Raw genomic sequence first — 72,089 nt, 5'->3', positions numbered from 1 at the left:
AGGATGTCTTTTGATAATACATTTCAATAAATATTTTGCTTATAATTTAAAATTCCATTATTGATCTGAAATGATATTCTAGAGATTATGATGTGGCAAATTCTATTTAAACATAGCAATACGTTTAAATATGGCAATTAAAACCTATGTTTAAATATTGATTCAATTACATTAAAGGTCAAATTAAAGACCCTGCTGAAATGTCTGAATTTTGTTTTCTACAAACAGCAAATACCCATCTATTAAAGTTTTTTTTCTTTCCATTAATCAAGGGATTCTTTATTGAGAGACTGATCCACACAACCTCATGCCATTTTACTTATTACCCAAAATATTTATAAGTAGCTGGACAGGGAAAAGAGGGAAACCCTGAGCAATGTTGCCCAACAGAAATATAACATAAGCCACATATGTGTTTCGTCATGTAATTTTAAATTCTGTAGTAGCCATATCTAAAAGGTATCTAAAAGGTAAAAGAAACAGATAAAATAATTTCAATACATTTTATTTAATCTGATACCAAAAATCTATCATTGCAACATGTAATCAATATAAAAATTACTAATGAGCAATTTCATATTTTTATTTCACAATAATCTTCAATATCTAGTGTGTATTTTACATTTATAGAACCTCTCAACTCAAAAAGCTACCTGTCAAGTGCTCAATAGTTACATATGGCTAGTAGCTACTAAACTGTACAGTCCAGCTTTACAAAAATAGAATAGAATAATGATAACTGAACCATAGATAAATGGAATTTGTAATAACAGATTAATATCTAGATTGATTCTAAGCTATGCAGCTAAAACAAACACACAAACATGACTGCACATCTTCAGAGTAGACCCAACAGATCTGTTGGCAGCGTGTAAGTGGGCTCCCAAAATATTATAGTAATAAAAGCTTTTTCACTGTTAAATCCCTTCTTGCTCTTGACTTCCACGTTACATCACATTTCACAGGACCTTCTGTAGACAGGGGCAAAGTATCCCACTGAATATCACCCTCTCTTCCATTACAGGCTAGAATTTATTTTCTTGTATGAAGACAGTGGAATTTGCATTAATTGTAAATTAAAGAGATGGATCCAGTTAAAATGCTTCTGCCTAGCATATAATGAGCTAACCACAGAGCTATTTTAATGGATTGAGAAATGCTCACTGTTTGTGCCTCAGGACTTCTAAGAACTACATGATAAATGTTAAAAAGCATGTCTATAAAAGGCTTTAAGTTGGGGAAACTTTGTGAGTCATTTCTCTCCTCTCTTTAATACTTCTCTTCCTGTGGCTATTTTCCTCCCAATCTGTCTCCAGTCCTCAGGAGCTATAGCCTCAGCTGCTAATTATAAAAACTAAAGCTCAAAATTATTTGGGCCATGGGCATATCCATGATGGCACTTCCTTGTATAAGGAGAATATATGACAACAACCAATAGGATCCACTACCAAAAACAGCACAAGCAGCCAGGTGGTGCCTCAAGCCACTGCCTACAAACTGGACTTAAGAACAGTTACAAATAACATGGAGGATGATAAACAAGATAAAATATCCAAGGTGCCCAACATGGGATTCTGGCGCACTCAAATAGTATCAGTTTCTCTTCACGTTTCACATTTTCTAAAAGTATTCCTTTATCTAAAAGAAAGAAAATGTATGAGATTTTAAAAGGGGATGAGATAATGAAAGAAAGGAAACTAGGAAGGGAGGGATGGAGGGAAAAAGGAGGAAGGAAAGACGGAAGAAAAGAAGGAGAGGAGAGGAGGAGGAAGAGAGGAAGCAAGAGAGGAAGAATTGTCTGAAAGTTCCATCCTTGTAGCCTATATATTCCCTAATAGGAAGCAGCATAGCATAGTGTAAGAGTACAGCTTCTGATATTGCCTAGCTTTGAATCCCTGATCCTTAATTCTCCTTTATGTTAGATAATTTCTGTGCCTCAGCTTCCCCATGTGTGAAATGCAGATAAAAATAGTACTTTTATTATAGTATTGTTGTGAGGATTAAAGAAGATATTATGTGCAGAGTATTCATAACACCGCCCAACCCATGCAAATGCTTGGTTATTACCAGTCATTATTATTACTCAAAGGCATTGTCTTCTAAAAATACTTCTGCAGTACTCTAAGAGTATGGACATTAAATAGGAAGGTATACATTTAATAGTGGTTATTGCTGGCATTCTGTTTCCATTTGCAGAGGAATACAGCTGGAAGCAGCTGTAGCACAAAATTAGACATCTGGATGAGGAGAATAATAAAAACAAATAAGCACATGAAAAAGCCATCACTTGGGGAAAAAAAACCTACATTAAACTCTTTTTTGCCTACCAGCTATGAAAAGAAATGTAGACTCCTCTTTTTGGTTGAGTTGAGGTCAGAATGCAGAGAAGCTTAGATCTTACCTGCATGCATTCTGCTGGGGAACCTCAGCACACATATTCTAAGAAAGAAAACCCATGGATGTTCACCCCATGGCATCTCCTTATGGGGCAAAACTATGAAAGCCAGTATCTGGAAGAGTCCTGCCTGGAATCAGATGCTGACTAAGATCAGGCCACATTTTAAATCAAAATGAAATAAATGATTTCAAATTCTAGCAAAAAAAATAGCTGATACAATTTTTCTGCTGCATCTCTCTATCCTTTCCTCTTATCCGTATCCTCTAACCTCCCTTCTGCCTACGTTTGTTGATTTTGTTCTGGAAGCAGGCTATTCTGCTCATGGTGCTTTAGATGTCCTTTTGAAGGATAAGAGCAAAAACCTGGCTCCAGAACAAGAACTGATATTTCAAATGGGGTCAGGCAGCTGTATATCAGCCTAACCTCACAGGGACCAGGGAAAGTGCCCTGACTATCACGCTTGACAGTGATCTTTCTGGTCTGCCAGTTTTATAAAGCACTTATCTTACTTCCTCACTCTTAGCACCTAAAAGAAAACTTGAAAAATTCTTATATCAATAAAAGTTTTATTTCAGTTTATGAATCTCATTGGAGCATTTTCCATGTGCCAGTTACCATACTAGTGGGAATATAAAGATTTGGGCTTCTCTAGTAATTTGAAGTCCAGTAGTGGTCACCACCATATAAATAAATACATTGTAATCAAACATGTTAAGTGCCACAATAAAGGTGCATAAAAATAGTGATGTAGCACAGGAGAGATGAGATTACATATCTGGGAAAGAGCTGTGGAGTGTTAATTGTGCTTCCCTAAGAACCCACATTTCATCTTGTGGGTGATGAGAAATCATGGAAGGGTTTTCTTATCATAAAGAGAAAATCTGCTTGCTAACATAGGATAACAATATTTTTAAATGTAGAGCCAACTCAACTACTTGAAAGTCTCAAAAATGAAAAAGTAAAACTGATATATATATGTACATAAATACACATACATACATACATACATAGATATATGTATAGACTCTGAAAATGTAATCATTAACATCAAAGATGACTTGCCATTTTATATTTTATAAATCTGATAATGAATCTATGGTATGGTGAGCATTAAAACACCTAGTCAGACAAAGAATGCAACCATCAGATGAAGGGACTGGACTGCTAGTTAGTAAACCTGGACATTAAAAGTTTTCTGTCCAGCAAAGCAGTGAAGTAATGTGCTTCAATGAAAAGTCTAGAATTTGAATTATCCTTCAAAAATGATTTAGCCACTAAAATATATGAGGTTCTTCATTAAGCTATTAAAAAAATATTCTGTTCATCATCAAGGGATTCCCCCTGGCAACTCCTGCAGAAGCTCTCCTTCCCTTTGAAAACCAATCATGGTTATGGACGTGCCTAAGGGGGGAAAATTAGAGCAGAGGCAAGCGAGATACACCCAATACAAAGCTAAAAAATTAGCTTTAACCAGAAATATGTTCTCCACTTTCCATTTGCCTTGCCTTCATGATTTTGATCTAACTATATTCTCTTTTATAAAGAACTGGCTTTATAACTTTTTATAAAACTGTGTGCGTGTGTGTGTGTGTGTGTATGTGTGTATTTGTGTGACTGCATATTTGTGGGCACTTTAATGAACATTAGATTTAGGAATAAACCTTTTAAAATAATAGGTATACAAAGAAAACAAAAATCAAATAGTGCCTGTTGACACAGAAGCCTTTCATCCCTATACGTAGTCCCATCCTGCTCCCAGGACCCAATTTAGTAAACAATACATTCCCAATACTCTATACACCACACCTCCATGTCAAATTTCAGAATAGGCATATTTCAAAGTATCTTCTCTGAAGATATAACCATCTGATATTTGGGAATTGCGTCTATCTTTAAAGTATGTGTTACCCAAATGTGTCCAACATCAAAGTAAGGAGGTTGTTGGGTCCTCACAAGCAGGGTGTGAGGCTGATCTGCTTTGTACTCTCTAAACTCCTGGGATGCAGGGAGAACGAAGGTTGCAGATGATTGATGTAATGTTTGATAGCAGAAAACAAATAAAGAATGAGAGCAGGCATTTTTTAGGGGCAGCAACCCCTTTAGTCTGCCATGTCCCTCCCCTCCAGCATATGCTTTCAGGGACTGGAAAGAAAAAAACAAACAAAAGGGACCTTTAAAAAAACAAAACTAATGTTTATCACAGAAGTCCTCTGATACATAAAATTATTTCTGAATTACTCTAATTCAAAAGATAAGCAAAGATTTCTGGGGACATGCCAAAGGGTTTTATTGAATGGGTTTTTAGACAACATAAATATATTTGAGAAGTTCTATGAACTACTAAATCTCTTTCTTGGGATTCACAATATACACTTCTTGATTAATCCCTTACTACTGCCGTCTCTACTTAGAGGACATCCATGAAGCCACCATGTGTATACATTACAGTCAGTCTCGCCCCATTCTGGGCAGAAAATGGGAACTGTCCCTCCAGTTACACAAAGTTACACAAATCAGTCTCTCCCCATATGTCTCTGATGCCCACAGTCACAACCCCTCTACTGGAGCCCAGGGTGAGGGCCTGCACGGACCCTTTAAGAGGATGTCCAGATTTCTCCTGCAACCTTCTGTTGCTCCTGGATGGTCTGAATCCCTACTGTTTTTCACAGCTAGATGTTGTGGTGGCTCTTTTTTCTGGCACCAGTACTCTGGGCTGGGGAGGCTGGGGTCTTTTGCTCCTCCGTGGGGAACCTCTGTGGCCAAAATATCCCTCCCAATTTTCTTCTGCCAAACGGAGGTTTGGGGCTGGCCCGTTTCACATCCCCACTCCTCCTACCGTTCTTGACATGGCTTCTTCTTTATATCCTTAGTTATAAAACATCTCTTCAGCCAGACCTCAGATGGTTCCCCAGGTTGATTGTTCCATAATTTAGTTGCAATTTTGATGTGTTCAACGGATTTTGTTTTTTAACCATTCACGGAGCTACCTTTCTATCTACAGTGATGTACTGAGTACAAGACAATCCCTGCAGTCAAGGACCACATATTAGATAAAAGACACTCATATATAAACACATAATTATAGACAGAGAGTGATAAAAGTAATAAAGAACATGAAAAGACTATAGTATGTCTCAAAAAGCAGCAACCTACACCACTTTGGAAACGGGACAAGTCTGGAAGGATTCAGAGAGAATGTAATACCATATCCTGTACAATAAAAAGAAGAGTTCATCAGATCAATAGGCCCATAATGGGCATAACAAGCAGAAAATTTTATGTAAATGTTGAAGATCGGAAAAGCCAGTATTCTTGAGAAACTGCACAGAACTCTAAAAGCCTGGTGTGATGGAGAACTGGGTGGTGCTAGACAAGTTTGGAAGATACCAGACTGTAAAGTTAGGCAATATCCGATCGGGCAGGCAGGCTATTGAATGCCACAAGAGATAAATTGTGAATCCACTAGACTCCATTTTCCCATGTACATCTTCATATGTTTCTCATGCAAGCCCAAATTAAGGAAGCCAGGTCAGAATAAATAGAGGTAAGCAACCTCATGGGGCAGTGTGGAGCACTGATCATCATAGTCAGTAACAATTGACAAGTTCACGTTTTTGTTACCATCACTTCCTATCCCACAAGCATCCTAATCCAGATCATCTATTTAGATTTTTCTTTTCAGATCAAATTGTCTTTATTCAGTTAAATGTTATTATTCCTAATGTTATCACAAAATATTTTGCTGATAAATGCCAGCATTTGAACTTTGATTTCAATTGGTATTGATCTCTTTCAAGAAAACTTAATTTTTTATTAATGAAACTTCAAATCACAAATAGAGCTGTTAACAGTTTATACTCATTCCAGAATCATTAAGTCATTTAATTACCTATTATTTATTAAATGTCTACTACAGGTGTGGCACTGTTGTATGCCTTTAGAATACCATGACACATTAGATAAGGATCTTGCCCTCAAGGAACTAATGGTCCAATGAGGAGTGACAGGTCTCAAAGCAAGGACCTATAATATCAATCTGAGCTTAATGTGCTCTGTGACAGAGATTCAAGGAAGCCTTATTCAGAAAGACATGAGAAGAATATATTTATCATCAATTATCATCAATTATCTGGCATTTAATTATCTGTAAATATCTGCACCTCTCCCTCAATTTTTGCAGTGAATCTAAAATTGTTCTAAAAAAATGTTTTGTTTTGTTTTGTTTTTTTAAATGAGAGTATCTTTTTTTTTTTTTTCAATTGTTTTTCAACCGTAACTGGAATTTGTTCAATTAATTTGGGAAATCAATTCTTATCTAACCACAAGTCGAAAATAATCTCGCATCACTAATGGCCTGACAACTAAAGAAATATTGAGGACTTTGTTCCTATGAGTTCTGGAGATAATTATTTCTCAGCTGAAATTTTAAAATGGTTAATTGTTTCAAAAAAAGTATGGTCAAGGGAGAACGTTATCCAAAGTTTTAGGAGAGCAAAGTGGCCAAATATTAGTGCATGGCAGAGGTGTGGGGATCTGTAGGAGGAGAAAGGAAAACATATTTAACATTAATCTTTTATAGCTTCCTAGATTGTTTTTATATTTGGCAAAACCTGAATATTAAAGACATAATCCTTCTTAGTTTTTTTTTAATACTTCCAATGGCTCAGCCATACTGTCTTTGCCTTAGGGTGTAAGTTAATCAGAAATTCATAGAGCTGCTTATCACTGTCCACATGACCATTCCTTCCATTATTCTGACTCTTCCAACAGTCACTCAAGTAATTAGTATTTTCTTTTAATGATTATGCTCCATAAAAATCTGTGTTTGTGTTTTAATCACCATCTAAGTAGAGCTCAGAAAAATACTCAGAATTTAGTAATATATCCATAAGTCTTGCCATTTTTGTTGACTGAATTTCAGAATCCTGAGCATGCATGTAATAGCTTTTTTTTCCAATGTGATCTCCTATAACTTGCCCCTTTCCCTCAATTAATACTCACTGACTATCTACAATGTGTCATATGCTTGTGACTCAGCGGAGGACAAAGAGGCCTTGTGCATCTTGGATTTACCATTCCAGCCTTATTTAAAGGACTCAGTTTCCCCAACATAACATGCTCTCCTCAACTCATTGTCCTTACTCACTTAGATAGGAGGCTCACCCTTCACAGGAAAGTGAATGATCTTTTAAAAAGATACAGCAGCTTTATAAATGCTGCAGATTAAAGCCTGACTTCCAACCCAAAGATTTGCAGGTATCTCTATCTAGATAAAGAGGATTAAGTCATCTCTTTTCCCGTCTCAGCACCAATCACACCATCACACACAAATAAACACTGTAATTGTTAAGATCATAACTTCAAAGTCAGAAATACTCTAACTTGCTGTGAGCTTGGACAGCTTATTTAACATTCTGAGGCTCAATTTTTATTATGAAACTGGAACAATAATAATATCCATTTTATAGGAATTTCAGGATGTTTTAAAAGATACCTTAGATCACCTGACTCAAGAATGCTATAGACCAGAAGCTCAAGATCAGAAAAAAATGAATCTCTTAAACCTGATCATACCTCTCGGCTAACAGATGGCTCAGCACAGGAAAAGGAAAATAAAAGGATAGTAAGAGTAGAGGGAAAATTAAAAACAATTAAAAGACTGGAATTGTGGGTTGCATGAATTGACTAGAATATGGGAGGACAGTGATGAGCCTTGTTAAGAAGTGAGAAGATATTATTAAAACCACCTGAAGATAGTTGTTCTTGAGACTGCACCATTGTCCCCCATTTCGCTGGTCAACGGTAGTTTTAAAGGTAAGGAAGTGATCATATTGTCAACAAAGAGCACAGAATTCTAGCAAGTGCTTTTTATATAAAGTTTACTGACACCCTTTTGTTCTAGCCACACTGATTCTTCTCTATTCAAATTTTCATTCCCAGTTATAATGATTCCTTTGGTAGGAACTGAAATTCTGCCAGTATGAACAGAAAAAGAAAGAAGATTCAGGAAAAGAAAACTTGCAGCATTTTTTAAAACATAGCCTTATACAGTTATAGATAGTCAAGGTGTCATCATTAGCTTTGTCAATAATGAAAAAGAGACAAATGTGCTGAAAGTTTTTAAAGATTGTGTTCTCTTTTGTTGAGTGAAAGATTATCCTAGTAGCTGAACACTAAGTTTTTTTAACGGAGGATGGCAGAGTAGATAAATGCTGTGCTAGCTTTGTCCCATGAACACATCAAAATTACAACTAAATTATGGAACAATCAACCTGGAGATCATCTGAAGTCTAGCTGGATATATGTTTTATAATTATGAATATAAAGAAGAAGCTATGTCAAGAATGGTAGGAGAGGTGGGGACGTGAAACAGGCCAGCCCCAAACCTCTGTTAGGCAGATGAAAATTGGGAGGGATATCTTGGCCATAGAGGTTCCCCATGGAGGAGCAAAAGACCCGAGCCTCCCCAGCCCAGAGTATTGGTGCCAGAAAAAAGAGCCACCACAACATCTAGCTGTGAAAAACAGTAGGGATTCAGACCATCCAGAAGGGACAGAAGGCTGTGAGAGAAACCTGGACATCCTCTTAAAGGGCCTGTGCAGGTATTCATCTGGGGCCTGGTCTCCAGCAGAGGGATGGTGACTGTAGGCATCGGAGACATACGGGGAGAGACTGACTTGTGTAACTTCGGGAGGAAGACTGGAGGGACAGTGCCCATTTTCCATGTGGAGCCCTTCTCTCATGCAGTCAGCAGGCAGGTGCCAACTTTCCTGTGTTTTTCCCACCCCCACAGAGCAAGTCTGAATCTGATTGGCCTCGTGAGCTCTGCTGCTTGACCTGCTGACTCACTGAGACCCTGCTTCACCCAACTTGCATACCACTGGAGGCTTTATCAGCAGCTGAACCTTGCAGGAGCCAGCAGGCCTCAGAGTGTCCTGGCTTTTTTCAAGGCTACCCCAGACCTGGTACTAGTGGTCGCTGTTTTTGGTTCACAGTGTGGCCTCTCTCACATGCCTCCACGTACATAACAGGCAGTGACAAACCACAGATCACTTTGTAACTCCTACCAGGTAGTCCCTTGCCAGTCACAGGCAGTGGCTAGACTGGGCCTGCACTGGAACCCCTTCTGAAAGGCCCAGAACCAACATACTTGGAGGTGGGCTTCACACCACAACAGAGCACCACCCAATTAACCCCACAAGTGGCACACCCAAAGGGCAGCCACAACAGGCACCAGAGCCTGCAGGCGTAAATCCCACTCTGTGGGGTAAGCCCCATGCACAGCAGTCCATAAGCTGTGGATGAGGCCAAACCCCACAGCCAGTCAGCCTGAGGATCAATGCCACCCACTGACCTGCAAACAGCAATCAAGGCTCAACTATAACAGGAGGGCACACACAACCCACACAAGGGACACTCCTGGAGCACCTGGTGCAGGTGACCAGCAAGACAGACACTGGGCCTCACAGGATGCCTACTACGTAAGGCCACCTGGCAAGAACAGAGACATACTAGCAGCTCTACCTAACACATAGAAACAAACACAGAGAGGCAGCCAAAATGAGGAAACAAAGAAATATGTCCCAAAAGAAGGAACAGGAAAAAACTCCAAGAATAAAACAAAACAAAATGAAGGCAAACAACTTACCAGATACAGAGTTCAAAACACTGGTTATAAGGATGCTTCAAGAAATTTAGTGAGAACTTCAACAAAAAGATATCAAGCATAAAAAATTGAAACCATAGAAACCATAAAAAAGAACCAATGAGAAGTGAAGAATGCAATAACTGAAATGATTAATGCACAAGTAGGAATCACCAGCAGATTAGGGGTACCAGAAGGAGAAGAGAGAAAGCAAGGGATTGAGAATCTATTTGAAGAAATAATGACTGAAAACTTTCCTAACCTGATGAAGGAAATAGATATAAAAGCCCAGGAAGCACTAAGAGTCCCAAACAAGTTGAACCCAAAGAGGCCCACACCAAGACATATTATAATTAAAATGGTGAAGGTTAAAGACAAAGAGGTGATACTAAAAGCAGCAAAAAAAGCGCAGTTAGTTACATAGAAGGGAGCTCCCTTAAGGCTGTCAGCTGATTTCTCAACAGAAACTTTGCAGGCCATAAAGGACTAGCAGGATATATTCAAAGTGATTGAAAGCAAGGACTTAAAACCAAGATTACTTTACCCAGCAAAGCTATCATTTAGCATGAAGGACAGATAAAGAGCTACCCAGACAAAAAAAAAAAAAAAAAAAAGCTAAAGGAATTCATCAACACCATTCCAGTGTTACATGGAATTTATGGGGACTTCTTTCAGATGGAAACAAACAAACAAACAAACAAACAAATAAGAATAATAAAATCATAATAACTACATATCCATCAACAATTACTTTACATGTAAATGGATTAAATATTCCAGTCAAAAGGGTGGCTGAATGGCTAAGAAAACAAGATCCTTACTTATGCTGCCTACAAGAGACTTACTTCAAATCAAAAGACACAAACAGACTGAAAGTAAAGGGACAGAAACAAGATATTTCATGAAAATGGAAACAAACAAACAAATAAACAAAAAGCTGAGGTAGCAATACTTATACCAGACAAATCAGACTTAAACAAAGGCTATAACAAGAGACAAAGAAGGACCCAGTAATCCCATTTCTGGATATTTATCTACAGAAACTCAAAACGATATTTCAAGGAGATACATGCATCCATATGTTCATTGCAGCATTGTTCACAATGGCCAAGATGTGAAGGCAGCCTGGGTGTTCATCAATGGATGAATGGATCAAGAGTAGGTGGTACATATATACAATGGCATATTGCTCAGTTATGGAAGGGATTGGGTTCTTGCCATCTGCAGGCATGGATGGATCTGGTGGATATTGTGCTGAGTGGAGTACGCCAGACAAAGAAAGACAAATACAATGTGATTTCTCTTATATGTGAAATGTAAAGAACAAAATAAACAAATAAAACAGAAATAAACTCATAGATACAGAGAATATTTTGATGGTTGCCAGAAGGGGGGGTGGAGGGCAAGTGAAAAGGGGGAAGGGATTAAGAAGTACAAATTGGTTGTTACACAGTAGCCATGGGGATGTAGGGTATGCATAAGGAATATAGTTAATAATATGGTAATAACTGAGGCAGGTAATAACTGAGACATATTGGTGTCAGATTTAGGCAGGATAGATAGCAAAGGAAACTGACAGTCCCCCCACCCCCATGGTACAGGGTTAGGTGCCTCACTGGTCACACAAGTAACAAGTGACTGTTCCAGTACCTGCTGCTGGAGAAAAACAAGAACCAGTTTCATCTAACTAGGTTGATCCCTATGAGTGGTACCTTACATTTAGCTAATTATAATGTCATAATCTCATTTACATTAAGGTTAGTACAACTCTCACCATGTACCTGATGCCATGGCAGTTCTGGAAGAAGCAAATAGGGAAGAAAAAGTGAGAAATGGGGAGTCTCGCCAAGGGGTGAGAGGAGATGAATGAACCACGTCAAGTGGAGGTCACCAATTCCCACTTTGGGAGAGATAAATATCCCTGATTGTGACTTTCTTGGGGTTAATCATTCTTTCAGTTCGCCCACACTTTCCTCTCAATTGTGTGCTTTCATTTTCTATAAACCACTTTTGCTCTCCTGTATCTGTCTTGCTCTTGAATTCTTTCTTTCATGGAGACAAGAACCCCCGTCACTGCTGCTCTGGGTTGAGTCCTCTCTTTGACATCCCTGGGACATCCACATGAGCCTCGGGCAACAAGATGGGTACTAGATTTATTGGGGTGATAGATGGGAGGGGAGTTAGGGGGCAGGGTGAAAAAGGTGCAGGGATTAAGAAGTACAAATTGGTAGTTACAAAGTAATCATGAGAATGAAAAGTAAAGCATAGGAATATAGTCAACAATATGGTAATAACTATGTATAGAGCCAGGAGGGTTCTAGATTAGTTAGGGGGACCACTTCTTAAGTTATATGAATGTCTAACCATATGCTGTACACCTGAAATTAATAGAAAACAATACTGGATGTCAACAATAACTGAAAAATTAAAAAGGGGGAGGAAGTTGAAGGCCAATAAGTGATCCAAATTTCCAGATATAAAACATGTAAGTCACTGGGATGTGATGTACAGCATAGGGAATATATCCAATAATATTGTGATAGTGTGGTATAGTGTCAGATGTTGCTGGACTTACCATGGTGATCATTTCTTTAGGTATATAAATGTTGAATAACTATTGTGTATACCTGAAACTAATATAATATTGTATGCTAACTATATTTTTAATAAAATTCATTTAACAAAGTTTCTTTAATAGAAATTCATAAAGAAATGCTTAGTGGACCTTTCCAACTTTGATTTTAGAAAGTTTTCAAGTTTTCCAAAATACTAAAACCTTGAAAGCATGGTCATTCCAAAAAAAAAGTAGAATATCATTAAAATTCCTGGGGTTAAAAACAAAAATTCTGCTGTGGAAGCAAAAGTAAAAGAAATGAATCAAATATGAAGATATATAAGGAGATTAGTAATTGCTCTTTAGTAGAAAATAAACTGGTAAAACTGATGGTTGTTAATTGTTTAAGTATCATTACTGTACTATATACGAGTATAAAGGTAAACAAAGGTGCCAGGCATGCCTATGGTATGATTTATGAGGCTCTGGAAAATGTATTCTGTTAAAAAATATGTTTTTCTACTTTGAGCACTTAAAATATAACAAAACCAGAAAATCCCTCATTACTAGCCCATCATTTTGTGATGTACCAATTCCCTTTTAAATGCAGACACTCCAAACACTACCTTTTTATAAGAAACCCTGAACCCTTTACATATAATAAAATTGAGTTTAATCTGTGGCTTCCCCCTAACAACCAGCTGAGAGGGTAAGTAATTGAGGGAGAGGAAAAGAAGGAATTTTGGTGCAGACTCCACTGAGGTTTGATAGGAGGACTTTAATTGGAATAGGGACATGCAAAAACACTGAATATCTGGACTGGGAATGCTGGGAGGAGAAGAATGAAAAAAGCAGGAACAAAGAAAGAAGAGAAAACATTAACACCCAAGATTGCCTATGTTTCCCTTCAGTCCAACTGCATATCCACAGCCAGCCTGTCATAAAGGAATTTCTTCATTCTTTTGGTGGGATACAGCAAAGATAGACAGAGTTGATCCATAATAGCTTTAGTGACAGTGGCAAAAGCAAGTGTTCAATATGAATCTAATCTACAAAGCTGTCACATGACTGCAGTACATTTTGAGCCACATTCCTCTCTTTCATTGTTTACCAGCAAGGAGGCCACAAGTTTGGAGCCTCGTGGTGCTTTGGGTTCCCAGGACATTTTCTGGTACGTGAGTGTAGCTTTGATTTCATTGTTTCCATGTGGACTGAAAGATCTTAATGTGGTACCAAGCACCAGTGATAGAGAGTGAGTGCCTTTAAGAAAGGTGAAGGTGAGATCCTGGGTTTTCAAAGGGCACAAAGATACAAGGAAGCTCCTGTACTCCAGAACAAATCCATTCTGCCTAAGCCTGTATCCCAGGATCACAGGAATTAAAATCTTCTCATCATCTAACAATTTCAAAAATGAGGAAACCAAGGCATGGAGAAGTGATGCAATTTGCTTAAGGTAAAACAACTAGCTAATGGCAGAGCAAAACTAGACATCAACTCTAACAGTCCTGTGCTCACTAGCCAGCGAACTTTCCCAGAAGGCTTTTAGGAAAGGAGTTAGAAGAAATCTTTGGAACAACATCTCTGCAGAGCTTAGTTCTACTTAATAGCAAATAGAGGAGCTTAATCATCTTTTAATATATTTCAATTTGAATCAGTCAAGTTTTGAAATATAAAATATTTACCTTCCTGCAGATAACCAGAGTAGCTTATCAGCAACCAGGGACACAACATTGAAAAACAAAATCACAAGGAGTAAAATCACAGTGAAGATAGAACATAGAACCCCCGAGTTCAACAATAATATAAAACTTGTTTTATCTTGAGAAAACATATTTTAATGGAAAGGGCTAAGCATATTGAGTCCAGAGACATATTTTTATACCAGTTCAGATATTACCTATGTAAAAAGAGAACTACCTTTGTCTCTTATGAAGACAACTCTCTTGATAAAATGGCGATAATAACAGAACTAATTTGTGTCTACATATGTTCCTCTAAAAATTGGAGGGGAAACTGATCTGACAGGTGAGTTTGTCAAGTGACCAGGACTTGAGTTTGCTTCCAAGTGATGGAACTGGAGGCAAACCAGAAGACAAGTCCAAATCAGTAGCCATCAGCCAAACTCCAAGAGACGAAGTATAAACACCAGATATCCAGAATAGAATAAGGGCTTGATTTCCAGTACAAAGCCAAGATTTATAATCATATAAATATTGCAGAAGAAATGCAGGATGTGGAAAATGTGAGAAGCATCCAAGGAAATTACCTAGTAGCTACTATAACTTTCTTTTTTGATTGGTGGGTCAATGCTCTGCCATTAAGAAGGCTGGAGTTTACACACACACACACACACACACACACACCACACACAAACATGGGGGGTGCCAAAGAAATGTACACACATGACTTGTATTCATCTTTTGTTATTGGTATATATTGAGTATTATAATTTTAATAGTTTTTTTTCTTAAAATGTATGTACGTTTTTTGGCACCCTGTGTGTGTGTGTGTATGTGTGTGTGTATGTGTATATGTGTGTGTGTATATGTGCGTACATATATATGTATATATATACAGGTGTGTATATATATATGTTTGTGTGTGTGTGTGTATATATATATATATATATACACACACATATATATAAATATATTTACATGTTTACATTTTAGTAATTAAAAATATTTTATATTTCCAAACTGTTTTTCTGCTTCAGGGGCTGCAACTTAATAGTTAAGAACATAGATTTTAGAGTTAGACAAGATTTTTATTGTGCTACAGATCTTACTTGAATATTACTACTTGACTTTCTAAGTTTCAGTTTCTTTATGAATAAAACAAAATAATAATATTTATCCCTCTGTCTCATTGTGAAGATTATCTCAAACAGAATTCCTTACATATAATAAACACTTAATTATTGTTAAATTAATTGTGCTTTATTACATCATAATTTATCAAAATGATATTCAATATCAGCTGTTAATTCCAACTAAACATTACCAAGTTGTACATGATTATTAGATTATCAGCATAGGGCTTGAAAGGAAAAAGATAGAAAGGTATTTTTATAAGCAGATATAAAACAAAGACGACACTGACAGACAGGCTCAACGTACCACAATATCATTTCATTCCATTAAATTGTCTTTATGCTAAACTTTATATCAGAAACAATTTGCAGAAAGGTGCTAATATTTTGTGCACAATATTAATTAGTGACAGTAATGGCATCCAACATTTATGGAAAAGGTGAAAGAAACACTAATTTGTAGGATTCCTAACAGATCCTCACCAAGACCTTGAAGACTACTGTTAAGTGCTGATTATTCCCCCACCACGATGTAGCCAGTTGCCAAAACACAAGGATGTGAGAATGCACTATTCTCAATGCCTAATATAAAAGACATAAATTATATATCAAAAGTTTTTTAAAAAAATTTTACCATGAAATTAATAATATAGTTCTTGGATTTTGACAAAGAGACCTTTGAACTGAGTTCAATGATAACATTTCTTGAATATCTGTGTTATATAAAAGTTTTTATGAATGTTATATATTTGAAATAAATACTCATTTAACAATTATTTATTGATTGTCCTCTGAATGAGACAATGTCCTAGACACTGAGGTAAAGATAGGGGTAAATACAGAGGATGCCTAAAAAATGTATACACATTTTAAGAAAGGAAAAAACTGTATTAAAATTGTAATACTCCTGCTGTTAGCGGCCGACCGACGACTGGTGACTGACTGCCTCAGCCGGGGGCAGGGCAAGGCTCATAATCCCAGCGTGGGCCAGGGAGCTGTGTCCTACACAACTAGACTGAGAAACAATGGCTTGAACCGGAGTGGGGGGGGATGGAAGAATTGGGGGAAAAGTTGTAATACTCAATATATACCCATTAACAAAAGACTAATACAAGTTGTGTGTATACATTTTTTTGGCACCCCTGGTATATTTTGAAACGTACTTAAGTGATTTTCTTAGTCCATTTGGGCTGCTATAACAAAATATTGTAGACTGGGTGGCTTAAAAACAGCAGAAATTTATTTCTCAAAATTCTAAAGTGTAGAAAGTTCAAAATCAAGACACCAGCAGAATAAATGTCAGAAGGGGCAAGTGAGCTCTCTAGGGCCTCTATCACAAGGTCACTGACCCCACTCATTGAAGGCTCTGCTATCATGACCTGATCACTTCCCAAGCGCCCCCCACCTCCTAATAGCATACCTTGGCAGTTAGGAACTCAACATATGAATTTGGGGGGGACACACACATTCAGATCAAAGCAGCAATGGTACCTAGAAAAATATGTTTAATAGATAAATATAAAATAATTCTAAAATCTATCAGCAAAATTAAGTAAAAAATCAGCTGTTACATTTAGATTACTTAGTGTGTTTTTGGAATGTCTTTTGTCTAAAATTAAGTGAATTATAGTTTTTAGCTTTATTCATATAGTCACTAAATTATTTATTTAAAAATATATATATTTGGTGGCACTGAAATATTAATCATCTCTAAGGCCAATCAGTCATATAATTTGGTGATTAAAAAGCATTCCCACACATATGAAGAAAAGTGCCTATAAGCTCTGATACAGCACTACAGCAATCTAACATATTTTTCTCAAACATGTTATTTTATTAATTAGGAAAATATTTAAATTTATATAGTGACTTTTTTCCAACTTGCTCAAATACTTCGTGGCTCATTGATTTAGATACTTCGAGCATGTTAATGACAAGTGACACCCCTAGACATGTGAAATGTGATTTAACTCCTCCAGGACACCATTTCCTGTTCCTTGTGGTATAAAAGAGGAAAGAGGCTCACTGGGATGAATTGCTGTTATGAATTATTAATAAACTTGCTAATTCATTTATTCTTCACAATGATCTTGAATATGAACTGTAAATAAAATAAAGCCATATCCCAACCACAGTATACTGTATAGAGACAATGACACAGAGGATTAAATAGTTACAGAGCAATACTCATTTACATTTTAGCATTCTCACAAAGAAATATGTCATTTGGTGTTACAATCAGGGACGTGTGCTACTCACATTTCCCTTAAAATTACACCTGACACAAGGGGAACAGTTAGCTGAGAGCTTCCAACTGCAGCACCTTCAGAATCTACTCTAGCATTCAACCCAAAGCCATGCTCTCCTTAGCAACTCCCAGGAAACATCTGTTTGAGTCCAGTGATGGTATCAAGACTTCGGCCATTTCTGCTCAACGTCAACTCATCTACAGACAATTTTGTGCCGAAGCTCCCTGTTAGGCGCACTGAGACATTCTCCAAGCTGCAGGACAGTCTGCAGCTTTTCCTTCTCAACTCTCTTCCTTCTCATCCACCTTCCACAGGTGTCAGATCAGTATCATTGTCTAATGGTTTCCTTGCCTATTCCTGATCTGCGCCCCCTTATCTTTCACAATCAATATCCCCAATGAATCTCGTATACTTCAAACTCCTTCTCGGTGCCTGTTTCAACATATTATGGTGGAGCATGGAATATATATAATCATCTTTTAACTCAAACAGCATAGAATGAAGTATCATCTAGAGCTGTGTAGTTTATATCTTGCTGTGCTCGCTAAAACAATATATTGTTCCCTTTTTCACAGTGGGTAATTCTGAATAATAAGGTCAACAAAAGTTTTAAAATCTTCATGGGAAGGAAAAGAGTTTATTTAATCTCTCTAATATTTTTGTCTATCATCCTACCATATGCTCTATTTATAATATATTAAAATTTCTCTAAATAAAATACATTTTAAATATTTTTGAAGGAAGATAAATTATTAATAGTGGTTATCTTAGCATCTCTCACACATACTAGCTCTGTAATGTGAAGAATTTTCTTCTCATGTTTTCCTCATACATAAAATTAAAAATTGAAGAAATACATCAATTGGAACATTATCTGTGTTTAATAAGTGGTAAGTATGATTATGATAATTCTAGTTAGCATAGACACTAAGTAACGACAGTTACCAAATAAGTTGTTTTTTTTCTTAATTTACAAAAAATATTGGCATAAGTTTTTGATTTTTGAAAACATTTTGTGTACAAAATTCAAAATTAAAGCATTTTGAATGCAAAAAGATAAGAATAAGCATCCATAAGCAAGGAAACATAGAATAAAATATAAAAATTCAAAATAAGTTGCATGTTTTCAGTATTTTTATGCATGCACTTACATACTTATGCACATGTACATGGATATTGGGATTTTTGCAGCTTATACAATAGATAACATTAGCTATTCACAAAATTTGTCATAGATAAATGGGTGAATGCATTTATTTTCCCATTTTTATTGTTGGCTTCTGATTATCAAGTTATAAAATAATAAAGAAATATTTAAACATTCCTTATTGATGGATGTTTAGGTAATTTCCTATTTTTCCTGTGATTAAATATTTTCGGGATATATATATATATATATATATATATATATATATATATATATATATATCACGTCTGCCTCCACAGTTGGGTCTGAATTTACCAACAGCCTGATATTTGCTTGCAAGTCCTATTGTATGACAGTATAAATATATAATTTAATTTAAATGTATGTAAACAGAGTTACTGTTTCCATGGAAATTAAATTGAATGCTGGAGAAAGAGTGAAACTGAGACGCAAAAAAATGATACTGAATTGGGTGCAGAAAAATAATAAAAAAATCCAGACGTCTTTGCATAAATACTTTTTTGTGTGTTTTTTTAAGTTTTTGTTCCTCTTAAATACATTTAGTAGCTGAAGATCACTGATGCAAGAAAAGTGATGTCAAAATCCAATTATAAGAAAAAGTATTTAAAGAAAATCTATAGAACTCCTAACAAAACCTTCTAACTGATTAATTACATATTAAGATATTATATATTAAACATTACTATAATTCCTTATTTAACAAGAATTTCTAATCATGTTAATTAAAAATGTTCTACTAAACTTGCATTTTTACAGAAAATGAATCAGGAAAGTATTACCTGACATGAAATTCCATATCATGAATGTGTTCATGATGCCCATGTTCACATCCATTTTTATTCATTCGAAGCTTATTTATTAAACACCAACTATGTTCACTTCACATTATAAGCAATGAATATACAGCCATGAATAAAATAAACAGGTCCTTCCTCCTATCTACAATTTACTTGCTAATGGGAAAGAAGAGATACAATTATATACATACGTAGACATACATACATACATAAACACATACACATGCATACATAACATATATATGGCAATGATAAAAAGAAAGGAGGGGAGGAAAGGAGAGAGGAAAGAAGAGAGGGAGGGAGGAAAGGAAGGAGAGAGGGAAGAAGGAAGGAAAGAAGGAAGGGAGGAAGGAAATAATATTATCTCAAATATGTAAATGTTATGTAAGACAGAACAATGAGGGGTGGGATTTTTTTAGGTAAAGGCCTCTGTGAATAGGTAAAATCTGAGCACAAATTTCATTATTGAGAAGAATCCATAAATGGGTAAAATGGGAACCAAATACAACCAATAAATGGATTTGGAAGCCATTGGTGGTATTAAAAATAGAAATGTGTTGGATAGCCACATGCAAAAGAATGAAACTGGACTGCTATCTGTCACCATGTATCAAAATTAATTCAAAATGGATCAAAGACTTAAGCATAAGACCTGACACAATAAACTGCATAGAAGAAAACATAGGTACTAAACTTATGGACCTTGGGTTCAAAGAGCATTTTATGAATTTGACTCCTAAGACAATGGAAGTAAAAGCTAAAATAAACGAATGGGACTATACAAAACTTAAAAGCTTCTGCACAGCAAAAGAAACCATCGACAAAATAAAGAGGCAACCAACTGAATGGGAGAAGGTTTTTGCAAACAGTGCCTCCGATAAGGGGCTAATATCCAAAATATACAAGGAACTCATGAAACTCAACAACAAAAAAACAAACAACCCAATTGAAAAATGGGCACAGGACCTGAAGAGACATTTCTCTAAAGAGGACATACAAATGGCAAATAGACATGAAAAAATGTTCAACTTCACTAATCATCAGAGACATGCAAATGAAAATCACAATGAGATATCACCTCACCCCAGTCAGAATGGCTATCATCAACAAGACAAATAGTAACAAGTGTTGGAGAGGCTGTGGAGAAAAAGGAACCCTTATACACTGTTGGTGGGAATGCAGATTGGTGCAGCCGTTATGGAAGGCAGTGTGGAGTTTCCTCAAAAAATTACGAATAGAATTACCATATGACCCAGCAATCCCTCTCCTGGGTATCTACCCAAACAATCTGAAAACATCTACACATAAAGACACGTGTGCTCCAATGTTCATTGCAGCTTTGTTTATGGTGGCCAAGACATGGAAACAACCAAAATGTCCTTCAATAGATGAATGGATAAAGAAGTTGTGGTATATATACACAATGGAATACTATTCGGCGGTAAGAAAAGATGATATAGGAACATTTGTGACAACATGGATGGATCTTGAGAGTATAATGCTAAGTGAAATAAGTCAGACAGAAAAAGCAGAGAACCATATGATTTCACTGATATGTGGTACTTAAACCAAAAACAACAAAAGAACAAGACAAACAAATGAGAAACAAGAACTCATAGACACAGACAATAGTTTAGTGGTTACCAGAGGGTAAGGGGGGTGGGGGGTGGGAGATGAGGGTAAGGGGGATCAAATATATGGTGATGGAAGGAGAACTGACTCCGGGTGGTGAACACACAATGGGATTTATAGATGATGTAATACAGAATTGTACACCTGAAATCTATGTAATTTTACTAAAAATTGTCACCCCAATAAATTAAAAAAAAAAAAAGAAATGTGAGTGTAATTCTGAAGACAAATCCCTGATTATTGTGGGTTAAAAAGTGCATAGAAAGTAAAAAACATGCAGTTTGTATGATCATTCTAATGAGAAGTTTATTGTAAATATGGAATTAACAAATCCATTCATCAACCATTCAGCTTATTCAACTGGGAACATACGAAGAATTGGGAATCTGAAAACAGTTCTCTAAGTGGAAACAGTTTCTTCCTTTTAATTCTGGAGGCACTAAGAATAGTGCAATCACAAATTGGTAAACAGATTCCCCTTCTCACTCTTTCTCTTATTTATTTATTTAGAGGTGTTAGGTGATAAAAGACCTGACCTCACTTAAAATTAAGAATTGAGAAGGAATAAAACCAATGTATTTTGTAGTAAAGCTTAAATCAGTGAACACCAACAAGATCTACTTTTCGAAATAAGGACCAAAAACCATGCATACATGTAAATATCTTGTCATTTGCTTCAAACAGGCATTTCATAGATATAAATTATATTTCATATTATATTAGCATAGAAGATATGTTAAAAACATAAATTTAAAAAGCTATTCTGATTTGTTATTCTGAGAAAGAGGCTGCAAATGGTCATTCTGGCATATTCCCCTGGAAAAAGCAACTGAAGAAATACAAATTACGACAATGTGATTATGCAGTGTAAATTAGAAAGGCCATCCAGCCCAAGGAATGCCAAGCAACAGAACATCAGTATTACCTATAAATATTTTCTTATCTGGCATTATTCAATCAATATTATTCTCTCAATGTTTCTATTCCTTGAAACAGGTAAAACAGTCATTTTCGTTCTGTTTCATATTCATTCCTATTTTTCCCTTGCTCTTTCCCAGAAGAAGTACCCCTGAAGTCCTAGGTAAAAAGAAATGACAAAGAACAATCCTGAAAAGTGCGCCAAATTGCTCATGGCACACTTGACTTGTCTATTGTGATAACAGTACTTAACTGGGAGGATAGAGAACTTTGAGAAATAAAAGCTATCTTTACAAATTGAAAGATATCAATTCTAAGGGTGATACATTTTGTATGCATAATTCCAGGAAGAAAAATAGGATCAATTAACGATAAGTAAGTGAACAATATGACCATAGGTAAGAAATTCCAAGAAACACAAATGTCTCAGAATGAATGGATGGATTTCATAAGGTGATGAGTTTTCCCTCATTGATGGTTGGGCAGGGATTTAAAAAAGGGACATGGGATCTCTTCCTATAAAGGGTTTACAAAACTCTTTCAGAAAATAAGACCATAAGGTAAACTCTAAAGAAAATGGACAACAGCATCTTTTTCCAGATCTGTGGAATATTGCTTAAGTAGGATTCACTCTAATTTTTGTTTCTACCCTCTCAGAATTTCTCAATAGAAATGTGTTATGTACTCCTCTGACAGATATATTTTAGTTCTAGTTGTGTGCTTTACTTGAGATTACTTAGAATAAAATAAATCATGCCTGTACATCTGGTCAGGCTCCACAGTTTTATTTTTCTTCAAGACAAATTTCACTACATTTATTAAAAACTAGCTCAAAAGATCCACTTGAAATCCAGTTTTAAAAGCTGTGTCACATTAGATAAACTTACAGATAAAAAGAGAAAGAAAGGAAATCTTGGGTTTTCAAGCAAGTAAAATCATAAATGCCTTTGAGACAAAGATGAAATAACAATTATACAAACATGTGAATAGAGTCTAAATAATCTCCCCCAGCAGTGATGGGTAATAAAGGCAATTTATGAGTAAATAATTTCTTCTGAAAATTAAATATAGTAGATTGGAATAAAACAAGAAATAGCTCTGCCAAGCTTTCAAGAATTCTGTTTTAGAACCAGCTCACAAAGTATTGTTAGTTAAGTATACTGGTGATATTAATAATAAAATACATCAAATTATTCTCAAAAAGGTGAGAGAACAAAACATTATAAGGTAACTCTTCCTTTATTGGTCAGAGAAGTTTAAAATCATAAATATGATCATGTCAGGCATAGAATCATACCATTTTATTAGAGTATGAAGGAGCATTAGGAGCCATTTATCTGGAGGAAAACTACACGGCATCATGGAAAAGCTACAGGTTCTGGACACAGGCATGGGTTAGATTCTTGGCCATATCATTTTCTGACAGTTTGGATTCCCTCAGAAGCAGATTCTAAAATAGGAATATTAGTGCAAGTAGTTTATTTGGGAGGCACAGGGGACACTGGTAGTGGAGTGAGGAAGTAAAAGAAGGGCAGGAATAGGGCACATTAGATAAGAGGGTGAATTACTAAACCAGCTCTCATGGTGGGTGGCTGGAGATTAATCCCTAAGGAAAGCTCTGGGTAATACTCCAAAACTTGTGCCTGGCACAGAAAGGAGGAAGCTGAAGTATTGATGAGCACCACTGGTTGAAGGTTGGCCACAGGAGTGTTAATTCCGCCGCACTTGTATGGTTGGAGTAAAATGTCTATAAAACTTAGAGGCAGATATTTGCGGCTGGAAGTAATAAACCACTTATGGGCCCTAGTATTAGGAGTGGGACACTGAAAGCATTCTGCTAGAGGGACCTGGAACATTTACTGAGCTTCTCTGAATCTTAGATTCTCCATTCAAGAAACAGAGATTATAGGTCTTCCTCTATCATTATTATGATAATTTAGTGACATATGGGAAATACCATCCATTCAATAACTGTTTCATATCCATTTTTATTTTTCCCTTGCTCTTTCCCAGACCTTGCCTCCTGCACCTTTTCCACAGGATCTGCCAGATGTTATATTTCACAATCCCTACATCACTCACACCTTCTCAACACATTCATCCAGCCTTGGACTACATTAGACTTTTAAAGTCATTTCTCACTACTGATAGACAAGACTCTTCCATTAAAAAATAAAAATGCATGAAGTACTATTAAATCAAGTATTGTGTAACTTATACTTGGATATTAAATGTAGGGTATTGTATTTATTCCTATTAAATTGTTAATTTTGGTTTATTGATATAGTCTTTGACATAATGAATATCACAATTGATTCATCTAGAGACAAATTTTTTCTTTGTCTCTTCATTTGAGAGTTTCTTTTCTCTAAATTTTCTATTGCTCCCGTTTGTCCAATGTGATCTTTCTTATTGGGTTAAATTAAATTCCTTTAAATGCTTCTCTCATTGTCTTCTCTCTTCTAAAAAAATGCATAATCAGCTAGATAAGTCAGACATATATTACATGTTCTAATTTTCACAAACTGAGACTACTAGTAGCTATCAAGTGAATAAAGTTCCCATCGCTGCTCTGTGTTCTTGCCTGTGTCATGGTTCTTTTCTGATGAACATCACTAATGGGACACCAACAGAGGGCAATAATAGACAATACTATTTTGGGGAAAAGCTTAAAAATGCCATGAACCCTAGTTCTACTAGGAGGATGGCTTTACAGCCTTGGAGAACTGTCTGAAAGGCAACAGGTTTATTTCCATATTTTAGAGAAGTAAGTTAAGTGTTCAAACTAACTTAGTGACACTTTTTTCATCAAAATGAAAAACTTCATTATTTTATCACATACCAGAAATATTTTCAGTGCTACTCATGGGATTTAAAAATGTTATGTATTACAAAAACTATAATTGAATAATAGTACTGTCATTAGTATGAATAGTATTTTAACAGAGAAAAAGAATTTTAAAGAAGAACTAACCATTGACAATGTGTAAGGAAACTACACATTTTATTAGAGAATAAAGTATTAATAGTTAAGGGTTTGATTCTTAGCATAAGAGATCACACCTTCAAGGAAAACACAGATATGCTTATACCTAGAAGTTCTCTTTGGCACTTTATTATCTCGGCAGCATCCAAAACTTGTAAATATTACACACAGTAAGTAATAGGATAGTAAATGGCAATAGATGATTTGGTCTTCCACTCTCTTGAATCTTAACAACTTTACCTTTAAGACTGCTAAGTAAAAACTAATTAAACAAGAATATGTTATTGTTGTGCCATTTATTCTAACAAAGAGTTTACAATCATAATTAGGACTCCTGTCATTAGCTTTACCAAGTTAAAGTCTATTACCTATCAGTCAGTACTCAGCTTGGGTGAGTCATGAAGACTCCTTGATAAAGCCAACAAAGAAAATCTGTCCATTAAAAAGAGATGGCACTGAATCAAGAACTCAGTTGGCAAGAAAAAGAATTAGATTCAGCAGGAAATGAGTTGAGAGAAAAAAATAACCCAAGAGTTTTGAATAGGAGCCTTTTATTAGCACCAGAGATTTTAGTTTTAAATGTCAAAGATCCAAAAACATATTATGATTACTGTCCCTTTACTTCATGAGCATATGTGAAGAAATATACATAAATTTATTTTTGAAGGTTTAAATCACTTTGAATCTGTTTCTGTAGAAAACACTTTTAATTGAGACAGGTGAAAAACCGATAGAAAAAAATAAAGTGATGGAGTGTCTTATGTCTTATATGGGTAAAGTTGACTTATGATACAAATAACTTATTTTAAATTATTTTATTTGTTGAAAAAACAAAAATTAAAAAATACAGATTCTTCATCCAGAATTAAATACATTTTTATAACTATATAATATCCCATTATACTTTATACCAAAAAAAAAAAATCTTATTCTTTCAAGATATATTCTTAAATTGTGTCAAGGTTATATGAATCGTAAATTTGAACAGAAACGCTCAAATTATTTTCCAAAACTGCTGCAGGATTTTACATTCCCATAGATTATTTGTTAGAAAGTCCATTACCATAGACTTTTGCTAGATTTGGATGTGACTTTTTTCTTCAGTATAATGGGTAAAAGAAGGCATGCCATTGTTGTTTTGTATGCATGTTTTAAACTTCTCACTGGTCATGCTTATCAATTAATTTCTTAATTTATTCAAGAATCATTTTGAGAAATCCATTTTCAGCCATAACACTTAATTTACAGGACATGATGTACTACAGTAACAGGCATTCAATAAATTGTTATTGAATAAATATAAAAAGTAATAGGATATAGAAGACATACATTTTCCCTTGAAAAGCTAAAGTGTTTTCATTTTCATTTGAAAACTGTACTTATAACCCTGAGAGTATGAATCCAACTTTCTAAATGTTAAAATAACAATAATAATTAAAAAATAAACTTTAGTCAGCATACATTAAAAATTAAGCTGGGTGTACTTTCTACTTAGCTAGCAATACAATAAAACCTTCAGGTACTTTATATTATGTTTCACTGACTACTAAGGCCATATTAATAATTACTTACTGATTGGAAATTAATTCCTGATTAATTAATTAGTAATTTATACTAGCTCAACATTAACACAAAATTAAAATCTCTGTTGTATTCCTTGACATGCCAACTCAGAGCAGTATATAACTATGTGCATATGGATTATATATTGCAAGTAGCTATAACTAATAAAAATTAAGTAAATGGGTTTTACTGATAAAGCCTTCCTCTATTGTAGAATGGTCTTTGCCCTAAGTTCTTTAATCTTCAATGCTCCTAAAAGACATACTCAGAAATTTCACTTCCTTTTTTTTTAATTCCCACCTTTTTTCTAATTCCCACCTCCTCTATCTCAACCAATGAAATCCTGACATGTTCTTTTCAAAAGTAGATATTAATGACACTTTCTCCATGAAGCTATCCCTGGTCATGTGGTTAGAATTTATCTCACTCTCCTTTGAATCCCTTAGTCTTTTAATTACTATTGCTCTCATGACAATCTATAATAGACATATATGTACTCATCTGTCTCTCACTCATATGTAAACTCATTTAAAAATAAGGATTTTCTTATTCTATGCATACATTTCAGAAGATCAAGAAATTTATTTTTTAATCACCTAAGCATTTAGCACATGCCTAAATCCTTGTAGCTTCCCAGGAATGCTTATTAAATTGTTATATTCAGTTAAAGTCCCTTTAAATATTTTGCACAATAACTAAACTACTAGGTGTGAAAAAATATTTATTTAACCAAGTGATCCTCTAGCAGCTACCTAAACTCTATACCAGTGCCATCTGTTTGTGTGGTTTCAGTGTGTGTGATTAATAATGCTTATTAAGTATTCTCTACCATCATAATGCTTTAAGCTTAAGTTGCCTTGTTTTAGAATCTATAACTTCAGGGTTTTATTGTTTATTATCATTATTTTTTTAATTTACCTCAGGGTTGCTGAAAACAAAAATAGCCTGAAGAGCTTATTTATTTTGGGGACGAATCATTGAAGCATGTTACATTATGTTGAGACATTTGCTTCTGTGGCATGCATCAACTGCATTCTTGGTTTGATAAGTGCTCACAGCACAAGAATAAAGCAGATAACTAGGTTTTCAATGTGATATGCAAAGAATTTTTAGTCCTGAGAGTGTGCAGCTTAAAAAATGTTACATAACTCAAATTTGACATTCAAGTTAAATATCTCCCTACTTCATTACATGAGTAGAGTTTTGAGTCCCCAGCTTCTTTCAGAATTTATTTAGTTGAAAACAATTCATAAGAAAAAATAATTAATACTACATTAGATATAGTTGACATGTATTGATTTGAATGCTCAGCATCATTCATTTAATAAGCATTTATCTATCCACTGTTCTTGGTGCTAGCTAGTGAAGAAAATGCAGCAGCAAAGAATAAAATACAAAGCCCCTACACTTATCTCTTATGGATTTTTTTTTCTATACATCAGGGACGGGTCTCTCATAAGACTAGAACAGGGTAAAAGAACAGCATGCCAGGGTCAGGGTCAAGGCATGGGGGGTGTTCCATTTTATGTAGATTCATCATGATAAGATGACATTTGGAGCAAAAACCTGAGGAGGAATAAAGAAAATCAGCCCATATTCTGAGTAGGGTGGGGGTAGGGGTAGGAGAAACCAGAGGTAATTCCAGAAGAGACAACATCTATGTGATAACTCTATTGTAGAAGTGGGATTGACATGTCTGTGAGATAGTAAAGAGTCCAGCGTGGCTAGAATGCAATAAGTGGTAGATTGTAAAATGGTGGAATAAAACATCAGAGCACTAATAGGGCACCAGATCTCTTAGGGAGATTTAGGTCTGGTGAGGATCCTAATTTATCTGAGTGACAGAAGAAGCCATTGGAAGATTTTGAACGGAGGAGTGGCATGACCTAATTTATAGTTTCAAAGACCTCTCATATTTCTGTGTAGAGTATATTCTGTATTGGAACAAGGATAGGAAAAATGGGACAATTTTAGAAGGCTATTCGAACCTCTAGGTTGAGAGATGAAGGCGGCTTGGTCAGAGGTGGCAGTAATGGATGTGGTTAGAAATGGTAAGATACTGAATATATTTACAAGGTAGTTAAAATATTTTTTCCTTCCTAGTTTGAATACAGAGTGTGAATGAAAAACAGAAACAGAGAAAAAAAAAACTAAGAGTTTTTACTTGAATCAGTAGTAGAATGCAGTAGATATTATTAAAACAAGAGGTGTGAGAACAACCGGAGTATATGGCTAGAAATTAGGAGAAATTGAATGTTATCAGTATAGTTATGGTATGTAAATATTTGAGACTAAATACAATCTCCCAGGAAGTGAAAGTAGACAGAGAAAAAAGAATGCCCACGGACTTGGAGCATATTTCGGGGTTGGCAATATAAGAATGGAGAAAAGGAGACAAAAAGTGAGGAGGAGAAAAATCAAACCTAAATGAAGAAAATGAGTCAGGAACTGATCGATTTTGTCAAATACTGTGGATGACTTGAGTAAAACAAGGGCAGAATATTGGATTAGATAATACACAGGTCATTAGGAAATACAAAAAGAGTATTTTCATGGAATGATAGAGTGATGGAGAGGAAAGTCTTATTGGACTGGATTAAAAGGACGAGAGAGGAGATTAAGTGGCCACAGAATGTACTGACAGGTTTGTAAGGAGTTTTATAAAAACGAAAACAAAAGAACAGGGAGGCAGAGAACTGGAGTCGCAGGTTGTTCAATTGGATGTGTAGTCAAGAGATTGTTTTGTTTTGTTTTGTTTCAGTATTTCTCATAGATATTAGGACATATTTATACAATTATGGGCAGTATCCAATTCAGGAAAAATAATGATAATGAAGAAAAGATAGGGAATAATTATAATTTCAGGATCAAAATCTTTGAATAAGTGAGACTTTGGGATCTAATGCTCATTTGAAAGGGCTTGCCATAAACAGAAGAAGAAATAATCCATGCATCAAAATAAGGAAGACAGAATATATGGTTTCAGATATAAGTATATTAGTAGATTTAGAGGTGTGAACACATCCACATTCTCTTCTGATTGCTGCTTCTGCTACTACTTTTCTTGTTTATAAACTAGTGAGATTTGAGACCAGACTATCAGCTGAGAAATGAAACCAGAGTGTATTTATTGGAGGTTTGAATACACATTAGATTGTATTACATAGTCGCATAAATAAGTGGGCAAATGAATGAAGCAGAGTGAAGTCTTCAGAGAGTAAAATGAAGGTGCAGAGAGTCAGGTAGAGATGATTTTTCATAGGTGATAGTGGAATCAAGGCTTGTAGCCCCGCAGTGAGTGTTCAGGGATTACTGGCTCCAATAACTTGGTAGTAAGAGTCTAATGGTGGCATCCTAAGCAGGCCGTTCCTCTGGCAGGTTCTCAGCTATGCCTTTCCTCCCTTAGGAACCCCCAAACCTGGTTCTCCAGCATTCAGGTGAATCCCATGATCTACTACGAAACACTCTTTCACTCAATGTTTTTACAAAAACTAAAATTGGTTTTTGCTTATTTGCAACTAATAACCTTATGCAAACTGGCAACCTTTGAGGAGTTACTCAATAATTGTAGCAAATATCTGGGTCCCTAAAAGGAATTTTATCATAAATAAACTGTAGTTATTTAGTGCTTTACAGCGTTTGTTTAATACAATTAACTGGACATCCTTTTCAGCTAGATAACTTCCTAAAACAATCTGTGTATGAGTGCCTCTAAAACTGAGTATTACAAGGCCCCCAGGTAGTATATTTAAAACGTTAACCATCACTGTCAAGCATGGAATGAAGTTTAATCAAATCCTACAGAGAATTTTGAAAGGAGGTCAAGAAAGAAACATATTTCCCTCTAATGAGCTACAACATGCAAACTACTTCCAGAAAGCGTACCGGGAAAGGTACCCTTGGTGGAAGTATCAGCTATTACAAGGTAAATATTCCAGTAGGGAACTCCTGAAAACTGCATCACTTGTAGTTTAAAACTGAGAAAAGTGAGAAAGCTAAACATGATTCAGGCCCATAGCTACAACATAAGCAGGAATATTAACAATTTTTGAATACTTCGTTGATCTCCAATTAATCCACAATACTGTTTCCATTATATGGCAGTATCAGTAATCGGCTCATAGACCACATTTTCTTTATCGTCCAGGACAATCCGGATCCCCTCAATTTTATCCCATTCCCACATTTTTCCCCTTACATATCAGAATTGAAAGGGTCTGTACTTCTTATATAAAACTATTATCTCCAGGCAGCCTCCAGAAAACAGAAAACCACAAATATTTTATCATAATTTGTCATCTATTTAAGGGCTTGAAACTGTGATTTTTTCCCCATAAAGATATATTTTATTTAAAATTGCATAGGCACACACTATACTCTAGTGTTTAATAGTGGTGCTATCACGAGCTGTCCTTAGTAGAATTCACTGGCCCTTCAATCAAGGTTTCTTAAATCATTCTTGAATGAATATCTGCTTTCAGACATCTCCAAAGGGAAGATGGCCTTACTAGTTTCAATATTTAATTTTTTTTCACTTACGTCTTTTTTTTTTTTTTTTTTTTTTTTTTTTTGGCTATCTAATTATAAAAATGCTATTTCAACTGAAAGGACACCTTCACTTGAAGTGTAATCAGTAGAACATTAATTTGACTTTAATAATTCTTTTAATCCTTTCTAAGCAAAAATCCTGTTAGAAAAAGAGAAAAGTGGGCCCAGGCAAAATTGTGCAGTGGAATTTAATTTGACTGTAGTGTGGGGCCAATCTAGTGTGTGGTTCCCCCATTGTTACTGGTTTGGGGGTAACTTCAATTGTACTTAAACTAAAGCTTGTGCCTCTCAGAGTGGCATCTCATATTCTAAAATTTATATACTCCTTTCTCTATCCCATTCTCATCCATTAAAGTTATGACTTCAAATGATTCTTTGAAAGAACTGCCAATATTGCCTGAGTCCTTATCCTCGCCAGGTTTTTTTCTAAGTGTTTCACACAAACCAGCTAATTTAATACTCATAACCATCCTGTGAGTAGATACTATTATTATTCCTAGTTCACACACAAGAAATCTGTGTTCTAGTTTACAAAAGTGAATTAAAGGGGGAAAAAACACCCTTTTATAGTGTTTTCAAAGTGTAATATTTCTAATACTGTTTGTGGTTTAAAAAGTTTTGTGAAGAAAGACACTAAATGAGTGTATCTGCCTCGGCTTTTTTTGTCTAAAACATACGAAGAAGTTTTTACAAACAGTTAAAAATAAAATTTTTGGCTAAGACTACTTCTTTATAGAAATGGCAATCTTAGCATTTTTATGCATCATTCTTAAAAAAAAAATACTGCTTTTTATTTTTCCAAACTTTTGTTGTCAAAATTCTTCCAAGTGTTCAAATACTAAAATACCATGCTCAGACTGAAATACCCTGGCAAAACTATGTCTGTATAGGGTTTGCAAATAGGCTGATATAAAGGGAAAATTCACTTTCTAGCCAGCATTTTTCTATAAACGAGGTCACCTTTCTTTAATTCTCTGAAGGTAAAGTCTAAGAAAACTATATTTGGGCAGGCCAATTCAAATGGCAGACTAGGAAAGAAGCTATGAAACACAGCCTGACAGCATTGCCACAGCTCATTTTAGTTCTGTGTACCTACTGCCTACCCACCTGACTTCATTATAGAGAAAATCCACAGGGATTCAGGTGGAAAAAAAAAAATGATACAGTCTCTGATCATTTGATCTATTTTGTGTTAGCCTCAGCTAAACTTTAATTTTACTCCTCTACTAAAACCTTTATCAGCAAAACAAGTTCTATATTTCTAATGCACATTTGATTCCGGCAAGAGGTAATCTGATTTTGGCTACTCACATGATGCAGTCTCATTTTAACTATAAAATTTGGAAGAGATAATGATTTATTATTTTCTCTAAAGGTGCATCTGCTCACTACAAAACATAAAGTGAATCAGCTGCTTCACATGATTTGCTCAGACAAATAATTTAAATAAACAAGATCAAAATAAGAACATTTTGTGTTTGTAATTTTTTCCATGATTCTTTACATTGGCATGCTGTATGATAAAAAACAAACAATCTAAGCACAATGGCTAATATCCTTTCTCTTTATGTCAACCTGAGAAAGGAACTGTTATATGAATTGAGAACCAGCTCTTGTGTAGCATGAATATGACAACAAACTCCTTGAGTAATACTGATCTGGACTTCTTGAAATGTGGATGGGTAGAGGAACAGTATTTTCAGTGTATAGATACAACCTCAGAGAAGAGTGTATATGCCTCATTAAAAATCACACATTGTCCTTTAAGGGGTTCAAACACATAATAGAAACACAAAAATAGAAACATTTCTAAAAGTACCAAAGTGAAGAAAGACTCAATATTTTTATGGCAACATTCATAAAACAAAGTTAACTTGTAGTAATAATCCTGCCCTATAGAGACACCCTAGATGTAACATTAAAAACAATTATACTTGGATACTTCTAGTGGAGGAAATGGATTACAAAGATTTGTTGATGATAGACTTACTAGTTTCCAAAATGTTATTCCTTATCTTGATCTATGGTTTATAGAGTCACATAGCCAAGTCATGATAAAATACTTGTATATATTTGCCTATTCTCTAGGAATGAAAGTGTTTTTTACCCCTTTTACTACATAAAAATTCCTATAAAATGAATGTGTAAAATTGTTACATTTTAAAAGTCTAACTACTTGGAGGCATAGTTTGTTTGATTCTATTATTTGGTGGTAAAAAGACAAACTTTATGAAGTAGTCTTTCAATAGATGCACACATTTCATTTTATGAGACAACCTCTCTTTTGAAGGGACTTTGAATAATCTAAGACTATAAAGTATTATAAACACATTTGTATTTGTATCTTTTAATTTGCAGTATCCCCTTACATCTTGAAAATAGTTTTTTTCTCTTTACATAATGGACTTTTTCTAGTTTATATACTATTTCTCCACAAATATGCAGAGCTTCACTACCTCCCATTTTTGAATTAAGTAGAAATAAACCTAATTTCCTTTATTCAATCACAAAATAATTTATTTAAAACTTCTTGTTTTTCTATGTGAACCACTATTAAAATTGAGCATCGATACTAAAATATAAATTAAATTTGGAAGTGGTAAGAACAGTTTTTGTTTTTGTGTTTGTTTGTTTGTTTTTTATGATTTTGCCTTTCTCCTTAACAGAATCACTCTTCTTAAAAAGAGCGTGCATCCCATCAAATACACCCAAGGAGTTTATTAAAATGATACGATCCCCAACCCAGACAAACCCCAAAATCTTAAGGCCTGAAGCCCTGGCATTCAATTTTAAATTTCTTCCCAGAGAGACAATAACACACAGACAAGTTTAATAGCCACTGAAATAAAGATATCAAGCATACCTAGCTGATCAAAATGATTAGAAGTGAAATCAAAGATCTACTTGTCATATCTATGTTTATCTCTAAATCATAGTTAAGGTAAAATCTATTTCATTAGGATTTGTAATTATAAATCAGCATAAAATTTAAGTGCCCATAAATTTAAACACATCTATGTGATGGGTTACTGTACAACAACAGATGTGTGGGATCATAGAGAGGAAATTCATTGGCTCTGACCCTCACCTTTATTTTCTCTCTTTAGTTCTTATAAGCTGTAGGCCTACATCTGGAGGAATAAATGTATCTATAATATTATAAACATCCTCTAAATGTCTTCTTTTGCTTTGAGTCAATTTCAGAAAATAAAATTCATATAAGCCCATTAGCAAAGTCTCACTTGGGATACTGACTTCTTGATATGAAAAAGGAAATCCTTATAGAATTTGTGCATTGATAATCTATACCACTGTTGCTAAAGCTACTATGCTTTTTGTTGCTCATAACTAACAGTAAGCATAAATTTTATGAGTTAGAAAACATTGGTGAGGCTTTGAAATCTGATTTATCAATCAAAACCCTCTCTCAACTTCTCAATCCCCCATAAAATTTCTCTTCTCTCTCTCTCTCTGTCTCTGTCTCTCTCTCTCTCCAACTCCCTCTTTTAAACACACACACACACACACACACACACACACACACACACACACCCCTTGATATTCTTTCTTTGATTCTAACTTTCTAGCTGGTAATTCTGAGCCTGACCTCGGTGTAGACAAACTCTCCTCATTTTACATTATTATTTCTCTTAGCTCAATTAACATAGGCTAGAATTTTTCAAAGGAGATATAGCTATCAAGAATCAATGCAGTGGAATGGGAGGAGTATATGATTAATTACCTGACCTACATTTTCACTGTATGACTACGGGCAAGTCAAATAAAATTGAGGAATCTCTATTTCTTTATCTATGAAGTAAAGCTAAATTAAATCTCCCCTGCCTATCTTATAGAGATTGTGATAAGAACAAATCAGATAATTTCCCTATGAACATGAATGTGCTGGTGAATTTTTATTTGTAATTCAAATTTAAAAAAAAAGGTTTCATAATGGAGACAACCTAAATTCTAATTTCTTTACACGGTGTGTGTGTGTGTGTGTGTGTGTGTGTGTGTGTGTGTATACACAATAAGAATTCAAAAATTTAAATCATTAATAGCTTATATCTGTAGTATAACTGGGAGTGTATGCGATAATAAATTTACATATAACTGGAGACATAAAAACCCAAAAGCAAAAATGAGTAGGCTCAAGGGATAGCAGCAGAGCAGAGAAGCAAGTAGGATTTTCCCTTAATAAGGGAAAGTGTGGCAAATTTATGATTTTATAAGAAACACTAAGGAGTTTTTACCCAGAAGTAATGGGTACTATATTGAGTGGTTCCCCTAAATCTGAAACTTTTGTTCTTCATAAGATACTATGATAAAAATTCAAAGATGGAGAGAAAATATTCTTAAAAATATGTCAAAAGATTAAATCGAGAATGTGAATATTAATCATAAGAAGACAAACAACCTAATACAACATAAGCAAAGATTTCAACAAATATTTCATTAAAGAAGGCATATTAATGACCAATAAACATAGAAAAAGCTGCTCAACATCATTGGTCATTGGGAAAATGGAAATTCAAAGCACAATATGATACCATGATACACTTATTAAAATCGCTGAAATTTAAAGGTCTCACAATAACAAGTATTGATATTGACATGAAGCCATGGTAACTTTCTTACATTGGGAGAAATATAAAATGTTTCAATCACTTTGGAAAAAAGTTTGGCAGTTTTTTGAAATTTCATTCTTAATTTTAAACCAAGAAAAATGAAAATGCTCATAAGCCATACACATAAATATGCACAGGACTTTTATCCATAATAATTAAACCCTGGAAATAACCCAAATGTCCACCAACAGCTAAATAGATAAACAAATTAGAGTATTTTCATACAATGAAATACAACTATTTAGCAATAAAAGGGCAGGGTATCCTACAACACATGCAAAGTATAAATGAATCTCAAAAATATTATTTCAGTGGAGGAAAAAAAGGAGATTCAAAAGACTACATAGCATATTATTCCATTTACATGAAATTCTAGAAATTGGCAAAACCAACCAGAAGCAGAATGATGATGGTTGGCTGGAGCTGGGATCAATACAAGTGGAACAATACAAGTGGAATTTTGGGGGTAGGGTTCATAGAAAAGTTCTATAGCTTGCTCGTACTGGTGGTTAGCAAGTGTATAAATTTGTCAAAACATGCCAAAATGTAAAGTTAAAATGGATGCATTTTATTATAAGTAATTTATGTCTTAATAAAGTTGATTTATAGAACTCTTGTTTGGAAAGGAGGAAACAGAGCTATGATTTTGTTATATAAAAAAATTAGAGCCCAGGCCAAAGACATATAACCAGAAAAATAAGATGCTAAAAATCACAATTCACACATCAATTACCAATATCTATGAATTAAAATCCAACTTTTATAAAGCAAAAATTACAAGAGCTGCAAGAAAAAAATATACAGAATGACACTAATAATTGAACTTATCATGCCACTGTCAGTTCAAGACTCAGTACATGGACAAAAAACAGTAAAAGATAGAGAAAACTTAAGTATATTACCAGCAGTATAGACAGTATACATCCTATGATAAAGTAGAATACACTTGCAAGTCCACATTAAATATATATTAATTTTTAAATTATTTTTTATTAAATTTATTGGGGTGACATTGGTTAATAAATGTATGTAGGTTTCAAGTGTACAATTCTATAATACATCATCTATATATTGCATTGTGAGTTCACCACCCAAAGTCAAATTTCCTTTTGTCACCATATATTTGAATCCTTTTACCCTCTTCTATCTAACCTTCTCCCCCCTTACTGTCTGGTAATCACCAAGCTGTTGTCTGTGTCTGTGAGGTTTTGCTTGTCTGTCTTATTCGATTGTTTTACATCCCACATATGAGTGAAATCACACTAAGTACTTTAAAAATTGAACACTTATTAGGGTCATAAAAGAAACCTCAATAAGCACCATAAATTAAAAATTGTAGAAATCTAATTCAAAGAAACAAACAAAAACCAAAGAAACCATCTTTCCTAAAAATGTGTGTGTGTGTGTGTGTGTGTGTGTGTGTATTAGCTTGAGTCATGGAGGTATAAAAACTGATATTGCAGCCTTTCTAGAAAACAATAATAAAGATAACACACAAATTATAATCTATGAAATAAAATTAAACTGGTGATAACCAGATTCATAATTTTGAATAATTAAATCAACAGAAGTTAGGAAGAAATAAAAATGAACTAAATAATCCATTAAATTTTCTTGAATATGAACAAAGAAAACAGAAGAATATGAACAAAGAAAGACAGTAGAAAAGTAGATGGAAAGCAGAATATAAGTTAGAAAGCAAAAAATCCAGTAAAGTAATTAAACCACAAAGTTATTTCCTTGAAAAGTCATTCAATTAAACAAAAAGATAGCTAACCTAACTAAAAATAAATGGAAAATATTCAAATGTTAAAAAAAAAATGACAAGAAAAATAACCATTGAAACAGGAGATTTAAAAGTCCATATTGCAAAATAAGTCAGACAGAAAAAGCAGAGAACCATATGATTTCACTGATATGTGATGTATAAACCAAAAACAACAAAAGAATAAGACAAACGAGAAACAAAAACTCATAGACACAGACAATAGTTTAGTGGTTACCAGAGGGTAAGGGGGATCAAATATATGGTGATGGAAGGAGAACTGACTCTGGGTGGTGAACACACAATGGGATTTATAGATGATGTAATACAGAATTGTACACCTGAAATCTATGTAACTTTACTAATAATTGTCACCCCAATAAACTTAAATTAAAAAAAAGTCTATACTGCATTCATCTATTCAAATGTACTTGAAAAGCAATACAAAATGGGTTATATTATAGAAAATTACAGTTTACCAGAATTGACTCAAGTGTAAAAGGAAAATATAAACAGAAAAGATTCTATTAAAAACTGGGAAATTTCTAAAAATCTATTGCAATACCTGGCCCAGGGAATTTCACAGTAAAATTTCACAAAATCTTCAATGATGAGATAATCCCAGTGCTCTTTAAAATCATCCAACCAAAGAAAAATAAATTTTTCAAAAGTCCTTTGTTGGTAACTATCTATAACACCAATACTCAAACTTGATATATATTGCTAAATATAAATAAAATAAAGATCAATCTGAATTCTAATGTCTATGCAATTATAAAATATGCAAAATTCTAAATAGAATACGAGCAAATAGAACTGAATAGTATATAATATCACATTACAAAATAATATATCTTGATCATGTGGGATTTATTTCAGAATTACAAGGTAAGCTCAATACATACTCGTATTAAGCAACCCATTAACATACTTCTAAAGTTAAAAATAATATAACTATATTAAAAAGATATTCAACAAATTCAACACCCATTTTTGATTAAAAATAAACAAATTTCTTTATTTAATGGTGAAACACGGAATTTCTTCTAAAATAAAAATTAAGACAAAGATGTCTGATAACATTATCTTTTTTAGACATTTTATTAGAGATATTAGCCAAAGCAATCAGTCAAGAGAAAACAATCAGAGCATTTGTATTAGAAAAGAAGTGAAGCAGTGAAACTTTTCTCTACTTGCAAGATCCTATACCTGGAAAATACAAGAGACTTACCAGAGAGAAGAAATTAATGTCCATTCTAATTATTAGTAAGTTCTTTATATTGACAAGTTTGTGTCTCCTTAACCATCAGCAGTAGTTTTCACTTTGCCCTGTGAAGCCACACAGAATAAGTCTAAATCTTCTTTCACATGATAGTTTCTTAATTTGAAAAAAACAAGAACTTCCACCTTTCCCCGAAGTCTGTTCTTTTTCAAGGACGCCTGTATCTTTCAAACAGTCTTTACATGGTTTTCAATCTATTCTTCATCCTACTTCTCCTCCTCCTCTTTTTTGATTGATTATTTTGTTAAGATCCTTCTTAAAATATTGTCACCAGACTAGGACAACATTTAGCAGGTAAGTTGCTCTGCATGAACTAAGAGCTAGGCTATTATTGCTCTATTGAATCTGAGGATCAACATATAACTTACCATTCAAACTGTGATGCTTTTAAGAGTGAAAAGGGATGTCATTAATAATTATGCTGGGGTGTGCCCTCCAGCTCACTCACCGTTCACGTCGTTTTGGAGACTGTGGCTGAGCCTTGTCATTCTGACCGGGAAGCCCTGGCTTCCTCCGTCGGTTCATCAAGCAGAAATGTCTAATGCAAAAGAAAGAAAACATGCTAAGAAAATGAGAAACCCAGCCCACTAATGTGACTTTATCCTCTGGCTTTGTGGCTGATAGAAGTGTAAAGCACCATAATGAAGGTGGAAAACCTTTCTGAGCTCAAAAACAAGAGTCCTTTTCTGGAACTTCACGACAGCGGCAAACCAGAATGACCCACTATTCACCACCTGAGCCTGATGTGAATGAGCAGTCTTCCTCCAAAGTCACGTTTAAAAAAAAGGGAGGATGGAAAGCAGGTCCTGAGGGCACTTCTCAGGAGATTCCTAAGTATATAACAGCTTCTACTTTTGCTCAGGCCCGAGCTGCTGAAATTAGTGCTATGTTGAAAGCAGTAACACAGAAGTCTTCTAATTCACTGGTTTTCCAGACTCTGCCACGGCACATGAGATGAACAGTCATGAGCCACAATGTGAAACGCCTTCCTAGACGGTTACAGGAGATTGCCCAGAAAGAGGCAGAGAAAGCAGTACATCACAAAGAAGAACATTCAAAAAATAAATGCCATAAAGCTCGAAGATGTCACATAAACCGGGTGCTAGAATTTAACTGCAGACAAAAGAAGAACATATGGTTAGAAACTCACATCTGCCACGCCAAGTAGTTTCACATGGTCAAGCAGTGGGGCTACTGCCTTGGGGAGAGGCCAACAGTCAAGAGTCACAGAGACTGCTATCGAGCTATGACAAACCTTTGCCCCTTCAGGATTTATCCTACTACTGTTGTTTGGAGTTGAAAGGCAAAGAGGAAGAAATACTAGAGGCACTTTCTCCAATGTGCAGCATAGACACAGGATTGACTTTTGCAGCAGTTCACTGCTTGTCTGGAAAGCACTAAGGTAGTCTCATGCTTTACCGGGCAAATAAATATCCAAGAGAAGTGCTGGGGCCTGTTACATTTATTTGGAAGTCTGAGAGGAGCCCTGGTGACCCTTCTGAGAGAAGGCAGTTGTGGATCTGGCTTCACCCAACTCTTAAACAGGATATTTTAGAGGAAATAAAAGTGGTATGCCAGTGTACGGAGCCCACCAAATCAACTGTCTGCATCCCTGACCCTCTTCTGACACCAAACCAAGAAAAAAGCCAAACTAAACTTCCTGATGAGAAAATTGGCAAGAAAAGAAAATGGAAAGACAATGGGGAAAATGCTAAACCAATTAAAAAATTTAACGGGGACGGAACTAGAGATCCACATCAATTGTATTCTTGGATCTCACCAACCATAGGCATTCTAATCAGTCATTTGACAATGGAGATGAACAGATTCCAGCTGATTGGTCCACTTTCCCACTCCATCCTAACTGAGGCAGTAAAAGCTGCTGCTGTCCACACCGGAGAAGACACAGAGAACACACCTCACCGCTGGTGGACTGAAACCTGTAAAAATCCTGATTGCGTTTCCCTTCCCCACAGACAGGAAGCCATATTTGCATTGTTGGGAGGAATAACATCACCAGCAGAAATTCCAGCAGGTACTATTTCTAGGACTGACAGTTGGGCATCCTCGAATAAATTTGCCTCAGAAGAGGTCCAAAGTTTTGCCCAATCCAGAAAAATGCCAAGATAATGAGAAAGTTAGACAGCTGCTTCTGGATGATGTGCCTGTGGAGTGTACGCATAGCTTTATTTGGAACCAAGCTATCTCTAAGAGTGTCACAGAGAATAAAATCTTGGATCAGGATTTAAACCGGAAGAGAAGTGAATTGCTGGTGCCCGGGTCACAGCTTGTTTTAGTTCCCCATGAATCCAAGATAACTCTACTTTTGATTCAACAGCCGGGAAAAGTGACTGGTGATGACCGACGAGGCTGGACAAGTGGCTGGGATGTCCTGCTCCCAAAGGGCTGGGGCATGGCTTTTTGGATTCCATTCATCTATTGAGGTGCAAGAGTTGGAGGATTGAAAGAGGCTATAATGCATTCTCAGTATAAATCGTCTCCTTACATCCCAGGTGATTTTACAGACTGCCCTGCTGGGATTCTGTTTGCTGAAGAGCAAGCCAAGAATCTTCTTGAAAAGTACAAACGACGTCTTCCTGCAAAGCGGCCCAACTATGTTAAGCTTGGCACTCTGGCATCTTTCTACTGCCCCTGGGAGCAGTTGACTCGAGACTGGGCATCAAGAGCTCAAGCCCAAGAGGAATTATCTGTAGCTTCCTCTTCAAGTGGTGAGGAGAGTGACTGGAAGGGGGCAAGGATGCCGCCCGCAGGTGCCTCTGTGTTCTTAGGAGTAGAGCATCCCTGAAGCAGCTGTCAGCCTGGTGTGGGCCCAGTTCCGGGGACAGTCGGGCAGTCCCGCAAGTTCCCAGTAGAGGGCAGCAAGAACTGACCAGAGAGGCTTTCCTGTCCCTCTTGGACCGCTTCTCCAGGACCCTGGTGTGGGTCAGCCGGTCCATGCTCAGGAAGTGCAGCCCCGAGCGGCACACCATGATCTGTGTCCCAGCCAAGGAGGACTTCCTCCAGCTCAGTCAGGATCGGCTCTATTGTGGGCCCCAGGAATCCAAGCACAGCGACCCAATCAAGAGCAAGATCCGGAATCAGAAAGAGAAAAAGAAACTAGAGAAGAGGCAGAACCAAGGGCATACTGTATCTGAGGGCCTGGAAGCAGGGCACCCGATGGCTGAGCACCAAGCTCCCACCCTGGGCTTGTGGTCGGGCCCTCTCCCCGATGTGACTTCTCACTGCTCCAGAGTTCTCGTTGGCTTTGTCACACAGGGAGAGTTTTCTATGGCTGCCGGCTGTGGAAAAGCCCTGGGGTTTGTTAGTTTGACAGGCTTGCTAGATATGCTGTCCAACCAGCCAGCCGGGGAGAGGGGCCTAGTGTTACTGAGGCCTCCTGCCTCTCTACAGTATCGATTTGCCCCAATTGCTATTGAGGTGTGAGTGCTGGTTTACGTCCTTGCAGGGTATGGATGGTAACTGCATTTGCCAAGTACCGCAATTGGAGAGTTTTGTTTTCTCCATCTTCTGTTTCAAAATATCACATGAAATTCCTTGGAAATGAGAATAAAAAAAATGTATTATGCAAAAAAATAATAATACTAATTATACTGGGACAACAGGACCAAAATGAGCCTGTCCTTTTCAAACATATTAATCTGCATTCTATATTTCCATTAATGTAATCTCTCATTAGACTTCTCATTTTATGGGAAGTATCATATTTACAGGGTAAAATAATGCAGTCTGGCATATTTTTGTACTGACAAGAATCGGTGACTTTGAATAAATTTCATTTATCTGAGCCTCAGTTTCTTATCTATAAAAACTGAAATAAATAAATTTTGGGGCATTTGTGAAAGGAATAAAAATTTTATATGAAAAATTAGTGTCACATTATTGAGGGCCTTCAAGTGACAGGCACTTTACATTCATTATCTCTAGTCCTCAAAAGGACACTGTAAAAGATTTACAATGAAAGAACTGAGGTTCAGAGATAATAGGTGACTGCCCAAGCTATAATTGCTGGAAAGCAGTGAGAGTAAACTACACCTGACTTCTTTGTGTTTTAAAAACTTTGGGATAACCCAAATATTCAAAAATAATAGAAAATAATATAATAAACATTAATGCACTGACCATTCACTATAATAAATTATACTATTTTGCTGTGTTTGCCATATATATACAGATGGTGCCAAAAAAATGTATACAAATTTTAAGAAAGGGAATAACTATATTAAAATTATACTGATGGTAACCACTTTGAGTACCTCTTGCAATTGCAGAAGTCAAATGTGACTTGTATTCATTTTTGTCAGTATATATACAGTATTACAATTTTTTCCTAGTTTTAATTTTTTATTATTATTTTTTATTTTTTAAATTTATTGGGGTGACAATTGTTAGTAAAATTACATAGATTTCAGGTGTGGAATTCTGTATCACATCATCTGTAAATTACATTGTGTGTTCACCACCCAGAGTCAGTTCTCCTTCCATCACCATATATTTGATCCCCCTTACCCTCATCTCCCACCCCCCAACTCCCTTACCCTCTGGTAACCACTAAATTACGTTTCCCAGATTAATTTTCAAACCCCGTGGCCATCCTGTGGTCACCGACTGCCCTCCAATCCCCTCACCCTCCCGAGTATTACAATTTTAATACAGTGTTTTCCTTTCTTAAAACGTGTATACATTTTTTTGGCACCCTCCGTGTATGTATGTGTGTGTGTATATATAAACACACACACATATGTATATATGTACACATATATGTATAAGTATATATGTGTATATATATTCACACATATATATGTGTATATATATTAATTAAATTTATATATATGTATATATACACATATATGTATATATATGTGTATATATATTTTTTAATTAAATTTATTGGGGTAACATTGGTTAATAACATTATACAAATTTTAGGTGTTAATAAACAAGCACATAGATACAGGTGAAATCCCTCTGAATTTCTTATAAATTATATTCACTATCATCTTCACTAAAAGTAACCATCAGTCTTTATTTGTTATTTATTTGTTCCATAAACTATTATACAGTGTCATTTGTGTTTTGTAAGTGACCTGTACTTTATGCATTATTTAGTGATTTGCATTTTTTCAACGTTATGCTTGTATGTTTATCCACTTGATACACGAATCTCTAATCTATTCATTTTTTTTTCTGTATGTCTCCATTACCTTCTTGAACATTTAAGTTGTTTCCAGTGTTTAATAATTGAAACAATAGGGAGGTAAATACCCAATACATGTCTCCTCTTGCCTATAGGTTGAAATCTCTGAGCTGGCCACTTCCCTAATCCTTCACAGACCTGAGTCTGAAACTTCCACCCATTTCTTGGTAGAAACAGTTACTCTGCAGGGAACCTCTGGTTTGTAGCACCAATCATGCTCACCCCCACCCACCAAGGTCAGAGTACCAGCCATATCATAATCTCTACCATAAATTAATAAAGAAAACATATCATATCAAATAGAAGTCATTCCAAATACACAGATCCATAAATAGACACAGACCACACATGCACTTGTCCCTTACTAGTTTCTATAATTCTCAATGTTTCTATTAAGAAATAAGTAAATTGGGGGCCGGCCCGATGGCTCAGGAGGTTAGAGCTCCATGCTTCTAACTCCAAAGGCTGCCGGTTCGATTCCCACATGGGCCAGTGGGCTCTCAACCACAAGGTTGTCGGTTCAACTCCTGGAGTCCCGCAAGGGATGGTGGGCAGCGCCCCCTGCAACTAAGATTGAACACGGCACCTTGAGCTGAGCTGCCCCTAGCTCCCGGATGGCTCAGTTGGTTGGAATACGTCCTCTCAAACAGAAGGTTGCCGGTTTGACTCCCGCAAGGGATGGTGGGCTGTGCCCCCTGCAACTAGAAAATGGCAACTGAACCTGGAGCTGAGCTGCGCCCTCCACAACTAAGACTGAAAGGACAACAACTTGAAGCTGAACGGCACCCTCCACAACTAAGACTGAAAGGACAACAACTTGACTTGGAAAAAAGTCCTGGAAGTATACACTATTCCCCAATAAAATCCTGTTCCCCTTCCCCAATAAAATCTTAAAAGAAATAAGTAAATTATTTGATCAAGGGAATATTCAATATGGAAAATTACAGGTTTATTAATAAGTAAATTAAGAAATAAGTAAATGATTTGATCAAGGGAATATTTAAGATGGAAAATTATAAGCTTCAGTAAAATAAATGACCTTAAAATTCAGTACATCAATTTATGGAAATTGCATTTTCTATTCATTGCCTGAGCTCTAGTGAAATGCAACAATGACTATTTTTATTTATTTATGTTCCTAATATTTCACACCCCTTGAACATATTTCAGAATATTCAGAAAATGACAGGCACATTAATTCCAATGGTAGTGAACATTTTCTGCATGCTGATATTTTAAAAAGACTTCACATCATGAAATCCATGTTATTAGTTTTGTAATAGAAATAATCAGAATTAAATTACTATTTAAAAAGGTGCCTGGACTGAAGAGTGCTATTTACTTTCCTTGAAAAGTTAAGTTAATCATGGAAAATAAAGCCTAGAGATGAATACATTGAAATAAAAAACAAAATGTCTTATAAAAATTATATTTATATGGTTTTATTATGATTTTGCTCATTATGTCACAACTGCTGAAGTTTGAGATGAGCTTTGATGCTTAATTGTCTACAGTTTAGTGTCTCCCCCATTAGGCAGATCCCTACATACCTGTCAATGGAAAACTGTAAGGCTTACAAATGGTAAGCTACTCAATAGAGGTGTAATGAGAAAATCAGAAAATCAGTGACACGAAAATCAATGATACGACTTCAAAAGAATATGAAGCTGCTACGAGATTCTGGATCATTGGAAGAAGATTAAAGATGTGTAAGTTAAATTAGTTGCCAAGCAGAAGACATCTCTGTTCCTGCTACTTGAGGCAGGAGGAACATGCTTTCACATATTGGAACTTCAATCATGCAACATAAACATATCTGCTCATAGTTTTGTAATCTGATCACAGTCCTGTTTTGTGCTTGCCTCTGCTTCATCTATTTCTCATTCTCTAAAGGAACTGCGGAAAGTTTGAAAGTTTGAATAGTTAGAACCCTTTAGAGGATACTGGCTATTTGAATAGGTTGTTTGTTGACATGCAGAGTTTTGGAAAGGGTGGTGAAAGAAAAAGTTTACTGTGTAGTGTGTTAATTCCTGTTAGTTTCCTACTGATAGGTGACGATAGACCTGGATGAACATGTATTCCCTCACAGTGCTTAACAAGAAGAGTAACATGTAAAGGAACATCTGCTTATGACAACAAATAAAGATGTGGAAAAAGACTTGAAAGAGAAGAATAAAAAAGTATTTGCAGACTCTGTTCTTTTTACAAACATTGGCTCTTAAAGAACGTTTGTTCAATGGTAAATAAAAGGATGACTAGTGAAAGGAATAAAATAGAAGAGAAAATGCTCTGACATAAGAGTGTCCTCGGTTCTAATCCCAGATCTTCCCTTAAATAACAATGGAATTTTGCAACAATTCACTTCATAGGGTCAATTTCCCTACCCCGAAATATAAAGCTGCTAAAAGAGATGGTTTCTAAGGTTTCTCTACTCTGACACTGTGATACTGTGAGCACCCCAATATGTGTTCGTGTGTTTAGTTTCAACACAAGAGTTTGTACAAAGGACATTTGATGAAACTCATATATTTTATACTGTAGCTAGGAAAGAAAAAGTAACAACCAAATAGGAAAAACGTAGTTGCAACAGGCTAGTTACTAATGAACAACCCAGAGATAGCCACATTTTTCTATCCACTTCATTGACCTCAATGACTTTTTAGTTAAGTTCCTAACTACCTTTCTAGTCAATGTCGGGGAAGAAACAGGCCTAATAATTCATTTAATCCTAATCAACCTAATGTAAGATGGTATTTGGATTTTCCCTTATCACATATCCTTTCTTTCATTAAAAACACACAAAATTTTGGGGGGGAAATGTATTTCAGTGGTGATTTATTTCATATTAGACCATAATAACCTAAGCTTAACATTTTAGTTGATTTACAAATGTAACCAAATGATGTGAGAAAATGAAGAAGAGATCGACAATTTGGGAATTTTAATGCTAAAACACTTTCAATAAAATATTCTCTCCTGAAAATCTCTTGTACAGATTGAAAAGCAATAGCTCATAACAAAAAACTCATACTCAAATTGAGAGAGCTTTACATTTTAATAGAAAATCATCGCTATACTTCAAGTTAACTTATAAAATAGTTTTTTTAAATGCTTTTCATGCTCTTTAAATTTTATTATAATTTCATTACTATATCATTCTTTGCTAATTAATTATTGCAATTTCTTTCAGGTGGTTAACAGTTCTTTTAAAAAATTCTGGCTAACTTGAGTGCTTCTGAAAATGTGGTTACATTGTCCTGAGTAGTGTGCAAAGCAATAGTGGAAAATATAGACAGTGCCCATTGTTCCATCATAAAAGTTAGACTCAAAATGGCCTAATAAGTATTTTTTTCCTGCTGGTGGAAGAAGGATTTCTAATGATACTTTAATATCTGAAATATAAAGCTGCTCATGGTTATGGTTCATTCCTATTCAGAGCTAATATTGAAATTGGATAGTTCACTGAATGAGAAATGTATAAATTCCCTACTAAGTCAACTCAGATTACACTAAGAGAATCATGTAGATGGTTTTCTAAATATTCCAAATTCAATGCTAGCCATACACTACAGACAAATTAGATAATATCTATTCAAATAAATAAGTTAACGAAAATTTTGAAAAGAATTGGTTAAGTTTCATTCATAGCCAGGTATCTAATTTCATTTATTTACTTATTTATTTTTGCTTATTCAGTGATAAGTACATCGTTCTAATATGAAATAAAATCTATTGTGAGAATTGTTTATTTGAGAAATCAATTTTTAATTGAAAATCTATAATTAAAGTTTGCTAGTCTGTAAAATAATGTTAAGTAATGACTAACAATGATTTGGCTTCTAGAATAAACCAATAAGAAACATAGGTAGTACATTCCATTCACTGTGTTAAACACTGCATTTTACAGTCAATTCTTAAATTCACCTACAGGAAAAAAAAATCCTTACCTGTAAATATTTTTATTCAATACAGTCTACATTTTCCAGGGCTTCACATTTTGCAATCTGTTTATTTGGAGTCATGTACTAAAGAACCATCATTTGCTATTGCTTGTTCTCACTTGTTTCACTTGCTTTTTCCAGTGTTTGAAGAGAAACCATTAGCAGTGCATACACCAGCAAAAGACAGCATATATATTGGTGTATTTCACCTCATAGCCATGCATTTACAAAAGCGACTTCTAGGAATAAATGCTTCTAAAATGAGCCAAAAATGAAAAGAACATTAAAGTACTACCAAGTCTAGGGTTTGGAAAGTACCTTAGAAACGATCACACCAAATACCCCCTCAATTTATAGATGAGGAAATTCATCTATATCACATTATTGGTATAGCCAAAGTTTGTAAAATTTGTGCAATACTCATCCTGTTATTCCATTTTAGATAAAAGCAGAAGTTCTCATTCAAACTTTTTAACTCTCCTTATTCTTATGAGTGAACAGCTCAACACTTAACAAAAGTTTATTAAGAATCGGTTCTAGGAAAAACATGAGAAAAGTACAACAATAGAAAAGCAGAGTTCATTGTGTGCAACAGACACACAAATAGTTCTTGACAATAAAGTGCTCTAAAATTAACTTTTACAAAGCACTATGGGAACATAGTATGTGTTGTTCCCTCTAGAACTTGAGGGCTTACATATTTTTGTATTCAGGCATCTAACAGTATCTGTTACACACTTCTTATTCAATAAATATTTGGGCACTTAAAAATCTGGAGATTTTCCCTCCTGGTACACCTTCTATAACAAATGATACACAACAAAACCTTGATTTAGCTGAATCCAGTTTATATGTTTGAATAAACCAAATTTTGTAAAGTATATGTAATTCCATGGCCTTGCTGAGATTATGAGCAATAAGAATGCATTTCGTAAACAAACAAACAAACAAACAAACAAACAAAACCACTCAGTTTAGGAGACACACCAGGACTTTTTCCCAAGGGCAGAAGGGTGGTTTTACCAAACAAGCTCTGTGGGATTCAATGGTAAGGGATGGAGGAGCGCCTTAGGCATTGTAATCATTCTCACTGTACTTCACTGCCTTTGCCCACTTACCATGTTCTATGCATATGCTAAGCATTTTGCATAGATTATTGTATTTAATTCTTGTAACAACCCTATGAAGTTGGTATAATTATTACTTGAGGTTCAAGGCGTTAAATAACATGTCCAAGTCAAATGGCAAATACAAAATAGAATTGGAATATCCAGACTCTCCAGCTTGGCTTCAGTGTCAGTTGCTTCATCCTTCCATTATACTGGCTCCTTTCTAGATCATGGAATCTAAGTCACAGGGTTTGGAAAATGCCAGGGATTTATGGACTAAACTTTAATTTAGAACAGTGTTAGGATATTTGCCTATTTAGTCCATGTGCAATATCCCTCAGGAGTCTACACATGAGTGACGGTAACGGGAATGCAGGAACCTGAAGCAGGCAATGCCATCTGACTCCATTCCCCTCCCATCACTCACGTTGTTTGCTGTGCTAAGTTCATTAGGACTTTCTTAAGAGGGCTATATTAGTGAACACCATAACGAGAAGAGAAAAATCAACAGCAATGGTTCTAGGCTGATGAACCTGACAAAATCCCTGAAAATGAAACCAACAAAGAGGACCTAGAAGGTAAAAGTGATATAGTGGTATGATACATTCAATTAGATACAGATTTCAACCAAAAACACGGTAAGTATGTACTGTTGCCCTATATGAAAATCCAATTTTGGAAGAAAACATGTCTCCTTTAAGTTTGCTCTGTAAATAAATATATAATTCTTAATATAAAGAAAAATCATTAAAGCAGCTGTGCCTTACCCGTGTTAAGACCAAATAAAACAAATGTGTCTGAATGCTGTTTACTTAGTACGTATACGTGTAGTGTTGAGGGGCTATAATATCAAAGTAATCACGCTTTTCAATTAGCTCAATTATGAAGTTGTTCCAAAGCATATTGCACAATTTTATTACAAACTAAGGACAAATTATTCCCTTTCAGTACTGTAAAGAAAAGTTGAATGATTTATTTCAAGAACACTAAATCCTTTTCAATTACCATCCTTTTATTTTTCACTATGCAATTGTGCCTCATAATACAAATCACATACAAAATGCTACCCTAGTTCTCTATGAAAGTCTGATATAAAATGGGGTCAGATATATTTTCCTGGCCTACCTGGATCATAACTCCCAGAATTTCCACAATAAAGGTATATAATCAAAGCAAATTAAATTGGAGGTATATACAACGGGCCTGGAATCCAATATTGTTATGTGATCTGAGTTAATGGCCAGGCTTTACCATTTAATAGATCTGTGATTATGAATATGTCAACTTTTCTCATGGCGCTCTAGAATGAGTAGATGGTCTCGATGGTCTCCTACAACACTGAAATTCTACAAACTCTGAACACTTGGGGCTTGTATAATTCAGCTCTGCATATCAAGTTATAATCCAAGTCTATGTGTTATGACATATTTCCTAAATATGCTATTTTCAGTAAACAAGACTATAACTATAAAATCTATATGGAAATCAGATTTATGAACCAAACACTTAGCTTGTAGCACTATCATATAGTAGATAAATAATCCTCACTGGCAGAACAGTAATTGGGTTGGCACCTACACTTTCAGGTGGAAACTAATCCTGCCCTGATGATACTGAGCAAAGCAGTTATGAAAACTCTCAAATTGCACAAAATCTACATTATGTATACAGAGTAGGTGAAAATGAAAAGTTTTTTAATTAAACTTGGCATTTATGATCTCCCAGCTGCTCCTTTTCACTTCTTATAAAGTATCTTCATTTTGATATCAGGAGGGGTAGAGGGTCTATAATATAATTACAGAAAGAAGGTTTAATTTGAATACAAACAGAGGAATTACTAGCATGATCAGAATAAAAGCTTCCCTAAGGTACAAGCTCAAGACTCAGGTAAAACCGTTTTTTGGAGAACATTCGATTTGGTTAGATCAATGTTAATAGAATGAAATTACTTGCAAATATTATAATAAAAGAAGGTAAGTCACAAGCAGAGCAGAGAATAAACAGAAAAGACAATTGTGGAATTTCTAAGATGTAGTCAAGAATTTCAGAGATTCTGTAGGTTCTACAGTAGTTTTAAGGAGGTTGAATCAGGGCTTAGTTAAGTAAGTATATGATTTTCTCCAGTACCGGATCTGGTTAACAGAATGAGGTGAACTGGCCAGATTAAAGACACATATTCTGGAGTCCCCAAGTCAACAGAAACCTGTGGACACCACAGAATCACAGCGAAAAGACAGTTTACACAAAATTTCCAAAGAGCCTCAAAGGAAGTCAATCCTATTTGGACAGAAAAAGTAAGGGAACTGAAGGAAATGTGTGAACAACTTGTAAGGAACATGCCAATTCTTTGTTACCACATTGTCAGAAACTATGTTTATTAAAAGATAAATGTTAAATTATACTGTGAAAATGAGGAGTAAAACCAAGACATTTATTGCAGCACTATACACAATAGCCAAGACATGGAAACAACCAAAATGCCCATTGGTAGGCGACTGGACTAAGAAATCGTGGTCCATTTATACAATGGAGTATTATGCAGACATAAAGAAGAATGAAATCTTACCATTTGCAACAATATGGATGTACCTAGAGAACATTATGTTTAGTGAAATAAGACAGAGAACGACAAATACCACATGATCTCACTTATACGTGGAATCTAAAGAAAAGAATAAATGAACGAACTAATCAGAAACAGCCTCAGAGATACAAAGGAAAAACTGAGGGTTGAGAGATGGTGTGGGGTGTGGATGAGGGCGAAGGTGAGGGGATTAGAAAGCACAGTCAGTATCCACAAGATTGCTCTGGGGATACAAAAGTCAGTTTGGGGAATATAATCAATAATGTTGTAAAGATTTTGTAGGGTATCCAATAGATATTTGTCTTATTAGGGAGACCACTTCAGGGATGGTGTAGATGCCTAATCACTGCACTGTACACCTGAAGCTGAAGCTGAACAATAATGAATGTCAACTAGAATTTTATATACAAGAAGTACACAAAAATGTTTAAAAAGTGTCATTTTAGAGTAATGGACACATGGTTTTTTCCTTCTTTTTTCTGTATTTTCCAGATTTTTTAAAGCTTCCTTTAGCAAGAGCTTGTAATACAAAAAATGTACTTTGTACCTCAAAATATATATGAGCTAATTTCCTAAATAAAGGCAAGAATGCAAGAACTGAAAATAAATAAAAGCCTTTTTGTGATGCATTATGTGAGGATGAAAAACATTTCTTAAATAAGGAAGAATTCTAAGAATCAAATCAGGAAGAGCGATACTTGGGAGTTTTCTTCAGACTCTGATACACAGCAAAACTGATTTGATTTACTGACTTGCTCAATCTAAAAAAGCACAGTTCATAATAAAGGTGATTTATTACATGTGTACTGTGTATCCATCGCTATCCCAAGCACGAGGCATTATTAATGTCTCCTAATCCATATCTGGTACTCTGGTTTAAAGATGTGAACTTCTAGATTCTAAGAAGTAATTCGCTCAAGGCCCCATAGCCAATAAGCTGTGTGGTCAAGATTTAAGCCCATACTCATCTCCATTTTTTAAGGAAATAGTAATGCTTTATCTTAGCAATATTAGCTTGTTTATAGAGAGACCTAATTTAAATTTCAACAATTTCTCAGTTCTCAGCGGTTTGTTCTGAGCCATACACATGCACAAGGTCCTGACGTGATACTCTTTTACAATTCAAAACTTCATAGAAGTAGAATATTAGAGGCCCCAAGCAGTTTCATTTTGGGTTCTAAGCTACATACTTTTAAGTTTCTTAGGGGCATTTAACTTCAAAGACTTCAAAAGCAGATCACTGTGGTCTAACACAATCTTGGTGGCACTCCTAAGTCTTTTGTAGCATCCCTTTGAAGCCGAATTCAATTACTTTGTGCTTTTACAATCAAAATTGCTATTTTCTTTTTTATTTTCTGTTATGTCAGTTTTGGAAGTAGTACCACTTTATCAGTGTGTTTTTCTGAGACATTTGGAAGTTCGTTCACTTAAAGCTGTTCTTTGGAAATGTCTGTGAAGTCACAGTAAGGCATCAATAAAAGGTCAGTTCACAACTTATTTCCCAAACTCCGTAACTAGAAAAATCTATTCATTCCTAGCGACATGACCAACATTACAGATTTGAAGTTGTTATACTCTATGAGGAAACATCTGTATTTTCAACATAATTGTGAAGAACATGAGTTTCAGAGTCAGAAATACCTACGTTCAAATCTCAGTTTTGTAGTTTATAAACCAAGAGCCCTTAGACACGATTTCATTATTTGTAGACTGGGGCCAATGATATTGCCAAATTTATCCATTACTTTAAGCACTAATTGAGTTAATGCATTTAAAGTACTTAGCAAACTGCCTGACACTTGGCTGAATAAAAGGTCAGCATTTTTGTTGTTATTATAATTATCATTGTTATTATTATTGCTGAAACACTGACATTTTATGCATATTCACTTCATATGAAATGGCACTAAATAAATTTAAAAATAAAATTGCTATACACTTGCCTCACTGCTATAGCTTCCTTCCACATCCAGTGAATGACTTCATAGTATGGCAGCTTCCATGGGGCTGGAGCATCATTTACATTTGAGACAATAACCCTATTTTGAATCCTGAGGAAATGGCCTTCCTGGCTGGGAATGAGAACTAAGCAAGAGGGTATCTACTCTTTTGTCAGGAGGAAAAAACTCCCTACCACCTCCCAAATGTCAAAGATTCAGGGAAAAGTGTTGGGCCAGCAAGCCTAAATGTCAGCAAACAGCTGAGTATCAAAAGAATTGCAGAAGGAGCAACAATCGCATATCCTGGCTACCCCAAAGTAACAGAGATAGAGAGAGAGAGAAAAAGCAGATCACAGCCTGCAGAATGAAATCAGGGAACAATTAAAACTCCATGCATGAACAGAGCTTAGAAAATGTAGAACTATTCCTTGGATTCAGGAAAGAGTGCGTAATTAATTTATAATGAACCAACTAGAGCTTTCAGAATGAAAGTATGCTTATAAAGATTTAAGCCAGGACAGAAAAAATCATAATGCTCAGAGTAAGACTTGAGTGTCAGGAGATCATACATAGCTGATGATATAGATAGAGATAGATATAGATGACATAGATACAGATATAGATGTACTCAGTGATTGTTTACCACAATCTTGACAGAGAGATAATTGACTTCTAGCTTTTAAATGAAGAAAAGTTTCATAAAAATGAAAGTTACTATGTTCTCCCAAGTGAAAAGCGTGAGAACAAGTATTTAAATTTCATTTCTCAGGCTCCAAATTATCATCATCCCTAGAAAATAACTGAACAATGCATAAGCAGCGGGAGTATTGAAGGACCCTGACACATTTCTAGGAAGGATAGAGAAAGAACAATTTTGACTCTAAAGAGCCCACGACAAGACAAAAACCACTATTATAATCACAGGCCAGTACTACCTGGTTACCAGTTCCTCATATGAAGGGACTGACGAGGAAATGGCGGTTCACAGCCTATCAAACCCAACACTCTTTACCATATTGAATATTTTATATAACCTCTTGCTTCTACTGTGAGGAAATGAAATTAGTGGATAACACAATCTAACTACCCACTTAATTTTTAAAAAGAAAATTGATATTATACTTTTACTGGAACCTACAGTAGAAATACATGAAAACCATTTAGAATAAAATAATATGCATTATATTGCGTAAATTATCAGACATGACTAGATAAAATGATGGGATAGTCAGATTCTTGTGCCTATATGTAGAACCACAAGGATGTGACAGTTCCAAATACAGAATGATACAAATGATGCCACAAGTGGCTTGCTATCCTTGGACAATCCTTGGACAAACTCCAAGCCCTCAAAAAAATGTATGCTCTTCTTTCAATTTGTATGGTGACTGCATTCTCAAAAATTTAGTGTATATTTAAACCATGCAAAAACATATCATTGTGCACTTACATGTAAAGTGGAGTTAGGCACTAGGCTCAGATAATAGTGAAAAAGATTTTCACCTATGTGTATATCTGAATTTCAAAATCCAGCAGGTTACATGGAAATTCTTTGTTGTATGAAATTGCCCTAAGAATTGCAGGAAGTCTAGCACGCTTGCCAAACACTGTCCTCTACCTCTACCACCACCACCAACAGAACACCAAATACCAGATGCAGCCTTTATAATCATTGTTACAACCAAAAAGTCATTCACCTGTCTCCAAATCACTATCTGGGAATGGAAACAGCTGTTTTAATTGTTATGTCATGAAACAATTAATATGGCCTTTAGATAATTGATTAGCCTAGTCTAATATCTCATTGATCACTAAATGAAAGAAATTTGACGTTATACGGTCCGGAATTCAAATCCCAGCTCTGAAGCTAATTGTCTGAAGCTTGGGTCAGCTGTTTTACCTTTCTAAACCTGAGTTTTCTCACTGAGAAATGAGAATAATGCAACCATCTCATATAATGTTGGGGATAATTAAATAAAATAACACATAATATAGTGATTGGTGCAGTGCCTATCACATTATTATTGCACAATAAATCATGATTACTGCTATAACTTGGCATACCATTAACCATTATAATATTTAACATTAAAATATTGAAAATACTTTTGGTTAGCAGGTAGGGGTAAACTAGAGAGAGCGTTTGGAGTTGCTTCCCTGGGTTGAGCTGGCGGGGTCATCTGGCACGAAGCAGGGGCCACCTGAGGCACAGTAATGGGATCATTAATTTACATCAGGAAGTTATAATAAATCAGTTTTGCCTATATCCCATAATTTTAAAACCCAGTATGACTGAAAGAACTTCTTATACATATGAACCCTTCTCTTCAAGAAGAAAAATTACTTCTGTACTGCAGCTGCTGTTTTTATTATTTTCATGATTTTTTTCTTAAATTAAAACAATTTGGTAGGGGATTAGAATACATCTTGAAGAATAGAGTTATTTCCAGAAACAGCAGGAGTGGATGTATAAAATCCATGAACCATGGACATGCTTATAGATACAGGGAAATACCTAATAAAATTTAAATTGGTAAAGCCTTCAATGTAATCTGGTAAAATGTGCTATCAAATTTGCTGTTTTACTTTATAATTGGCTTTAGGATGAATACCACAGACTTCATTTCTTCTTTTCTCATTCCTATGGAGATTAGCATTTTTTCCATTTAATGAAAATCTCCATTATTTTTATTTTAGGTCTTTTTAGTAAAATAATCAATAAAAACAATTAAAAACTTATTTCAGATATAAAAATGTGCAGCTAAACTAGGAGATAATGAGGAAATAACTGAAATATTCATATTTGACTAAATCCAAATTAATTTTTAAAATGCATTTCAAACAGGCAGTATACAATCAAATGATTTGCTTGCAACCCAAGGTATTACAATATTAAAATACCTAGAATCAGCAACATAGGGTAATATTAATTTCCTAATAATTCATTTTGTTATTTTAATAAGTAAAAAGTTAAAACAATCTATAATGGGGAAGTAACATTTTAGTTAAATGAGCCACATGAAAAATATTTGCATGGAAATACCACGCAAACTCTCCATATCTGCAGTAATAAAGTCACTCTAGTTCATTCACAAGAGGGAAAGGTAGTTTATGGTGCTAGGAGGGCAAATTTGAAGATCTTTGGAGAATTTTAAGGATGATGCAAGGTGAAATAAGGCATTTTGCAGTTATATTCTGGGAGTTTTTATTAAACAGAGCATATATCCTAAACTAATTTCTCATTCATTAAGCTGTAAAAAGCAATTATTTCATTAACTTTCATTCCTATCACACATTGTTTTATAACCAAAGGGACAGAGATGAAGGCAGTATGAATGGTCATTTTGTGTCCCACAGAAAAAACGTAAAGCTTATATTTTTACTTAATTTATTTGCATAATACAACATTACCTGTCACTCTATGTGAAGCCTGTAGACATACCAGTTGTATACTATCAGTAAGAGAACCAAGTCCTACACCACCATGTTTGCCTCATTAAGCTATATTAAGTATTGTAAAGATTAATAAAGCTTAACAAATAAAGCAGTCTGCCCACCTAGTTGGTGCTTCTTTGGTTCAACCTTTGAAAATAGGAATAAAAATTATGAAAGGCATTTAGGAAGAGAAATAGGTTGAAATAATAATCATATGATATGTTCCTTTTTAACTGACAATATAAAAATTATAAAAATTAAAACAATTTAACAACTAGTAATTTTTTATTACAGCTTGATTTGTGATTGTTTGGGGCATTGTTTTTCCCAGATAGTTTAAAATAAGTGAATTAATTACAAAATAAAAATATCTAATTATCCTCAAGTTTATCTTCTAAAGTACTAATATGTTTCCTAAATTAATTAATATACCCACAATTTCCTACAAGGCCTTAAAAAGAGGAACAAAAAACCATTTTAGTAAATACACTGCATAAAATTCAGTGAGACTTGAAGTACAAGAATGTTATAAAACCTAGGTTTTAGCTTGAAAGATCAAATCTGCTCCAATTGTGCACACTGGTTATTCAGGTAACCTAGAAAAACATTTTACTTTTCACCGTATTTTATCCTTTATACTTCTACTGTTGGAAATGATATATTTTCTACAACTTATTCTTAGAGCACCAAAGGAATTGCAACATTACACAAAAGAAACAAACTCTTTTATTTAGAAGAATGGAATATCTTTCACACTATTAGTTCAAACATACAAGGCACATATAAGGGACCCTGGCTATCTTTTTCATTACAGAACTTGGAGTCGGGAACCTGCTGTCTCAGTTTGCTTTTGCTTCTAACTGTTCAGTCCAGAAGAACTCAATTAACAAATCTGGGCCTCAATGCTTCCCATAGAGAAGGAATAGCTTTTTTTAAAAAAAAAAAACAAACAAAAAAAAAAAACAACTTTTAAACTCCCGGAGAAAAACTCTTGTTTTGTTTTGTTTTGTTTTTTGCACTTTTTATTAATATTTAGTTTTTAATGAATTTTGGATATGTAGAGAGATTTCCTCACAACCTGTCAAAATACGAACTATCAGTAATCATTCTAGATTCTACTAAATCTGTAATATCGCAAGATCCTCTTTAGTTAATGATTTTTCTATTCTGTGTAGGGAGGAGAGCTTACACAGAAACAAACAATTCTAGGACAAAAGGGAGTGGTTAAGTAGTAGTATTTATTTACTCAATAAATTATATTAATAAGAAATACTGTTAAACAAATTGAAAAGCATCCTCTACATATCAAAAGTTTTAAACACTAGAATAAAATTAGATTCCCAAAAGAAGTGAAGAAAATTTGGAGTATGAATTACAATAGGGAGATAGACTGAAAAATCCATGTAATTTTATCATCTAAGCAATGAGGATGATATAGAAACTGGAGCAACAAGAAAGGAGGGTCATATGGGAGAGAAGCTCCTGCTTTTCAACAGACACATGGGAAAAACCATAATTTTATGTCCTTTTATAGTTAGTATCAAATTCAAGATTTCTCTCTCCCCACATTTAACATAAAAGGTGATATATACCAGTGTTTTCTCAAACAATGTGCATGTGATATCATAGAGTTGTTTTGCTAGAGATTTTTTTCCTAACCTGGTTCTTATTAGTTGGACTTTTTCATAATGCCTTTAACTAGGGAAGGAGAGAAGGCATATTATCTATAACTGGGAAACATAACAGTAGAAGCAGGTCTTCATTAGCTGCCACTTTCTCTATCACATACTGAATCAATCTCTCCAGTTGTGTCCCTTCGGGTCTCTCTCCCTGTTGATTGCTTGCATTATCCAGTGTCCTATTCACCGCCATATCTTCAACAATGATGTTGAACAAGTCCCAAGAAAATGACCATCAGAAAATTGTATCTGGAATCTCAGTTCCTTTGTCCTCCCTCCCAGTACAGCCTTATCACAGTAAGGCTAAAATTCTTGTTGCTCTGGAGCACTCAGCATGGAACTCTACATTGTACTTTGGCCCCATCAGACCCCTCCTCCTTATTCTGGCATATTGCAGCATGGCATGATCCTGTCACACTGAATCTCAAGGATCACCACAATTTTCATCTCAATAGACCCTTCAGGATCAGGACACCAGTCCTTCAAAAAATGCTCAAAAACATCTGTCCACAAAAATGTATTGAATCCACATTCTATCAATTTGCTGCCTTGTCATCTATATCTCCCAGTTAACTACTGCCAGATGCTTGACCTTGAATTTTTGAAGAGTCTGACTTCCACAGTTTTCATATACAAATGAGGTCCCAGCACTCCTAAGACTCAGGTCGTACTTCCAAGACTAAAAGTTGACCTTCTGTCTTGGTACTTGACTCTCACCTATGCCTATTTATCTTTATTATTCCCTTCTAGTTACTAATAAATTACAAAGACCGTTTTATGCTATGTAAGTAAGCATCATACCCTGCTGTCTCCCTGATGGATCTTTGGTATCTGACTAGTTGAGATGGAGTAGAAAGGTTCCTTTCTCTATTAGGTCTCCAAAAATGTTTCCTTGAATATTCAAGTTGGAATCCTGCCTACACTGGAGGTTACTTAAAATTAATGACTCAACAAACAATTACTAAGCACCAATACTGTGCCTAGGATTTTTTTAGACACGGAGAGTTAGAAATATGAGTAAGATACAGACTCTGACCTGGTAAAGGAGATAAACATGAAAAGCAGTTATGTAACAATTACGAAAAGAGCTGTGAGAACCAACTGTTGGGTTGGGAGAGGACATACCCTATTTTTATGGTCACGGAAGTCTCCTACAGAAGATGACAAACTGAGGTGAATCTGAAAGAATGAGTAGAAGAAAGAACATTCCCAGGAGAGAGGACAGCATGGTCATCAACACTAAAGCAAGAAATAGCATAGAACTTAGAAACCTCTACATAGTGTTACTGAGAACATAAAGTGTGAGACAATGGTAAGTGATGGGATCAGAAAGGACTAAATCACGGAAAGCTACAATACTATTCTAGAGTTTCAATTGGACTTTAGTTATAGCATTAGACACAGGAAAAAAAAAAATAGAGAGAGATCCTGCTTGGTAGGGTCCCTTAGGTCAAGAGTTAATCTGTGGCCTCAAAATTCCCCATCTGATAACTGTTAAGTTTTGGTGAAACAAAACGAAAGCTTGTATTTCTGTAAATGCCTAAAATCAAGGTACGATGTATGGTCTACTAACAATAATTATAGGGTTATAACCTCCCCAAAGGTGTGGAACAAGGTTGTATTAAGTGAACATTTTATGCAATCTATTTTACTCAGGAATGCATGACAAATCTCAAGAATCCCAAAAGCTGGTCTTAAAATACAGTTCTAGCCCTCTAGTAAATTCTTCCAGCTCACTGGGTTGTGAGCATCCTGGAAAGTTCCTTAGAAAGTCATTTAGAGACTGCTGATTGCTTATGACTATGCTCTGGAAATGCAAGCTCAAGCAAATACCAGACCAAACATATGTAAAAGCTCACTAAGTACTTGAAATAATGACACGGAAGAGAAGACCTCTATGCTAAGTCAGCACAGTGCTATGATCTACATTGAACCAGAAGCTAACTAAGGTCAAGCACTAGCTGAATGAAAGAAGTTTCACCTGAAGACCTTTACTGTGCATAGGGATCAGAACCTTCCTCTGATGCATTATTCATGGTAATACACTGCTGAAGAACCCATCCTGGATCTCTTCTTTCTCATGAAATATCAACTCTTCAGCTTAGAATCCAGGAGCTGTATTAACCTTCTTTCGGTATATCCATCATAATTCATTATATGCCAACTGGATTCTCCTGATCTAACCACAGTTATTTATTTACCGAAACCCTTCACTTAAAATATGCATGCATGCTTACATGTATGCACACACATACACACACACACACACAGAGAACTAATTCCCACCACTTTAGTACATTGCATCTTCCATAGTTTTCATGTATTTGTATAATTAACTCATAAACATATAAAAGCTTTAACTGAGTTAGCCTTTTTTATATGAAGTAGTTTTAGGTTATAAAACAAATATACATCTAGGAGAAAAATCCTGGATTCTATCTCCATTTTCATTTATGAATGTGTCCTACTTTGTGTTCTGGGGGAATGTTATCTTAAACCGTATAGTCTATTTTTCCCTTTCAGTAGAAGGAGAGTAACAATAAAATTGATTAATGGGGAGATTATGGTGAAGACTGAATAAGTAAATTAGTGAGAAATTGTTTACTACTGGGCTTGGAATATGGCAAATATTCAATAAACGTTAGGTGGACAGGAATGTAGTATCTCATACAAAACTTGCATTCATTCAATTGATAAGCATTTACTGAGTGTGCCTATTCTATACCAGGTACTGTGCTAGATACTAGGGATGGTGAAATAAATGGTATGATTCCTGTCCTCAAAATCACTCACCTCTTTCGGCCCATTCAGTTAAAAAAATAAAAAATAAACAAAAAATGCATTTATATTTATATATGTATTCCGATAAGAGACAGAGAAATGTGTAATATCAATGATATTTTTAAGTTGCATTGTGCTCAATTCTGACCCATTGATACTGAGAACTAAGATAAATTGAATATAATGAAGGAGAAAAAAAATCTAAAAATAATACTGCTTGCCTTTGATTAAAATTGTTCAACTAAGGAATTGTCTATTATTGTTTGCCACAAACTGCCAGCTATTAGAAATTACAAGTCAACATAAATCTCCTCTATTGCTCTGTTCACTCTGCTTCACCCTATTCCAATGGCTACTAGTAATAACATCAAAGAATCTTTTTCCTAGTGGACCATGAAATTAAAACTCAGCAAACTGAAACAGCCAGTGGGTTTTTTTGATGGGTAAGGCCCAATCTGTGAAGTTAGTAAAGAATGCAGTGGGAAAATCTAATGTCTCTAGGAAAATGATATCAAAGTCTTGATATCAGGAGAGCTTAATACTAGGGAGAGACAGCCAAATGCACTCAGAGTAAAGCCTTAGGATTTTGAGTAGGATACTTAGAGAGCAGATGGAAGAATGTATGCTGGGAAATTTACCTGCCAATGCAAATATAATTTTTTAAACAATAAATAATATGGCTTCTTTCCAGAAAAAGAAAAGAAGAAATGAAGAAAGTCTTTTAAATATGAAATCACTACTTATTCTAGTCATGGGGAAATCTCTTCTCTTTAATAGTACCCATGATACTTAGCATGTGAAACTTTTGGTGTTCATGTGTAAAATCATGTTACTGCATATCATTTTTATTTCTTTAATCAATTCAATTTTCCAACAATAGAAAATTGGTTTACAATCTATTATTTATTGAGCTCTTATTATAGGCCAAGCCCTGTCCTAATCACTGTATGTGTATGTATTTATTTAATTTTTATAACAATTGTATGATGTAGGCATCTAATTATCCTTATTCTACCACATAGGAGACTGAAGCACAGAGATTAAGTAATTAGTCAATTGTCACACAGCTAATACATGACTAAACCAGTATTTAAACTAAGGCAATGTGACTCCAGAGTTCTAACTTTTAATTACTATATAGCACCTATTAAGCACCTATGATATACTAGGCTGTGTCAAGTGTCAAAGACCCACAGAAGAATAAATGTAGTATTTGCCCTATAGGATATGCAGTCTCACAGCAGGAACAAGTAAATAATTTTTAAGGTGTGCTAAAATGCAAAATATGCTATCATAGCAGTATATACTAGGTTAGACAGGGCTACACATGAGTGAGCAGTTAATTCTATCTATAGAAATAGTGAGGTCAAGTAAATCTTGAGTTAACCATTGAAATAACTCTTCTGTCATAATAGGTATCCCTTTAGTAAGAAACAATAGCATTTATTAAATGTGTCCCTATGTCACACATTATTCTAAGCACTTCACATGAAGTAGCTCATTTAGTACCCATAAAAAACACAAGAATTAAGAACTATTTGCCCATTTTATAGGAACAGAATTTGAAATATAGAATACAAGAGTAAATTGACCAAAGTACAAAGGGGTGGGGCCTAGATTGAAACCCAAGAAGTCTGATTCCAGAATCTGAACTCTTAATTACTATCATCTTAACTACACCTTTAGAACAAAGAGCTTCCTATATAGAGACTGCATCAAACTGTAATTGGCAACATTGGTCCTGAGTATTCCCATGACTTCAAAGAGATTAGGCAGAAGAATAGATCAAATCTAAAATGTTTGTTCTCCTTCATGCCAGAATCTATTTTAAAATAGCCTAATATAGGATTGAGAGACAAGATCAATTATTGTTTTTCTCTAACATATTACAGTAGAACTAAGAGGCAACCAATAATCCTAAAGTGTAATAAGTAAATAAAGAGTGAGGAAGATTTTATTGGGCACCTATACTCTTTTAAGTACTGTACACATTTAACTAATTTAATCTTTACTTAGAGCTACGATTATGTTATGTATGACATATTAAAAACAGAGATCAAATAATTCACAAAGGATCTTACAGCTAATAGATCCAGGGTTCACATCCAAGTACATGTTACTCACACACACGCTCACAAATTCATATATATATATATATATATATCACTGGTACTTATCCAGAAGTCTAACACTGAAAGCATCAGAACAATGTCCAGAACTTTGTTATCATTACGTGTGTTGTAAATTGAGGTAGTACTTGTTATTTTTGAAGCATGAAGTAATCATACAATCTACCTCCCTGGGTAAGATTTATCAGGGACAACTCAGCATCTCAGTCTCTTCATGATCATCCCAGTAATGGATTGATAAATGAATTGGATAATTCATTGTAATTAATGGTTATTGCAATGAGATCACAGAGGTATCACTATAAATTCACAAGTACTTCAGGTTCTAGACTGTTTATATGTTTTGACTAAAAGTAGTGTCACCTCATCATTGTAAATCTTTGGGATCAAGACATATGAAGTTTAGTTACATTGTTTATTTAAAATAGTCCAGATCCCAAACTATATTATATCATTGGCAAATTAAGAAAAAGAACTGGGGAATAACTAAATTAAAGAGAAATAAATGTAAATACAAGATGGCAAATTAGTTTTACAGAATTTCCCTTCATTAAAACATATATATAATTATTTTTAAAATACATGCAGCAGATAAACAAGGAAAGGCAAGAAACCTTATAAAAAAAGGTTTATAACTATGCCTGTAGGACGAAGGGAAAAACAGGACCATGGCATATTTTGATACTCTCACCCCCACTTCCAGATGCAATGTTGAACATAAACGTTTAAGTGAAAAAATTGAGAGTTTTAATGACTACCCTCCAGTATGTAGGGATATAGGCCAAGAGAGAACACAGGGAATTCTAAAATACTAAACAAATAAGGCAAACCCCTTAATATTAGAATCCCCTCCATGTTACTAAAGTATCTTAAAAGTAAAAGGAATGATAACCAGAACTTGACAGCTTCCAGAGCCATGTTTGTATTAGTATACCCTCATGAAGCACTGCCTGGAGTGACAGCCAATAGGTTCTCAGAAGAGGGAACAGATGCCAGGTAGTCAGTCAGCCTAGTGCTTTCTTTCCTCACTCATGTCCTCATGCTACGGAAGAGTGCCTTCAAAGCAACAGCTAGCCCTACTTCCTATCGCTCAAAAGAAGGATGATAAATTGACCACAGCTCAAATGGGGGCTGTGTCAAGGAGAATTTATCTATAATTTTATCAGAACACATAGATGGTTTAGAATCAGAGCAGTCAAATTAAGCACAAGCAAGATGAAAATAAATGTCATACCAATTACATATATGCTGCAGCAAAAATAATCAAAATAAAATGGCAGACAAAGGAAAAATGAACCAGTCTGGAAAAAAAGATAAGCAAGAGAAGTAGATTTTTTTTGCAATTGCTTCCTGTTAGATAATTGTTCAAATATATGAATGTTAAATATATATATATATATATATATATATATATATATATATATATATATATATATATAAAGAAAAAGATAAAAAGGTAAGTTGTGGACTAACAGAAAATGTTGAGAACAGACACAGCATTATTTCTTACCTAATAAATTAGAACAAGGAGAAGCAATAGACATTTTAAAAAATCAAATTAATAATATGGAGAATAGGTAACGATAATCTCAGTGATTGTGGAGGCACAAAATAAATAAATAGAAATAATTGGAAAGATGAGTATTGCTAGGGTATACAGACTGAGGATAACTCAACATGAAGATAATTATTATATTTTAAATATAGGATCGCTAACACACCTAATAGGAAAAGATCAGAGATGCTCACTGAAACAAGGGGGAACTGAACCTACAAAATGCAAGATAACAAAATACAAGATAGCAGTAAAAGGTATGTAAGTTAATTTCAAGATAAATTCTGGTTAAATCATTGAAATGCAAGGATAAGAGACGTCATCAAAATGGCGGCATGAGGTGAGCCTCTGTAAAGCTCCCCTGGAATTTACAACTAATCGAATAACAATAGCTCCACAAAGTATTCTCTGCACAGCAGACAGGCAATACAAAGAGGCCCACTACTGAATTAACCTAAAGGTGGGCAAATCGTGCAGCGGGGGTGGAGGGAAGGGAGAAGTGCGGAGATGGAACAGCGCGGGCGCAGGACGCAAAATTAGCTCAGTGCTCCGAGCTTGCTGCACCCGGAGCTACCGCATCTGCAAGAGAGGGAAGAACTTGGACTGCTAGGGCTCCGCTTATGGCCCACAGGGCTGAGGGGGTAGCATATAACACTGCTGAACCCAACGCTCACGGCAGAGACCTCGGAGAAAAGACTGAGGGAAGAAGGCTGAAAACGGTGGTTTAAGCCCTCACTGCTGAGCAAAGAACGGAAGCCTTAGGCACAGAGACTAGCCACCCCCTGTCTACCCTCCCAGAGCTTCGCCTGTCCCCACCTAGAAGCGGAACAGTAGCAGTGTCAGATCAAAATAACAGAATATTTGCTGTTCTGAGAACTGTGGACCGCAGACACAGATTCGCAGCCCAACTAGTTCTGGCAAAGGGGAGAGAGCTGTGGAAGCAGGACCGGCTGTGGTGGTGGTCGCCACCATTGCTCTGGGCCATCTCTCACAACTAACCCATCCCCTGGATCCACCTATCTGCATGGATCCCTGTAGGAGTAAACAGAACTGCTGAAACATACAGGCTCTGAATCTGGCGCAGGAAGAGCTTTGGAACTTCAAAAGTCTCCGCATACCCACACGGACACTGTGCCCTGTGACCAAGGCAAACTATTAACAGAGGAGAAGCCTGTCTCCCAAGGAATCCCCCCATTGTGTGAGAAGCTGGAATAGTACAGAGAAAACATAGCACTACCGTGTGAGAGAGAATAAAAAGGTTGCAGTCGGAGAGAAAATAAAACATTCTACCAACAAGTACTGGAAAACAAAAGAAAGACCTCTTCCTATCAACCTGTTGCAGAAGCCACTCCGGTAGATGTCTAGGAAGTGAAATAATAAATCAGTAATTGCCATGAATAACCAAGGCAACAAGACAACTCAGAAAGAAAGTGAAAAGTCTCCAGAAAAGGAACTTAAAGATATGGAAATATGTGACTTAAATGACAGAGAATTCAAGATTGCAGTTCTGAAAAAACTCAATGAGATGCAAGAAAACACGAAAAGGCAGTTTAATGAACTCAGAAACACAATCAAGAACAACATGAGCATTTTACGAAAGAGATTGAAATTTTAATAAAGAACCAAATAGAATTTCTGGAGATTAAGAACTCAATAGAAGAAATCAAGAATGAAATAACCAGCTTAGGTAGTAGAGTTGACCAGATGGAGGAAAGAATCAGTGACATCAAAGATAGAAACCTGGAAATTACACAGATGGAAGAAGAAAGAGATTTGAGACTTAAAAGAAATGAAAGAACTTTCTGACTCCATCAGAAAGAGCAATATAAGAATAATGGGCATACCAGAAGGAGAAGAAAGAGAGAAAGGAACAGAGAATATATTCAAACAAATTGTTGATGAGAACTTCCCAAACTTGTGGACAGAACTGGATCCTTGAATCCAAGAAGCAAATAGAACACCTAATTACCTCAATCCCAACAGACCTTCTCCAAGGCACATTGTATTGAAGCTGTCTAAAATCAACGACAAAGAATCCTCAAGGCAGCCAGGGAAAAGAAGACAGTAACCTACAAAGGAAAGCCCATTAGATTATCATCAGATTTTTCAGCAGAAACTCTACAAGCCAGGAGGGAGTAGAACCAAATATTCAAACTGTTGAAAGAGAAATTATGAGCCAAGAATAATACATCCACCAAACATATCCTTTATATATGAAGGAGGAATAAAGACCTTTCCAGACATACAGAAGCTGAGGGAATTTTCTAATACATGACCTGCATTACAAGAAACACTAAAGGAGGCTATTTGACCACCATCAACAGGGACAATTTGTGGCAACCAAAACATAAAAACGGGTAGAGTAAAGGCCTGAACCAGAATATGGGAATGGAGAAAGTAAGCGTGCTGAAGAAAATGGAATACTCTAAATATCAAACTTTCTTTTACATAAACTAAAGGGTAACCACTCAAAAAAAAATCCAGAACTGAAATATATACTGTAATAAAAGAAGAAACAGAGGGAAACATCATAGAATACCACCATACAGAAATAATAGACAACAACAAAAAGGCAAAGAAACAATGGAGACACAGCCTTACCAGAAAACTAAAGATAGAATGACAGGAAATCCTCACATATCAATAATCACCCTAAATGTAAATGGACTGAACTCACCAATAAAAAGGCAAAGAGTAGCAGATTGTATCAAAAAACTAAACCCAACCATATGCTGTCTACAAGAGACACATCTCAGCTACAAGGACAAGCATAGATTCAAAGTGAAAAGGTGGAAATTGACACTCCAAGCAAATGGTACCCAGAGAAAATCAGGTGTAGCCATAATGATATCAGATGAAACAGACTTCAGGGGGAAAAAGATAACAAGAGATAAAGATGGACATTTCATAATGGTAAAGGGGACTATACAAAGAAGACATAACAGTCATCGATATTTATGCCCCCAATTAGGGAGCACCAAAATATACCAAGCAACTACTAACACAACTAAAGGGAGAAATTGACCAAAACACAGTTATACTAGGGGACTTAAATTCATCATTGACAGCTATGGATAGATCATCCAAACAGAAAATAAATAGCAAAATAGCAGCCCTAAATGACACATTAGATGAAATGGACATAATTGACAATATAGAGCACTTCATCCTAAAACATCAGACTATACATTCTTTTCTAGTGTACATGGAACTTTCTCAAGGATAGACCATATATTGGGACATAAAATCAGCCTCCGCAAATTTAAGAAGATTGAAATCATACCAAGCATATTCTCTGATCACAAGGCTTTGAAATTGGATATCAACTGCAAAAAGAAAGCAGGAAAAAACACAAATACATGGAGATTAAACAACATACTTTTAAAGAACGTCTGGGTCAAAGAAGAAATTAGAGGAGAGATCAAAAGATACATAAAAACAAATAGCAATGAAAATACATCCTACCAAAATTTTGGGGATGCAGCGAAAGCAGTTTTAAGAGGGAAATTTATATCATTACAGGCCTATCTCAAGAAACAAGAACAATCCCAAATAAATAACCTCATGTTACACCTTAAAGAACTAGAAAAAGAACAAGTGAAACCCAAGGTCAGCAGAAGAAAGGAAATAACAAAAATCAGAGCAGAACTAAATGAAATAGAGAACAAAAAGACGATAGAAAAAATTAATGTGACAAAGAGCTGGTTCTTTGAAAAGATTAACAAAATTGACAAACCCTTGGCTAGACTCACTAAGATAAAAAGAGAGAAGACACTAATTAACAAAATCAGAAATGAAACAGGGGAAGTTATCACGGACACCACAGAAATACAAAGGATCATCCAACAATACTATGAAGCACTATATGCCACCAAATTCAATAACCTAGAAGAAATGGACAAGTTCTTAGAAACATATACACTTCCTAGGCTGAACCATGAAGAACTGGAAAATCTAAACAGACTGATCACCAGTAACGAAATTGAATCAGTCATCCAAAACCTTCCCAAAAGCAAAAGTCCTGGACCAGATGGCTTCAATAGTGAATTCTACCAAACCTTCAAAGAGGATCTAATACCAATCCTGCTCAAGCTCTTCCAAAAAATTGAAGAAGAGACAGTACTCCCTAATTCATTTTGAGGCCAACATTACCATGATACCAAAACCTGGGAAGGACAACACAAAAAAAGAAAACTACAGACCAATATCTCTGATAAATACAGATGCAAAAATCCTACACAAAATTCTAGCAAATTGAATACAACAATGCATTAAAAAGATTATTCATCACGACCAAGTGGGGTTCATCCCCGGGGAACAAAGATGGTTCAACATCTGCAAATCCACCAATGTGATACATCAAATAAACAAAATAAAGGACAAAAATCATATGATTATATCAAATGATACAGATATAGATATGTCAAATGCAGATAAAGCATTTGACAAGATACAACATCTATTTATGTTTAAAACACTTAATAAAATAGGTATAGAAGGAAAATACCTTAGCATAATAACATATGACAAGCAGTTAGCTAATCTCATAATTAATGGTGAAAAACTGAAGCCCTTTGTTCTACGTTCAGGAACACGACAGGGCTGTCTCCTGTCACCTCTGCTTTTCAACATAGTGTTGGAAGTCCTTGCCAGAACAATCAGGCAAGAGAAAGAAATAAAAGGCATCCAACTGGGAATGAAGAAGTTAAATTATCACTCTTTGCAGATGACATGATGCTATATATAGAAAACCCTAAAGACTCCACTAAAAAGCGATTAGAGACAATCAACGAATACAGTAAAGTTGCTGGCTACAAAATCAACGTACAAAAGTCCATTGCATTCCTATATACTAACAATGAAATCTCAGAAAAAGAAATACAAAAAACAATTCCTTTTGCAACTGCAGCAAAAAAAATAAAATACCTAGGAATAAACTTAACCAAGGATGCGAAGGACCTATATGCTGAAAACTATAAGACATTTTTGAAAGAAATTGAAGAAGACACAAAGAAATGGGAAGACATTCCATGCTCATGGATTGGAAGAATCAACATAGTTAAAATGCCCATATTACCCAAAGCAATACACAGATTTAATGCAATCCCTATCAAAATCCCAATGGCATTTTTTAAAGAAATAGAACAAAAAATCATGAGATTTGTTTGGAACCACAAAAGACCCCTAATAGCCAAAGCAATCTTAAGAAAAAAGAACAATACTGGAGGTATCACACTCCCTGACTTTAGCTTGTACTACAGGGCTACAATAATCAAAACAGCATGGTATTGGCAGAAAAACAGACACATAGACCAATGGAATAGAATTGAGAACCTAGAAATAATACCACATAAATATGGACAAAGAAACTAAAAACATACAATGGAGGAAAGACAGCCTCTTCAATAAATGGTGCTGGGAGAATTGGATAGCCACGTGCAAAAGAATGAAACTGGACTGCTATCTGTCACCATGTACCAAAATTAATTCAAAATGGATCAACGACTTAAGCATAAGACCTGACACAATAAACTGCATAGAAGAAAACATAGGTACTAAACTTATGGACCTTGGGTTCAAAGAGCATTTTATGAATTTCACTCCAAAGGCAATGGAAGTGAAAGCTAAAATAAACGAATGGGACTATATGACACTTAAAAGCTTCTGCACAGCAAAAGAAACCATTGACAAAATAGGTAACCAACTGAATCGGAGAAGGTTTTTGCAAACAGTGCCTCTGATAAGGGGCTAATATTCAAAACATACAAGGAACTCATACAACACAATAACAAAAAAACAAAGAACCCAATTAAAAAATGGGCAGAGGACCTGAAGAGACATTTCTCCAAAGAGGACATACAAATGGCAAACAGACATGAAAAAATGCTCATCACTAATCATCAGAGAAATGCAAATAAAAACCACAATGAGATATCACCTCACCCCAGTCAGAATGGCTGTCATCAACAAGACAAATAGTAACAAGTGTTGAAGAGGCTGTGGAGAAAAAGGAACCGACATACACTGTTGGTGGGAATGCAGATTGGTGCAGCCGTTATGGAAGGCAATGTGGAGGGTCCTCAAAATTTATGAATAGAATTACTATATGACACAGCAATCCCTCTCCTGGGTATCTACCCAAAAAATCTGAAAACATTTATCCATAAAGACACGTGTGCTCCAATGTTCATTGCATCTTTGTTACGGTGGCCAAGACATGGAAACAACCAAAATGTCCTTCGATAGATGAATGGATAAAGAAGTTGTGGTATATATACACAATGGAATACTATTTGGCGGTAAGAAAAGATGATATAGGAACATTTGTGACAACATTGATGGATCTTGAGAGTATGATGCTAAGCGAAATAAGTCAGAGAGAAAAAGCAGAGAACCATATGATTTCACTGATATGTGATATATGAACCAAAAACAACAAAAGAACAAGACAAAAAAATGAGAAACAAAAACTCATAGACACAGACAATAGGTTAGTGGTTACCAGAGGGTAAGGGGGGAGAGGGGTGGGAGTTGAGGGTAAGGGGGCTCAAATATATGGTGATGGAAGGAGAACTGACCCTGGGTGGTGAATACACAATGGGATTTACAGATGATGTAATACAGAATTGTACACCTGAAATCTATGTAATTTCACTAACAATTGTCATCCCAATAAATTAATAAATAAATAAATAAATAAAAGAAATGCAAGGATAAAGTATTAGAGAGGAAGACAAGTATAAAAATGTATGAGAATATTAATTACTTCACCTCTC

General features: G+C 35.3%; 1 pseudogene; it reads left to right on the top strand.

The window, feature by feature from the left end:
* The first annotated feature begins 39,479 nt into the window (after positions 1-39,479).
* LOC117030941 (ribonucleases P/MRP protein subunit POP1-like) lies at positions 39,480-42,389 on the top strand (annotated as a pseudogene).
* The last annotated feature ends 29,700 nt before the right edge of the window (positions 42,390-72,089 follow it).

The sequence above is a fragment of the Rhinolophus ferrumequinum genome, chromosome 11, assembly GCF_004115265.2.
Source record: "Rhinolophus ferrumequinum isolate MPI-CBG mRhiFer1 chromosome 11, mRhiFer1_v1.p, whole genome shotgun sequence".
Classification (NCBI taxonomy): domain Eukaryota; kingdom Metazoa; phylum Chordata; class Mammalia; order Chiroptera; family Rhinolophidae; genus Rhinolophus; species Rhinolophus ferrumequinum.
This window is presented reverse-complemented; position numbering and strand designations above follow the sequence as displayed.